This window comes from Gastrolobium bilobum, unplaced genomic scaffold, assembly GCF_033153095.1.
Source record: "Gastrolobium bilobum isolate Gb01-03AN ecotype WA unplaced genomic scaffold, APGP_CSIRO_Gbil_v1 utg10129, whole genome shotgun sequence".
NCBI lineage: Eukaryota > Viridiplantae > Streptophyta > Magnoliopsida > Fabales > Fabaceae > Gastrolobium > Gastrolobium bilobum.
Window position 1 is genome coordinate 92,266 of NW_026896468.1, and position 71,730 is coordinate 163,995.

General features: G+C 33.6%; 8 protein-coding genes across 8 annotated transcripts in view; 4 read left to right on the top strand and 4 right to left on the bottom strand.

Annotated features, from left to right (window-relative positions):
• Window positions 1–947: 947 nt before the first annotated feature.
• Window positions 948–1,886, top strand: LOC133299884 (uncharacterized). Its single transcript, XM_061499378.1, has one exon. It carries the CDS (start codon window positions 948–950, stop codon window positions 1,884–1,886), a length of 939 nt encoding a protein of 312 aa, XP_061355362.1.
• A 6,613-nt stretch (window positions 1,887–8,499) lies between these two features.
• LOC133299894 (endoglucanase 12-like) lies at window positions 8,500–20,953 on the bottom strand. Its single transcript, XM_061499388.1, has 5 exons — window positions 20,327–20,953; window positions 10,664–10,968; window positions 9,396–9,993; window positions 9,096–9,268; window positions 8,500–8,922 (listed from the first exon to the last, which is right to left on the bottom strand). Exons 1-5 carry the CDS (start codon window positions 20,742–20,744, stop codon window positions 8,521–8,523), a joined length of 1,896 nt encoding a protein of 631 aa, XP_061355372.1. The 5' UTR covers window positions 20,745–20,953; the 3' UTR covers window positions 8,500–8,520.
• A 2,733-nt stretch (window positions 20,954–23,686) lies between these two features.
• Window positions 23,687–26,065, top strand: LOC133299885 (protein FAR1-RELATED SEQUENCE 5-like). Its single transcript, XM_061499379.1, has 2 exons — window positions 23,687–24,727; window positions 24,830–26,065. Exons 1-2 carry the CDS (start codon window positions 23,687–23,689, stop codon window positions 26,063–26,065), a joined length of 2,277 nt encoding a protein of 758 aa, XP_061355363.1.
• Window positions 26,066–44,359: 18,294 nt separating this feature from the next.
• LOC133299896 (transcription factor RAX2-like) lies at window positions 44,360–45,962 on the bottom strand. The gene is made up of 3 exons (XM_061499391.1): window positions 45,827–45,962; window positions 45,526–45,655; window positions 44,360–45,077 (listed from the first exon to the last, which is right to left on the bottom strand). The coding sequence occupies exons 1-3, from the start codon at window positions 45,960–45,962 to the stop codon at window positions 44,360–44,362; spliced, it is 984 nt and encodes a 327-aa protein (XP_061355375.1).
• Window positions 45,963–57,416: 11,454 nt separating this feature from the next.
• LOC133299886 (alpha-L-fucosidase 1) lies at window positions 57,417–60,000 on the top strand. The gene is made up of 3 exons (XM_061499380.1): window positions 57,417–58,024; window positions 58,595–58,837; window positions 59,232–60,000. Exons 1-3 carry the CDS (start codon window positions 57,417–57,419, stop codon window positions 59,998–60,000), a joined length of 1,620 nt encoding a protein of 539 aa, XP_061355364.1.
• Window positions 60,001–60,025: 25 nt separating this feature from the next.
• Window positions 60,026–62,695, top strand: LOC133299897 (uncharacterized). The gene is made up of 4 exons (XM_061499392.1): window positions 60,026–60,047; window positions 61,169–61,359; window positions 61,458–61,578; window positions 62,221–62,695. Exons 1-4 carry the CDS (start codon window positions 60,026–60,028, stop codon window positions 62,391–62,393), a joined length of 507 nt encoding a protein of 168 aa, XP_061355376.1. The 3' UTR covers window positions 62,394–62,695.
• Window positions 62,696–63,081: 386 nt separating this feature from the next.
• Window positions 63,082–66,376, bottom strand: LOC133299890 (serine carboxypeptidase-like). The gene is made up of 9 exons (XM_061499384.1): window positions 66,069–66,376; window positions 65,159–65,327; window positions 64,767–64,886; window positions 64,388–64,531; window positions 64,144–64,294; window positions 63,908–63,996; window positions 63,556–63,814; window positions 63,301–63,434; window positions 63,082–63,224 (listed from the first exon to the last, which is right to left on the bottom strand). Exons 1-9 carry the CDS (start codon window positions 66,374–66,376, stop codon window positions 63,102–63,104), a joined length of 1,497 nt encoding a protein of 498 aa, XP_061355368.1. The 3' UTR covers window positions 63,082–63,101.
• Window positions 66,377–69,156: 2,780 nt separating this feature from the next.
• Window positions 69,157–71,730, bottom strand: part of LOC133299887 (vacuolar protein sorting-associated protein 24 homolog 1-like) — a 3,697-nt gene continuing 1,123 nt past the window's right edge. The window contains exons 4-6 of the mRNA XM_061499381.1: window positions 71,038–71,159; window positions 69,681–69,875; window positions 69,157–69,599 (exon numbers count right to left, since the gene is read on the bottom strand). Coding sequence (XP_061355365.1) covers window positions 69,519–69,599; window positions 69,681–69,875; window positions 71,038–71,159 — 398 coding nt within the window. The 3' untranslated portion in view covers window positions 69,157–69,518. The remainder of the gene's footprint in view (window positions 69,600–69,680; window positions 69,876–71,037; window positions 71,160–71,730) is intronic.

Here is a 71,730-nt window from a genome sequence, read left to right on the forward strand (position 1 = left end):
TATATATATATATATATATATAATGTAAATCGAATGAAATTAAATGAGTAACATCACAAAAGGTCTAAATGAAGAATAAGAATTTATCCATTAACCTTCTGAAAACAACTTTCAAGTCTTACATTTTTCCTATAATAATAAGTCTCACAAAAAATACTAAGATGTATTATTTCACACTTTAAGCATTTTGTATCATTTAAATATTTTTTTATTTTAAGTTCTTTCGTCGAAGTTAATTTATCATCCTTTTAAAATAAAAAACAAATCTTTAAAATCTTAGTAGAAAATTAAATATGTAAATTGATTGAGAGATAAATAAGCTGGAATGTAAAATGCATATGTTATACTATTTTATTAAAAGAATGTATACGTAATAAAATGTGTCATAACTGACATTCCGTTTTGTGCTCTAGCTTTTAACAGTTGGAAGAGGTTATATATGTGTTGTCAAGACTTATAGGAACCCTTGTCTTTAGGGTATATCTTTATTTCTAGCCTCTAGTTGGAGACTTTTTCTCCAAAGAAAAAACAAACTGTCAATTGCTCTTTCATTGAAAAAAAATTCTGGCAAAGGAATTTCCTCCCAAATCACCAACAACATTGCAAGCACACCTAGCTGTCAAATCTTTTAAGTCATAGCACCCAATTATCTATGTGTTTCTTAATGTTCTGCATGGTTGTTACTTGTTAGTGTTGAATTTCCCTTCCTCAAATTTGGCAATGCTTCCTCATTATTGGGTATCTCCTATTCCATTCAATTCTCATTGAAGTTTTCAAGGTGAGGTATAGTCTTTACATTCATCTTTTGAAGTATGATAAACCCAGAAGAAAAAATCAAAACTTACTAACAAAAAAGACATTAGAAATTGAAGAGTATTTTTTATTCCAAAAGGGGTTTCAATCCATTTATTAGACTCTGTTGGAGAACCCCTTAGGAAGCATGCATAATGGCTCTTCATCTTTCCTTTAGATCACCATCAGTGTCAAACTCATATCAAGGATCACCTTTAGTTGAGAGAATATCAGAGGAGCCTTTGCCTTTGCCAAACAAAACTGCTCAAAGCACTGTCACATGTATCTACCAAGCCAATGTTGCAGGGCATTGGAGAAATATATCAGTCTTATGGTGCAAAAACCTTATGAACCATACATTAAACCTCAAGGTTGATAGCATAAGGGGTGAGTTTCAATACACTTGTAAGATTGATGTTAAGCCATGGTACTTTTGGAACAAAAAAGGGTATAAATCTTTTGAGGTTGATGGCCATCCTGTGGAAGTCTATTGGGATCTCCGGTCAGCTAAGTTTTCCGGCAGCCCGGAGCCGAGCAGCGATTATTATGTAGCATTAGTGTCTGATGAAGAGGTGGTGTTGTTATTGGGGGATTATAGGAAGAAAGCTTACAAGAGAATGAAAATGAGACCAACCCTTATCGAGGCTGTGCTACTTGTCAAGAGAGAAAACGTTTTTGCCAAGAAAAGCTTCTCAACAAGGGCCAGATTTGATGAGAAGAGAAAAGAGAGTGACATTGTTGTGGAGAGTTCAACCATTGGGCAAAAAGAACCTGAAATGTGGATTAGCATAGATGGGATTGTGTTGATTCATGTTAAGAATTTGCAGTGGAAGTTTAGAGGGAACCAAACTGTTATGGTTAATAAGCAACCTGTACAAGTGTTTTGGGATGTGCATGATTGGTTGTTTAGTTTCCCAGGATCAGGACCTGGTTTGTTCATTTTCAAAGCAGGGCCTGCAGAGGCTGAGAATGAAAAAGAAGACAGAGTTTTTGAAGGTTGTGACAGTGATGATGGTAGTAGTGGTTATTATTCAACTCGGAGTTATGCTTCCTTTGAATCTTCCCTTGTTCTATGTGCCTACAAACTTGAGTAATAGGGCAGAGACCAAATGTATAATAGTGGGGACAATGATTAGAAAGATAGTAAAGTTAGTTCTATTTTTTGTGTGTCAATGGATATATCCAATATTATAAAGAATGCCAATTGCTTTTGCATAATGAATGGGAAGGTCTGGTTAATTGAAACCAGGATACTGTGATTGGTAATTGCATGGTTATTTTATCAAATTTTATGGTATTTTCTGTTGATGCAACTTTAACTCTTCACTCTAAGCCTTCACCTGTACTAGATACTAGATAGTAATGAGCATGACAAATGAGTTAGCAAAAAATGGGGTCATAATGTTCTATATTGCAATGATATACATATGTTCGCAACAAGTATAGCCAATACCAATAGCCAAAAGTAGAAGTAGTTAACTACTTTTTAAAACTAAATCAGCTAAACTTCATAAACATATAAAGACGTAAATAGTATTTGATTGGATTACAAATGTGTATACCTTTATTTGAGGTTTAAAATCTGGCATAGAGAGGAGATAGGAGATTAAATTGTAGTAGTGACATAATAGGATTGAAAAATAAACCTTAAATAACTTTAAGCTAATTCATGGTTTTATTACATTTTTAATCAGCTAGTAAGTTTGATACTATATATCAAAGTAACTCTTCTAAAAATTTAAGTTGTTTAATAAAAGCTCATGAATAACTTTACTACATCTCTAACAATATAGTGTGTAAAAATTGAAGTGCTATAAAATGATGTATTTTCAAAGGCTGAAGGTATTCTGATTTCTTAACTTCCTTCTATAAATCAAATTTCGGATACATTTTCCTTTCGTTTTTAGGTTTTCTATTCTTAGTTATTATTTTGCAATTTTGCAAAAAAATAAAAAATAAAAAATAAAATTTGGAGTACTTTATTTTGCAATGTTTCTTCTTCTACTCTCTTCCGTGGTTTTAAGAATGTTAAGCATGTTCAAGAATCAAGAGCTATGGATTATGAAAATTGAAAAACATGTCTATTTTTGTTGAAAATCGACAATCTCACAACACACAAATCTTAAACGAAAAAGAGTAAGGGAGAGAGAAAATTAACACGGTGATTTATTCAAGTTCATCCAATGTATGATATGTTCAGCTTGTCTGTACTATATTTACCTCACCGCCACTCATTACAAGTTACTCAGTTTACAAGGGAATATAAATAGGATTTAGAAAATCCTAACAGCAGCTATTCATGAGCTCAAGCCCAAACTGTTAAGAAAAATAAAATTACAATAAGTTAACGGAACCCCAATTGTCTTTCTACTGACCCTGCCAACAAGGACCCTCATCAGTATGCGAAGTATGAGTCATATTCCAATAATTTTGAGCCCATTCAAGTAATTTTAATTAAATACCTTTATATTTACATTTAAATCCTTTAAATGCACTAAATGTAAGGTTTTGTATAATGATCCTATTAGGTAAATCTTAATTAGAGATTTAATTTAAGGATTTAAATGTCATAATTTGATTCAGAGCATGATTTTGAGTATTTTGATTGTAATCATGACTAGATCATGAACAGTGCTTTCTACCGGATATTCTGCATTACTGTGTAGCAACCGGTGGAGCTTAAAATGAGCAAAATGAGTTTAGAGATCTAATTTGGAAATTCTGATGCCAAATATGAGTTCAAAACAAAAATTTGTATAGTCTGACATTTTCTGTGAAAATTTTGTGAATAGTGTTTCTGCTGGGTATTTTGTACCGCTGTCAACTGGTAGAGTCCAAAACTAAATAATTGATGAAATAAGAATAAGAAAGTCCAATATATGCCATACAAGTCATAGTATACCCAAGAATGATAAGTTTATAAGTTCTAAGTTTCGTAAGCAAACGGTGCACAGTTAGTGATTCACAGTGCATTTCGTCAAAAACGGTGCAAAAATCCTACTGTGAATTAAAAATACTATTCCTTAAGGAATAAAAATTAATGTAAATAAGTTCAAAAAAATAAAAATATGTGCGTAGCTTTAAGTGAGTTTCAGGTTAATTTAAGTGAAATTAAGTGAGCGAAAAATAACGGTAAAAGATTACACATCCTTATAAACTTAAGTTTTTCCTAAAAGTTACTATTCATTTCTGAAACTCATCTTCTCTCTCTGTGTGCTGGTTACAGTGTTCTCCATGGAAAGAGCTTGGATTTCGTTTCTTTTTCCCTTGATTTCTTATTCAAACAATCACCAAAATATAAAGTGTTATACATGAAAGTTTAAGTAAAATCTTGGTGAATCTATTCCACCCATTTGTTGGGCTGAAAAGGCTTGTGTGAGGAGCTTTCTCCTTTTCCAGATTTTGGTCACTATTCATCCTAGAGAGAGAAGTGGATTTTTGGTGGAACCAAGCTTGAGTTTTGTTCTCCAAGCCTTGTATAGGTGACTTGAGGTAAGAGATCCTCATTCTAATGGTTTAAATGTCATGATTTAAGTTTTGAATATTATGAGCATATGTTATGGAAAGTATTGGAGTTGAAAATTTGAAATTGATGATGAGTTAGTATGGTTTATGATGTTATAGTGTTAAATAGGCATGATTATAAGTTGGAATGTTGAAAAATTTCCTTACACCTCCTCCCACTAGGTTCGGCCATAATAGGTATATGAGGGTTCTTTGTGCAAAAAATATATTGCATGAATTGTGAAGAATTATATGTATGTGGAAGTGTGTATGAGTGGTTAAATTGAGTTAATAAAAATAAAAATCAATTGGAAAAAGCTCCCTTTAATTTCGGCCTATAGGGTTGTTTTGGGGGTTGGTTATGTTAAAAATTATTTTCATGATTTGTGTAGGTTCCAATGCATGGTATTAGTATGAATTGGAAGTGAATTGACATATGTTTGGCATAAGTGTGAAGAAATGAAAGTAAGCAATATGATGTATGCCTTGTGTAAAGTACATGGCATGATATTATTTGGGTTAATAAAAAGAAAAATCCATTGGAAAAAGCTCCCTTTAATTTCGACCAATAGGGTTGTTTGGGGGTTGGTTATGTTAAAAATTATTTTGATGATGTGTGTAGGTTTCAATGCATGGCATTGGTATGAATTGGAAGTGAATTAGCATATGTTTGGCATAAGTGTGAAGAAATGAAAGTAAGCAATAAGATGTATGCCTTGTGTAAAGTACATGGCATGATATTATTTTATTGATTTTTGTTCTGGATTCTTTCTCTAGGTGTGCCTAGAGACTATGAATGTTTGGATTCTCGTGGAGACAGATAAGTAGCTTGTTCTTCAAGTAAGCAAAGTGTGAAGCTTCACGAGGTAAACTCTATGTTTAAGGAGTCTTTTCCTGCTAGAGTGCTCCACCATGGTTAGTGAACTATGGTTGGATTGTATGATTGTATTTGATGCTTTGTATAGATGCATTCATATTGAGCTATTTGATAACATGATATGATTTGTTCTGATGTGATTTCTGTATTGATCTTTGGCCATTGATTTGTTTGTACACTGATGTCTGCTTGGGGTCCTCCCTCAGGACTGACTGTGTACACCTCTATATGTTCTGGTTCCGCTTGGGGTCCTCCCTTGGGAATGGCTGCGTACGCCTCTGATAAGATATGTATATTTGCTTTGTTCTGTTATGATATCTATTATATGATGTTTTGTATACTCTGTATCTGACTCTCATGCAGGAGTGAGCCCAGGGGTATGTAGAATTCTCTATAAACCTGGAGCTTATTCAGATTTGTTATCTCACCCCGTTTGGGGACATCATTTCAGGTGCACAGATTGCCGGTGAGCCTACACGGGACAGGGATACGACCCGTGGATATAGTGCATCGTAGACCGAATTTTTGGGTAGCAGTCTGCTACCATTATTTTGGAGGATTGTGAATTGTGTAACACCCATTTATACCCCTAAATTTTCACTGAGTACACTTTTTACCCCAAAGGTGACCCAAATTCACTTAATTAGGCCCTATACTTAATTTTACTCACTAATACATGCTAATTTACTTAATTACATGTAGTTTACTATTTAATTAGGTTATGGATATTATATTCACCCCACCTTTTAGCGATTTTGTCCGCAAAATCAGGCACATACCTATCCCTGAACTCGGGCTACCGCCAGAGAAACTCGTTCTCCCTGTTACCAACTGGACAGGTCAGGCCTTCTGCCTTTCTTGCGCATCTTAACCATTAAAATGGTTTTATCTTTACACTCATCCCCACATTTCCAGTAGGTGTAAGCCTTTTAGCTTACAGGTGATACTCGATTTCCTCAAGCCTATTTATTTTAACCCTATCAAGGTCTCTATCTAATATTAGTCATTTTTCTAATATTACCATCTACATGTGCTTTAGTACATCAGTTTTCTTACTGATAGTAAACTTTCCTATTTAATTGTACATCAGTTTTCTCACTGATAATACCATTCGATTAAAACATCAACGCATCAGTCCTTCCACTGATAATACTAACTACACTCATAATGGACCATCAGTCCTTTCACCGATGACCCTATCAGTCCTTCCACTGATAATATAATCCTTACCTCAACTTTTTCTTAGATATTAGTCCTTTCACTAATATCGCGCACCAATCCTTTCACTGGCACGCACATCAGTCCTTCCACTGATGATTTTATCAGTCCTTTCACTGATTTTATATATATCAGTCCTTTCACTGATTTCACATATCAGTCCTTTCACTGACATTACACACCAGTCCTTTCACTGATGATTTATCATTCAATGGTACATTAGCCCTTTCACTAACCATATCATCTTCCCTTTCACTTCATGAGTTACTCTTAGGGAATCATTCTTTTTAAAACAAATTTCAATCCGGGTGCTTCCAAGAGTCACTACTCTTAGAAATTATTCCATTAAGAAAGCCCCGTATCAACTTATTCTCCTGTTTAGATAATTTCTTCACCAGTACTTCGCATCCATCGTAGATACAAATTCATGCAACATAACTAAAGCAGTAAGAAATAGGTTCTGTCCACGACCACTACGAGGCCTAACTAAAGCAGTCAAAATAGGTTCTGGCTGAGCATTGGCATTCAATGCCTCAGCGTTATTTCGGTTTCTCGTCATGACACTACACATGTTACACGAAGAAATGAGTTGATCAGGCTCACGCTCAGTCATCACAGATGCAATAATCATAAAGAGTACCAAAACAACTATAAAGCATTAAACACCAAGCATATACAACAATAATCTACAATTTTCCCTAAGAAACTGCTCTGATACCATAAAATGTAACACCCATTTATACCCCTAAATTTTCACTGAGTACACTTTTTACCCCAAAAGTGACCCCAATTCACTTAATTAGGCCCTATACTTAATTTTACTCACTAATACATGCTAATTTACTTAATTACATGTAGTTTATTATTTAATTAGATTAGGGATATTATAAATTGCCTTAGTATTCCATTTATTTTGGTGGATCATGATGTCTGATTCGTCACTTTTTATATGGCCTGTATATGTTTTGTACATGTTTCTTCTTTGATGCATGTACAATTGTGTATTCAAGCATGTTTACATTATGATGTAGTATTCAGTTATATGATTACATGTTGGATATGCATGTTATTAGACATAGTGGCACAAAGCCAAGTTATGCATGCGCCTATAGATGAGTATATTGTCCTATATGGATGTCTGGTATTTCTGAAATCATATATTGTATAAACTGTCCATCAGGATACCTTAAGAGTGGGATTTGTAAATCCTCAGTTGTCCGATTTACAGAGGTTACTCTGTCCGATTTTCGTCTTCATCAAATAAGAATTAAACTAGGAGAAGTATGCAATGTGATATATCATGTGAAAAAGGATTAAGAAAAAGAAAAAGTTAGCTCGTATTTTCGTAACTTAAGTCTTCCGCTGTTTCTGTTTAGTATCATATGTGTGTTAATTGAACTGGCTCGAGACGGGGATGTTACATTTTGAACTTAAGTTCTTCCATTGTAGTTTTAATCTTGATCTCTTTTTAACATTGTCATATGTCTTGATGGATTTTATAATTGTTGACTCGTTTGAGTTGTTCATCTTAGACTTCATATTTTATTTTTTATTTTTTTGATATACCTATTATAATTACTTCTTTGAGGCGAGTTGACTTCTCAGTATTCCCATAACTTTCAACTCTTAGATTTCATTTTAATTGTTGCAAATTGTAATACTTTTGAAGTCATCTTTCTATGCTTGTGTAGGGACACTTTCAGGTTATCTACCAAAAAACAAGATCTATACCTCTAGGAACCTACTTAAAATATGGTTTTGCAAACGACACAATTACAATTAAATTAATTTAAAATGATATTTAACGGGGTACAAATGACTCAAACATTTATTAATGGGTTTTATACTTATTATGCAACATAAGAAGAGCCTTCTCATACTACACTCACACTGTTTTGCATGTCAATATTTTTAAAGTTTTTATTTACTTTTTTTCAATAGAACCCATCTAAATATGTGTGTGGTGCAAAAATTCTCTTCTTATGTTTGCGTGATAAGTATAAACCCCTTTATTAATATACATGTAACAATAAGTTGAAATATGAAAGTGTCAAAAACACTAGAGTAGAATAAAAGGAGTCAGCAATATAGTGTAAATACATGGAGGTTTTGGTTCGTTTTAAGTAATATCATGGTTTCCAAGGTGGTGGTGGAGGTGGATTCTGCGGCCCAAGTGGTGGAATCGCAGAAAAAATGGTATTTTTGTCAATGCCACTACCTGTGGTACTGGTTAAGGAAATTAATGCAGCAACTAGTCCTGCATTTCCAGCTAAGGTTGGTTCAGTGTAGTTGTAATTGCTTCTTGAATCATGGAATTGGTCAAAACGATCTGGCCCTCCAACCAATGCTCCTGTGATGGTGTTAGGATTTTGGTTACTGCTGTCACGCCACTTGAAACCCCCAGTGCATGAGTAATGTTTGTGATCATTTGGAGTGGATGCACCTCTATGATGAACATGTTTAGGATACTTGTTTCCAAACCCCACTATGTAGCTCATTTTCATGGGATTTTTACCCATGATGTAATCAATCTGTTTCATGAGAATATAAAACATATTATTAGGGGTGAGGGTCGATTGGATGCAACCTTGTAACCTTACTCTTGTATTTTTACAAAGAGGCCAAGAGACCATTACTTAATTTTATCTACTTTAGAGTTCATTATATCTAAAAAATCAAAATGGAAATGAAATGAAGATGGTACCTGAGAGGTTGCAAATGCCTTCAGAACAGATGTTTGAAAGAAATTAGAGCCACAATACCACCCAGGGACATCAATTACATCCATATAATCAGCAAAAAGTGATGCCAAGAAAGCAGCATTAGCAACATATTGGAGATCTTGTGGTTGTCCATGGTTCAATTGTATCAACCCCCCTGAAAATTTTCATGCCAACAATCATCTCATCATGCTGAATAATCACAACCATAATTTTGAGTCCAGTCGAAGACATTGAATAGGACAAAAAAAAAAAAAAAAAGTTCATCTTATTAATTTAATTACCTTTAGTCCAGTTGAAGACATTGAATTGATGAAGATAAGAGCACATGGTAAGACCAGTTATATTTTGGTACATATTTAGCATGTCCTCATAGGGGTACCCAGGATTCAAAAACACCCTGAACCTTGTTAGCAACAACATTGCAGCAGGTAACTTGTTATTCCAGCTCAAAACACTCAAATCAGGAATCATGGAAAATGCTCTGGCATTCTTAGGTATCCCAGGATTGGTTGCTAAGGAAATGTATGTTCTATTTCCAGTGGCATAATACAACCAAGCACCACCCCACATGTATTCATCATAATAGCCAGAGGAATTATAATAAGGTTCAATATAAGCTTGCCCCTTACTATATTGCCTCCTCTTACCAGAATCTCTAGCAAAGGTAAACACAGTTTCAGCACCCTTAATGAGTTTTTGGGAATAGACAACGTCATCTTGGAAAACTATAGATGCTGCTGCTAATGCTGCTGCCATTTCCCCTGCAAGATCTGGCCCTTGAAATATAGGTATGGTGGGGCGTGGATAGTCCATATCTTCTGGTCTTTGCCAACAATGGTGATCATCTGGTGTTGTTGTACCATTTAGAGATCCACCAACCTAACATAAAATGCACATATTTTGCACTCAGCATCCAAATTTGCTCTCTTTTCCTACCCTTGCTTTTGAAAGAAGCAACCCAAATTGGGAAATATAACTAAAAGATTTGCTGACTACCACACAAGAAAGAAACAGATAAAATTAAAGTGACATATATAATGTTTACTTTTTCCCTTAATTGATAATAGAAATTTTTACATGCAGGACATAATCATGAATGAGATTTATATGTAAAACCGCATAGAACATTCATCCCTTAATTTTTCACCCGATTTTAAAAGGTATGCCAAATCTAAATATAGGCAGAAATAATTCCACAATAATGAAGCCATAAAATTCTCCCCGACTTGCGAAGATAGAGGTGAGGGTCAATTATATGCAGTCTTATCCTTAGATGTTTGGAAAAAGGCTTTTTTCGATACTCAACCAGTGATCTTCCAGTCATATAGAACAACTTTGTTACTGCTCCAAAGTTTGCCCACAAAATTTATCAATTAAATAATGAATTTGTTTAGATTGTGAAAGGGTATTATAACAAACGATGATGAGTTATTCATGACCACTTGAATTGATAAATATGATCAAATTGACCAAATTTCAAGATCAATGAAGTAGCATCTGTAAGAGAAAAACAAAAGAGAAAAAACATGGAGAAGAACACTTAGGGTACCTGTCCATATATTTTGCTGATCTTGGTAGCAGAAGTATTGAAGGTTAAGAGCAAGTAATCAGTACCCCACTTGATGAGTTCTCGAGCATGTGCATACTCATTAATAGCAATGTACTTTTGCTTATATTCTAGCACACTCCAACTAAGCATTGTCATGGCAAATGACATGGGAAAGTGGAACTTTATATTGTCCCCTGCATCATAGTAACCTCCAACTAATCCTCCTTTAACATCAGTGTCATTTCCATCTTGTAATCCTGAGTTCCCTCGCCATGGAATTCCATTGTTCTTGGGCAATCTCCCAGCTTCATCACCACAATAAACCATTCAAATTTTAACTTTTGTTATTCAAGTCTGAAAAGAGGAATAATAATATTCTAGTGTGTACTTAGATATTGATGTTATTTTGAGGGTTAAAACTTGCTGAAAGAATTTTCAAAACCAAGAATCCCATTATAATTATGAGAAATATAAGAATCATGTTGCTTGCAGGAATGACACTATTCATTCCTGCAACAAGGATCCGCTTCGGTATCTTAAGGATACGGCATCGTATCCTGATTTTGGTCTGACTTTCTTTTTTTAAGCGTGGGACACACACTTAATTTGTGTGTGCAAGAAAGTGCTCTAATCATGTCACATGACAAAAAGCGAACCCTATAATCATTTACTAAACATTCTGGTAATCGTACGATGGGAGCTTCATTTGTAATTCTTACTCTCTCTTTTTTCTTAAATAGAAGAAGATTTAGGTGAGATCAAATGCTGGTATCTCACCAGGATTGATTATTAGAGGATTGATTTAATTTATTATTACAGGACACAAATCCACTATTGTAGATCTATTCTATATTGTTAGAAATTATGTAAATAGTATTTAGATTCATTAAATAAACTAACTAAATTATATAATTACGGTAATTCAAATATTTAATTAAAATAAACTCAAAAATATTTGCTGTTGAAAAACGGTACGGGTACACTTATTTTATATTTTTAATAAAACATATCGTAGTTGTAATATTTAAAAGATGAAGAAGGATCAAATTATAAGAATAACTCTTAAAATATATATAATTTAACATTACAACTAAATACAATATAAATACAAAGTGGAACTCTTAAAAGATTCCATTAAATAAGCAAGTAAAAACAATTTATGAGCTAACATATAAAAGGAAAACAACAGAGCAATAGCACTCTTCACAAAATGAGAGAGAAACCTTCTTAAGTAGGCTATATTTTAAAATAAAAAAATCCCATCTCCACAAAGAAAAGTCCTCCCCTCGATTTCACTCTCCACTATAGCTATTATTAATAATTACTGTAACATCAATTTACTGTTAAAAAAACCGATTAAAATTTATGTTTAGTTGAGAGACAGAGACAGAATAGTTGAAATCTATCATATAGGCATAATAAATATTTATGTTTAGCAACATCTTTGATGAAAAAAAAAAAAAAAAAAAAAAGAGGATTACTCTGTCCAATTAAATATTGGGGGATCTAAACACATTTACATGCCCCTCGCATTTTGCAGTTTAGTTAATAAGTAATGGAGCACACTCCTAAAGTAGTAACAAATTTAGTAAGGGACATATATATTAGTTCTAGAAAATGCAAAAACCACATCTTGTAAGAATTAAATATATTACTCATAAAAAAGTTCTCGAAGAAAAGAATGGGTTAGGCGCGTGAGTTTACGCGCGCGATTTTTTTTTCTGTCTGCTAGGGCTTTGCTTTCTGTGTTAGCTGAGTAGGTTCAATGGGAGAGGTGAGAGTCGGTGAGAATGACACGCTGGTCATGATGAGGAAGAGTATCAAGAGATCGAAGAATGGCGAGGAGATCCAAACGGAAGTTGTGATGCGCGATGCGATCAAGGAGTTTCAGGCTGGATCTTCCATGCTTGAAAAGTTCAGATCCTTTGCTGAGGTGACAGGAGTTGAGAACGGGGTGTCGGGCGACAACGTTCCATGGCTGATCGAAGAGGATGAACCGGATCTGGAGCCTTTAGATCCTAATTTGGGGGCGATCTCTGAATGGGGTTTTCAGACCATTATCAGAGAAGATGGTTCCGTTGAAATAAGGAGTAACAAAGAAGCGAGAATGAGAATGTGTCAAAGGTGGAAAAATGCACTGATCGTGAAGCTGCTGGGCAAGAAGATAGGCTTCGGGTTTATGAAGAAGAGATTGGAGGTGATGTGGGCGAAATCTGGCAGCATCACTGTTGCTGATCTCGGCAATGAGTTTTTCTCCGTACGTTTTAGTAGCTTGGAAGACATGAACCTTGCAATTACAGGTGGACCGTGGGTCATATTGGGTCATTATCTTGCCACAAGGAAATGGGAACCTTGTTTTGATCCTGAGAAGGCTAATATCCATAAGGTAGCAGCATGGATTCGACTTCCAGGGATTCCACAAGAGTACTGTGAATTCCCTTTCCTAAATCATTTAGGATCGGTGATTGGGAAAGTAATCAAAGTTGACAGGACAACTTCAACTGGAGATAGGGCCAGATTTGCTAGAGTGTGCATCGAAATTGATCTCTCTAGGCCTTTAAGGGGTGAGTATGTATTGGATGGTTGTAGGAAGAGGGTAGAGTATGAAGGGCTTTATTTGATTTGCCTTAGGTGTGGTAGGTATGGACATAATTCTGAGGCTTGTCCAGATTATGTGAAGCCTACACCTGTGCATCAGACTGGGGAGAAGTCTGGTAATTCTGTAGATAATTCTTGCAGTCAAGGTTTGGGACCATGGATGGTAGTTAATCGAAGGAAGAAAGGCCAACAGGCTGTGCAGAAGCAAGAGTCTGGAGCCAACAGAACATTTGGTGAAGACATTTCTAACAAGAAAAACATGGTGGGTCCAAGAACTGGTGCTTATAGAGAAAAGGGTAACACAAAAGGGGTTCAGGTTAAGCAACCTGTGAGCAGCTCTCTCAATCCTGGTGTGAATAAGGAGAACATTTCCTCGGGTAGCAAGGTGGATTCCCCAGTAATTGGCATGCTATTCTCAACTGTGGCTTCTAGCTCTGTCAAAAAGACTGGTGGTAATAAACCAGTGGGGGTGAAATCAAAGAAGTATGTGGCTAAGGCCATGAATGGTAAGGGAAAAGGAATATGTAAGGAATTCTCTAAGGCTTTGGGAGCAAGTAGTTCTGGTTTGCAGAAAAAAGTTGAGCTGGATGGAGAAGTTGATTTATCAGGAGTATTTAATGGGCTAGAGGGGAATTCTGCACTTAGTTCAGAAAAATCTTCAGGTGAGGCTATGGTTGATGTTGATCCGGTGCAGGAACCTGAACCTCCTGACCAAATCATGAGTGACTCGTTAAAGCTGCTAGCTGATAGTGCAGGTATGGAGGTAGCTTTACCTTTAAAAGAGCAGTTAACTAATTCTGTTTATGAGCCTATTTGTGATGCTGATCTTTTTGAGAATCAGAGTTATATGTGTGTTAATAATGATGAAAGCTGCAGGAGCTTAGTAATCTTGCAAAAAAACCAAAGTTCATCATGAATGTTCTCACGTGGAACTGTAGGGGTGCTGCTAAGAAACAGTTTAAGAGCACCTTCAGTAGATTTAGAAAGAAGTATAAGGTTGGGATGGCAGCTATCCTGGAACCTAGGGTGAGTGGAAATAAGGCTGCTAATATAATTAAAAGTTTGGGTTTTTCTAATAAATTGATAGTTGAAGCACAAGGTTTTTCAGGAGGTATCTGGCTTGTTTGGAACTCTTGTGATGTTAATATTTCTCTCATTTCCCAGCATGATCAATTTATTCATTGTTGGGTGGAGCTGGCTGGTTTGAAGGGCTTCTTTTGGACGGCTGTTTATGCCAATCCTCAAGAAGGGAAGCGTAGGCTGTTGTGGGAGGAGTTAAAACAGATTGGAAGGACTATGGATGAGGCATGGTTATTGATAGGTGACTTCAATGAGATTACTAGTGCTGAGGAGAATAGGGGAGGAGGTCCCATTGACTATAGTAGGTGTATACAGTTTGCAAATGTGCTGAGTGCCTGTGGTGTCTTGGATTTGGGAGGAGGTGGCAATTGATTTACCTGGAGAGGTCCAAAATTCCTTCATTTGGACAGAGTATTTAAGAGACTTGATAGAGCTGTGGCAAATGAGAAATGGAGAGCTAGTTTTCAGGATGCTGATGTGTTAACACTTCCTAGACTGTTTTTTGATCATTGTCCTGTTCTTGTCAGATTGGAGAAAGAGGAAGTAGGATGGAGAGAGCGGCCATTTAGATTCCTTGCTTCCTGGCAGGCTGATCCCAGATTTAGCAATCTTATCAAGGCTAATTGGAATCAAGCTACAAATCTGTGTGATGGGTTGCACTCCTTCACTCCAGTTCTAAAGGACTGGAATAAAAATGTGTTTGATTTTATCCAACACAAGAAGAACCTAGGGTGAGTGGAAATAAGGCTGCTAATATAATTAAAAGTTTGGGTTTTTCTAATAAATTGATAGTTGAAGCACAAGGTTTTTCAGGAGGTATCTGGCTTGTTTGGAACTCTTGTGATGTTAATTTCTCTCATTTCCCAGCATGATCAATTTATTCATTGTTGGGTGGAGCTGGCTGGTTTGAAAGGCTTCTTTTGGACGGCTGTTTATGCCAATCCTCAAGAAGGGAAGCGTAGGCTGTTGTGGGAGGAGTTAAAACAGATTGGAAGGACTATGGATGAGGCATGGTTATTGATAGGTGACTTCAATGAGATTACTAGTGCTGAGGAGAAGAGGGGAGGAGGTCCCATTGACTATAGTAGGTGTATACAGTTTGCAAATGTGCTGAGTGCCTGTGGTGTCTTGGATTTGGGAGGAGGTGGCAATTGATTTACCTGGAGAGGTCCAAAATTCCTTCATTTGGACAGAGTATTTAAGAGACTTGATAGAGCTGTGGCAAATGAGAATTGGAGAGCTAGTTTTCAGGATGCTGATGTGTTAACACTTCCTAGACTGTTTTCTGATCATTGTCCTGTTCTTGTCAGATTGGAGAAAGAGGAAGTAGGATGGAGAGAGCGGCCATTTAGATTCCTTGCTTCCTGGCAGGCTGATCCCAGATTTAGCAATCTTATCAAGGCTAATTGGAATCAAGCTACAAATCTGTGTGATGGGTTGCACTCCTTCACTCCAGTTCTAAAGGACTGGAATAAAAATGTGTTTGATTTTATCCAACACAAGAAGAACAGAATTATAGCTAGATTGGATGGTATTCAGAAGCAAAGTAGTAGCTATCCTAGTAGGAAATTTGAGAAATTGGAGGCCAAGCTAAGAAAGGAGCTCTCAGATATACTGGATCAAGAGGAACAAATTTGGCATAAAAAATCTAGAGGAGACTGGATTAGAGATGGGGATAGGAATACCAGGTTTTACCACACCAGCACTTTGATCCGAAGGAAAAGGAATAAAGTCCTAAAACTGCAAGATGAGGCTGGACACTGGATCAATGGGGAAGAGGAGCTTATTGCTTTGGCTAGGAACTTCTTCATTAATTTGTTCAAGGAAGAGACTTCTGTTCCTATTTGGTTGCATACAAGTAATTCTTGGCCAGAAATAAAGGAAGACCGGTTGGAGTCTCTTTCTTTAAGTGTTGGAATGGAGGAGGTGAAAGTTGCTTTTTTTTAGATGGCTCCTTTGAAGGCACCTGGTCCAGATGGCTTCCCTGCTTTGTTTTTTCAAAGGAACTGGGAGATCCTTAAAGATCAAGTTCTCACAAGTATGAGGGGGTATCTTGACAAACCGCAGCTAATTCAGGAGATTAACTACACTCTGTTAGCTCTTATTCCTAAGATGGAGAGACCTTGTCTCATGAAGCAGTTTAGACCAATAGCACTTTGTAATTCTATTTACAAGGGGCTGAGCAAAATCCTTGCTAACAAAATTAAACATCTTTTGGGGAGTCTCATTTCCCCCAATCAGGTTAGTTTTGTTCCTAGAAGGCAAATCCAAGACAATATAATAATTGCTCAAGAGTTGGTGCATGCGATGCATAAAATGAAGGGAAGGAAGAGCTTTCTGTCCATCAAAATTGACTTTGAAAAAGCTTATGATAAGCTCAATTGGAGGTTCATAAGATCAGTGTTGGATGAAGTGAATCTGCCAGGGGATTTAGTTGAAGCCATTATGGGCTGTGTGACTAGTACTCATTTGGAGGTGTTGTGGAATGGGGGTAGGACTACTGGATTTAGTCCTCAACGTGGCATTAGACAAGGGGATCCCATATCCCCTTATCTGTTTGTCTTATGTATGGAAAAGCTAACTCATTTAATTATGGATGAGGTGGAGGCTAAGCATTGGAGACCAATAAAGGCTGGAAAGTCTGGTCCATATATTTCTCACCTTATGTTTGCAAATGATGTTATATTGTTTGCTGAAGCATCTTTGTCTCAACTGGAATCAATCACTCATTGTTTGGAGAAATTTTCTAAGATGTCTGGGCAATGTGTGAGTGTGGAGAAGTCTTGTATATATTTCTCAAGGAATGCTCCTCAAGAGGTAGTAGATTCGGTCACCTCTGTTAGTGGGTTTAAAAAGGTCAGTAATCTGGGATGTTATTTGGGTTCTTTGATGAAGCATGGTAGAGTGAGAAGAGATCATTATGCTGATGCTATTACTAGAGTCCAAGGTAGACTGCAAGGATGGAAGTCAAAGTGTCTATCTCTGGCAGGTAGGATTACCTTAGCCAAGAGTATTATTTCAGCTATCCCTTCCTTCCAGATGCAAAACAGTATGTTACCTGTTCATGTTTGCCAGGAGATTGAGAGATTGCAGAGGAACTTCATCTGGGGGGATTCTGAAACTAAGAAGAAAGCCCATTATGTATCGTGGGAGCAAATCTGTCAGTCTAGGGAATGTGGTGGGTTAGGAATCATGAACCCGAGAAGACAAAATGAAGCATTTATGCAAAAATTGGCTTGGTAGGTTATGACTGATCATGATAGACTTTGGGTCAAGGTGATGTTATGAAAATATGGTAGGAATGCTAATCCTAGCCGCTGCCTAATTTCAAGAACTTCTGACTCTCCTCTATGGAAGCATATATGTAGAGGACATAATGATTTATATCAGCACCTTGAGTGGAAGATTGGTAATGGAAAGGAAATTTATTTCTGGTCTGATGTGTGGGGAGGGTGGAAGAGGAGTCTATATGACCTTGCTGCAAATAAACCTCCTGATTCTCAACTATCCTTTAAAGTAAGTGATTATGTTGATCAAGTCACGGGAGATTGGAGATGGAGCTGCCTTGTTATGTGGTTAGATGCTAATACCATTAATAAGCTTAAAAATATTAGAACCCCTGCTATTGATGGTCCAGATGACAGTTTGAACTGGATTTGGAGTAGTCCAAGTAAGTCCTTTGTGAGGAATGCTTACTGTCATTTCCCTGAATCTGGTGAAAGAGATCGAGTTTGGGCAGCTATATGGAAGTGGAGGGGGCCTTACAGGGTTGCAGTTTTTCTATGGCTGGCTTGTTTGAATAAAATTCATGTTCGAGCTATGACAGGACAATGGTATGAGGGAAAAAGTATGTGCCCTGCTTGTAAGATTCATCCAGAAACTGTTATGCATGTGTTGAGGGACTGTAGGGTAGCTAGGCAGGTGTGGGAAAGATGGTTCTCGAATAATATTCCTAAAACTTTCTTAGCAGTGGAAGGAAGGGAATGGTTCAAGATTAATAATCTGTTTCACCCTTTTGTTAGTAAGCTTTGGGGGTCTTGGAAGGAGGTATTTTTTGTGACCTGCTGGTTTTTGTGGCAGTGGAGAAATTCAACGGTTCATGAAGTGTTGTTTTCTTTGCCTCAAGATCCAGTGCATGCAATCCTGGTTTTTTTGGATGGGATGAAAAGAAGTGCTAATCTTGATGTCTCTGCTGCAGGGGCTGATGGCATTTCCCTTGTTGGGAATTCTGGACAGCAGCTTGATGAATATCAGGTTAAAATTTTTGTTGATGGTGCCTGTAAGCTAGCCTCCAATATAGGATCCAGTGGTGGGTTTCTTTGCTCCTCTGTAGGTGAATGGAAAGGTGGTTTCTCTTACAATATAGGCAATTGTTCTGCCTTGGAAGCTGAATTATGGGGGATATACCATGGCTGTAAATTGGCAAGTGATATGCAGTATTCAAAGGTGTGGATAGGCTGTGATAGCAAAGAGGCTTAACTTTGCTTGGAGGAGAATGATGAAGTTTGTGGTTTCTCATACTTGATAGGCAAAATTCGAGAAGTGGCTCTGGCCTTTGAGAAATTCCAGTTGGAGTTTGTCCCAAGAGAATCCAATTCTTGTGCAGATTACTTGGCTAAATTAGGATTTAGTCTCAAGGGTGAAGAGTTGAGGTTACACTCCTCTCCCTGATGATATGTTGAAGTTTTGGTTAGAATTTAGCTCCATTTTGTTGATGGAGCATGTTTGTTTGTATTTGCAGCGTTTGACTGTTTAGTTTTCTTTGGGCTTGGCCCTCCATTTTTATCAAAAAAAAAAAGAAAAAATATATTACTCATATAAATCGTTAGGTACCACATACATTAGTCTCTGAGAATGATTAATATAACTGACATATAGTTTCTAAGACTAATGCGTTTATTAATAAACTTTTCACAAGCAAATTTGGGAGTTTATTCTTAATTATCATAATGTACAATATTTTTTGCTAAAGAAAAATCTAGGTTGAAGAAAACTGGCTCCTACTCTTTTAGGTGTCATTTGGGCATTAGTTTTTGCAGATCAACAGAATCGGTCAAATAACAACGACATACACTTGTGTTCAAAAAGCCGTCCGTTGATATAATATTTTTGAATGAGTCAAAAACCATCGATGGAACACTTAATTAAAACAAATCCAAAGCAACTGACTCATGGAGTGAAATTAAAGACGCTACATAGTGTTTAATAATAATATATAATAATAAATATGATGATGCTATGTTAAAACATATATTTTTATGGTTTTAAGTAACATGTAGTTGGATGAGCTTCTAGCTCTTAGAAGGTGTTGACGAAAGAAAACAGTAAACTAAACTGCCACATTCCATTAGTATAGTACAAGGGCTTATCAAATGCACGTTGAGAAGAGTAGTTTTATATAGTATATATAAAAAGAGTATGTTGACTTTTTTTTTTATTTTCATTTACATCTATTATGTAAAAACTCATATTTAATTCACCACCGATCATGATGGCAAGTTATAAGCTGTTCAAATGCATGCAAGTATGAATGTACATGAATCAATACATAAGTAAATATGACTAATTTTGATATAAAAATAAAGAAAATGCTCGTTTAAATATTTTCCAGCCCAATTCATAATATTTTTTTTTTTTATGGAGTAGGTTATTCATACATAATACAAAATTAAGAAATCTTACACTCATTCTTGATGTATCATTGATCTATTTATATTTAATGTCTCACATAATTTAAAAATTAGAGTCATTAGATATAAGTGAGATTAACTGCTAAAATTAAGAGTATAATTTATATTGATGTAAAATAATCTCGACCCAATTTTTATAGAATCTTTTTATTATTGTGTCTATCAATCATCGATCAAGGTCAAGTAAAATTATGATAAAAAGTAAAATACGATAATCTAAATGAGAACAAAAATGAATATTTGCATATAAAGAAGAGAAAAATAAGAATGATGGTGAGATGAAGAGCATACGTACATTTTTGAGCGTTGAAGAAGAGGAGTGCTTTGTGAAGGGCAAGTGTGTAATTATCAGGTGGGGTAGGTCGAGAATGATGCTTAGGCAACGACTTGGCGATGATGATGGGAAGTCCAATGACACAAAAAGCCACGAAAATGGAACCCAAAATCCATTTCAATGCCTTGTGGCTAAACACTATGCACCCAAAGTCCACATATTTGGTCTTCTTTTTATTCTCAGCCCTTTCTAGAACCCAACTTTGAAGAGTTTCATCCAAATCATGGCGGAGAATTTGGTGGCTCTGACTATCATGTTCAAGCAACGCTGCCCTATCCCACTCTGTACATGTGTTTCGGCTATTCTCATAGCCACCTGAGGCCACTTCACCACTTGTGTCCATTTCAAAGGACCCTCCCCAATGATTCCTTGAATGCATGATATATAATATAATCTATGATCTTATGATATATATAAATGATGATGATATTTGTTACATATGTTGTTACCTCTCACTTGATGATCTTTCTCTTTCCTTCTATTTGGGGTTATCTTGATTATGATGATTCCGGAGAAGACTTCATTGGTTTTGGTACACAAACTACTACTCACAAAGAAATGGCATGAATGAAGAAAGACGAGAAAGCTAAACCTAAATTGCCAAGTCAAGAGCGTGTTATTATATATATGTATGCGTATTGTATGGGGTGTGACTTAGGAATTAATGAACGGGCTTGAGAAGAGAGAGATGGTACAAGTTAACAACAGCTATGAGTTAGAGAGAGAGAGAGAGAGAGCGAGAGAGAGAGAATTTGCATAAGGAATTAGAGAGATCTTCTTTCTATTAATATAAAACAACACATTTTGCGTGTTCTGTTGATATTCAAAACAGCTGAAAAATGTGTATCATTTCAAAGGATATAAAATTGTGACATTTTAACATAGAAAAAGAGATAGATAAAGAAGGAGAGAGAGTTGACAAAAAAAAAGTAAAAGTGTGGGTCTCACCTCTTTGTGAGAGTGAAATGATATAAATTATATTATTTAAAAAGATAAATATTTTTCCCTCAAAAAAGTATTCATATATATTACCAAAAATAATTAAAGAATAAATAATGATGTCAGTCACCACGTACCCGTCCAGCTATATACAGCACCTACTTCCACAAAAAAGAATGCTTGGAATTTCACCATATATTTGTAAATAAAATTGATACGCGTTTTTCACCAAAAAAAAAAATTGATACGCGTTAAGATTTTATTAGTGTCAGACGCGACGTTTAAAATATATGAATTGGAAGTGCTAAATTATATGCTAACTCCAAAAGAAGTGAGTTTAATGAGAAAAATACTCATGTAGATATATATGTCAAAATCAATTGTAAGTCTAATTAAAATTTATTTAGCAAAAGAAAATTATGTATTGCAGATCATGACATTCAAATATAAAAAAAAAAATGTATTAAGAATTTAATTTTGATGTTCCAATTAATGCCATGAAAAAAAAAAATATATATACGGACAAATAATTATTGGTTTAGGTGTTAAGGTTTTTATTTATCTTAAACAAAAGTCTTGAGTTTGAGATATTAAAATGGAAAAAATTATTTTAGAGAGTAGCCCCTATGAGTCCGTCGATATTCGAACTGGTTACTAAATTATTAATGATAGTTAATGAATTGATTGAAAAAAATAAATAAATTATTATACTATTATCCAGTCATGTATATTTAAATCATTAAACACGTTGGATTATTAACCACAACTCAACAAGTCTAAATACATTAAGGAAATATGTTCGGTACCACATTGATAAATGATAATATATAATACAAAACATTTTACAGTTTATTAATTAAATTTAAGCTCAACTAATTTTTTTTTAGTTTAATTTATATATACTGTTAATATAAATTAATGACTTTTATAGGTACTGTTAATATTGGAGTTTTATGCTAACATTTACCAATATTTTATCACATTATTAATTACTATAATCTCAATTTTCAATAATTAAAATAAATGTAATAAATAATTATACGTTAGTGCAATATATATATACTATTTGAGAATAACTTTATTTTGCGACTAAAATATATATTTCTTGAATACTACCATCGTATACATCAAAAAGAGGTATAGAATGCAGTCCAGAAAATAAAGAGCACAGCTTACAAGGCACCAGTTATTTAACTTTGTTTATAAAAAAGTAATAAATATTTAACTAACATGTCCTTTTTGTAACAATTTTTTATTTATAAGATTATTTAAAAGAAAAATATTAAAGAGACAAAATTTTATTATTACTAAAATGATATAACTAATTTTTGAATTCTTAAATAAATAAGTAATACTTGACATTTTATGTCATTCAATAATCATCTTTAAATTTTATTAAAATTTTACTTTTATATATATATATATATATATATATATATATATATATATATATATATATATATATAGGGAGGGGTTATATTTACTACCTGTTAATCTTACTACCTTTACTACTGAATTATAACCATTAGATTAACTTTTAATCTAATGGCTCATATTTATCCCTTATAATCCTAATTTTTTCCTCAATCACTCACCTCCTTTCTCTCTCTATACGTCTGGGAACTGCCCTGCTCTCTCCAAATTCCTCTATTCATCGTTGCTTTTCTTTCTTTTGTTTTTTTAAATTTCTTTTGTCACCATTCATCGCTCTCCATGAACGACAGCGAGGAGCAACAAACTCAGGCGGAAAACTCTTTTTCACCGGAATGCATGCCGGCAAGCATCATGCCCCTGGTAAATATTTTAGCTTCTTCTAAGAACTTCGAACATTATTCTAAGATAAATAGTAAATTGGTGTTGGTGTGGCAATATCAAATTGAATTGTCAAAGAGTCACTGATTCATGAACTATAAGAAACTTAAAAAAATACTTTGAACTTAAAATACTTTTGGCTACAGTAAGTATCATAATTTGTCTTATTCCAATGTAAATTCAGGGAATACGAGCCCAAATGTTAAAGGTGTAATAGACAAGTATTACACCACAAGGTTAAAATCACTATTGAATTAATTATTATCGACTTTTGTTCTTCAAGATTGGAGTTGCAGGAAAAATTGCATATGCACGAGAACCGAGCATTAATTATTTCAACACTTTGAAATTGAAAGTGTTCGATGAGGATTGAATGAGAAAGGGAGACCCTTCTAGTTAAAATGATACTTGCTTTTGAAATTAGTAAGTAAATTAGTTAACGTAGCCCTCTAGTTAACCCATTGTACCAAATGATATGAAAGCAATATTCCATTTGTACTGTGTTTTTTAGTTATATCTCATAGAATTTGACTATATAATTGTCACTTGTTTATTTCAATGAAGGTCAATATGGAAGATGATCCAATTAATTATATTGACTTCAGTCATGATTGCGTGTCAAATGAAATGGAATACGTCGGAGTAGGAAATGAAATACCTGATGAAATGGAAGATGACATATCAAATGACTTGCCTAACAATATGTCAATTGCCATTCCATTATCACCGACAAAGAATGCTAAAGTTTCCATTGAGGTGGGAATGGAATTTCCCGAATGGAAGGATATAGTAAACTTATATACAGCATTTGGTAGGATAAGAGGATTCGGGATCCGGAGACGAACATCCAGGGAGGACTACGTGAAGCTAACATGCATTAGAGAAGGTCATCCACAAACTAAAAAGGAAGAAAATGTGGGTAAATTGTGTGAGGCCAAGTCAAGGAGAACATCATCGTCACGTATAGGATGTGAAGCTTGTGTCAAGGCTTCTAGGAATAAAAAAACAAATATGTGGAGAATTACACATTTCATCGACAACCATAATCATGAGATGGTTACTCCGAAAAGTGTTACATATCTGAGATCACACAGAAAAATGCCTGATGCTGCAAAATGTTTGGTAGAAAAATTCAACAACTCGAGTTTGCCAACTGGAAAGGTAGCCACCATATTCAAAAGCCATGATCTGGGGTTTGACAGTCGAGATTGTTATAATCATATGAAAAATGTGAGAAGAAAGATATATGATGCTGGGGATGCACAAGCTGTGCTACATTATTGTATTAAACAACAAGCATTAAATCTGGATTTTTTTTATTCCATCAAGTGTGATGATGATGATCGAATGGTAAGCTTTTTTTGGATTGATGCAAGATCCAGACATGCCTATAAGCTTTTTGGTGATGTGATAACGTTTGACACGACATACAGGACTAATAAGTATTACATGCCATTTGGACCCTTTGTTGGTGTAAATAATCATATGCAATCGCTCTTGCTCGGATGTGCTTTATTACAAGATGAAACTGAGGATACTTTTATATGGCTATTCGAGGAATGGCTACGAGCAATGAATGGGAAACATCCAGTTGCCATAATTACTGATCAGGTATGATCAATTTGATGAACTTTATATCAATATTTTATATATCATCTTAAATGTGATGGTTTATTACTACTTGCATACCTACTAATACCTCTGAATTTCCAGGACATGGCAATTAGCAATGCAGTTGCCAAAGTTTTCCCAAACACCAAGCATCGATTTTGTTTGTGGCACATCATGAAAAAATTTCCTGAGAAGCTATCCCATGTTTACCATGAGCATGCATCATTTAAGAAGAATTTGAACGAGTGTATATGGAGCTCCAAGAGTGCTGAAGAGTTTGAAGAAAGATGGCAACATCTTCTTATTCAGTATAGTCTTCATGGAAATGAATGGTTGCATGGACTCTACTCAATTAGATCGTCATGGGTACCAATCTTCAACAGATCCATTTTTTTTGCTGGCATGAACACTACTCAGCGCAGTGAGAGTATAAATTCATTCTTTGATGGTTTTGTTACATCTGGCACAACATTGAAGGAATTTGTGGAGAAATATAACCAAGCAGTAGATACTCGGTACGAGTCATCCAAAAAAGAAGACTTTGAATCTAAGCACAAAGAAAGGCTTTTGACATTTAATATGCCATTAGAGGAGCATGCAGCTAAAGTGTATACCCGTGCAATTTTTTTAAAGTTCGGTGAAGAGCTTTCTCTTAGTTTACGATTATCTAAGGAGAAACTTGGAAATGACATTGAGTGGGTTACCTACCATGTTTTTAATAAGAAGGACAACAAAGATTATGCAACAGTTGATATAAAATTGGAAAACAAAGAGGCTAGGTGTTCTTGCCTTTATTTTGAGTTCATGGGAATCTTATGTCGACATGTTCTTGCTATTTTTTTGATAGAAAATATCGAGCAGATCCCTGAACACTTCATCTTGCGCCGTTGGCGCAAGGAAGGAAATGACATACTAAGTATAGACAGCAACAGTTATACAACTGATGGAGATAGACTTCTTCGTAGCTTTCACCTACGCTCTAGATATTCCAGACTTGATGAGCTTGCATATGCATCGAGCGAAGCTTTTAGATTCATTTGTGATGGTATTGATTCTCTCTCTCTAGCTGCAGAAAAGTTTGTGACTTCTGAGGAGACTACTAGTCTTAGCGATTCTGACTTACAATACTTGGGTCATCATTCAGAAGAGTCTTCTATGAGGAACTTGAAGGATCCCTACATTTCTCAAACAAAAGGGCGAAAAAAGGACTCTCAATATACTTCACAGGGACGCAGGATTCGTAGCGGGATTGAAGAAGCATCAAAACATACTAATATATGTGGAATTTGTAAAAAACGAGGACACAATAAGCGCACATGCAAAGATATAAATCTATAAAGGTATGCTGCTTGATCTTATGCTCTATTGTTATTAATTAAATATAAAAAATGGTCCCGCCTAAGGAGGAATCTTTTGAAGATATGGTCAGTTTGGTCTTCCCTTAAAAATGAGTTTAAAAATTCATGGATGTTGTATATGCAAAATTGATGGATACTTCATGATGTTTCTTGTATATATTGAGTCTTTTTATTACAGATTTTTTATTTCTGAAATTGCCAAAGATGATACTGTCAGATAATTGATATATAGCTATATAATAGAATAATTTTTTGTAGGTAGAATTTACAATATTCCTATGTGTTTGCAGGAAGATTTAACTTTGAGTTTGTTGGATAAGTGCAAGAAATCACTTTATGTCATCAAGGGGATTATGGAAAGCACAACAGATGATTAAGTGACACTTTATGTCATCAAGAGGCTTTATGGAAATCACTTTATGTCATCAAGGGGATTATGGAAAGCACAAACCGAATGTCAGAATGATGGAATTAAAAAAATAGTTATGCAGATTTGATTTTAGATAAAAAGAGATGCAACTGTCATTGATGGTGAATCTAATGATGCAAAAATGAAGTTTTAGTTCTAAATTTTGATGTTTATCTTATATTCATTTTTGGATCTATGAGTGTGCAATAAGCATATCTCTAGGCTTCTTTTGTTGTCCCTTGCCTTTTCTCCAAACAACAGAAACACATTCGGTTTTTCATTTGTGTGGTTTTAGTTATTTTAGTTTTGAAAGTAAGTGGCCTTTTAACAGGTTTTTTTTGTGTGGAAGAGAGGGTTCTTGCATGCTCTTGCTTTAAAATAGTCTGATAAAAAAAAATCTGCAATAGTTACAACTATCATATTGATTTAGAGGGATGACTTCTTAATGTTCGATACAGATAGAACTTGAAAACTGGTTGCATGCCTTCATAATTGAACGAGATATTGTTCAACTGGGTTATGGGAAACGAAATTTAGGTATTATAACTTCAGTGTAGGTTATCAATTTGTTGTTATTTTTAATTTCTTTCACAAGCTATTCAAACCAGTTTTTTGGGCAGATGTAAATAGATCTATTTGTATAAAGTCAAACAAATGTATGATACTATTATGTGTTGCCACTTAGTACATCAATGACATTGCCCATTCAATGATAGGACATTTAGAGACTAAAAAAAATCAAAATAGATAGAAATAGACAGAAATTTAGTGGTCCTAGAGGGTTTAAATGGCGTGACATATGTTTAAAGGGTCTTTTTGTTCTAGGAGCTGAAAGCCTTTTCCTTTTGCTTCTAGCCTTCCTAGGAACAGCAAAATTTTGCAAATGAGACTCAGATTTCCGGGTTCTCTGCAATGTGCCTGAAGCTTTGTATCTTGTGCTTGTGCTTGTAGTCTTAACACCATTACGTAGCAACACACAACTTGGGGGGCTGGCAAAAAGTCTTCAACAAATATTGAAAGCCATTCCAAGTCTTAATACCATCAGCTGTTTCTTCTGGTTCATTATGAAGGCACCTGATGAGCCATTCATTCAATTTTTTGACATAAATTTTTAGTCTTAACCCAATTGTTGAACTGACTGCACCAATTCAGAAGCTCCTTTTGAAGTTCTAAGATAGCCTTCAAACCTTCATCTCTTTGCAAACCAGTGTTAATCTTAACAGACTGAGTTTTACTCTCCATGATAGCTTGGAACTGTTTTTGGTGGCATATGAGCATGAATTTCCACATTCTTATTAACCTGCTGACAAATAGGCAATTCGTCAAATCAATAGCTCCGTAACTTCTAACTTAAAAAAAAAACAAAATATTTTTCCATTCCAAAACCAAGAAGTATAATACTAATAATGACATGTAAACTAGTCTTCAACCACTTCCCATGTGATGAGAGATAATCACTGAAGCCTATTTCTCATCCATTTAGTCCCTCAAAGATATAAATTGGCTTCGTGTCATCCCTGTATCCATCTTAGACAAACCTCCTCAATGGAATGTCTGAGTTGACACATTAAGTACATATGTGAATAATTTTAGCATATGCATATTGGAGGAATGGAGGCAAATTACAAACAAAGGAATGATCTCCTAGCACGTCAAAATTTATAATGTGTCATATTTTAGCATGATCCCATCGTTCAGAACTTGCATACAGATTAGATAATAAAGCAAGAGTACCAATGCCATTATTTGCAAAACAAGTAATTGAAGGGACTCAGTTGGGCATTTTAGTGCATCTTTATCAGAAAACTGAAGAGAAATTACCCAACATTTTGCATTTAGATTGATAAGAAAATGGCATCCACATCAAGTGAAACTCTACATTTTATCTACATCTCCCTTAAAATCAAGAGCTTACCCAACTGCTTTGACGGGACCGACGACATCTCAGCCGCCGCCGGAGACTGCAGAGAAGACGGCGGCTCCAATTTCATTTGGAAGTAGCGGGGGTCGCCGCCGGACATTAACTTCTCCGTCGCCATGGGAACTTGAATTGTCGGCGATGGAAAACGCTGCGAGGGAATTGAATGCGACGAAGAGGAGGAGCTGCAACGACGTGGTTGGTCGTTTTGGATCCAAATCCAAATTCAGAAAGAGAAAGCTGGTTTTAGTCAGAATAGAAAAAGATGTGAGGGTCTTCTGTTACGGTGAGAAAGGGAATTTTGAGAAAGAGACGAGAGTGTGACCTAGAGAAAGAGAAAGGAGGTGAGTGATTGAGGGAAAAATTAGGATTATAAGGGATAAATATGAGCCATTAGATTAAAAGTTAATCTAATGGTTATAATTCAGTAGTAAAGGTAGTAAGATTAACAGGTAGTAAATATAACCCCTCCCAAAATTAAAAGCTATTTTCAGAAACAGAAATCGTAAAGGATTGGGGTTTGATTTTCTCGTGTTAAATGAGAATTCAATTCTCATGTTGTAGAGATAAAAAAACATGTGGGACCTATGTGTTAGAAAAAATTATATGTAGGACCCATGTCAGCACAAAAATCGAAGAGTGTGTAAGAAAATTTGAATTCTCATGTTAAATGAGAATTATAAAACCCTACATAAATTGCTAGAACCTGGAAGAGTAGGTGCTCTAATTCTGCAAAAGATTTTGGGATAAGAGCCGGATAATTGTTACACATTTGATTAGGGATAATCTCATATAGTTGCGAACTTGCGGGCTCTTTTTTGTTCGAATCATTGTAATATAAAAAAAAAAAAAAAAAAAAAAAAAAAACTTAATTTGTCCGAAAGAAATAATTCGAAAAAAAACAAAGGAATGTGAGAAGGACCGTAATTTATTGATATGGTCCTAGCCCATTAACAAAATTTGGACAGGGAACAATTATTAACTTTTTGTTTTGTCTACTGTTTGGTAGTTGAAGGAAAACACAAATAATTTTGTGCCACATATTATTTGATACACATAAGTATTGAACAGATTAATACATAAATTTTACTGTAACACCTTTTATGTAGTGATTTGTTTATTTTGCATTTAAAAAGTATACATGATAAATTTCAAATTTAATTATTTCACACTTTATTTTTATTTATAATTTATTAACAATATTAATTAATTTTTATATTTAGCATATTATTATAAAAATATATATATTTGGGATGATGGTATAATATATTGTAATAGAGGATGTGGTTTATCTATTATGTGAGGTAAATAGATTTTAAAAATATAACATTTTTTATGAGGTTTTTTTTTTTTTTTTGGTAGACTAAAGACCAATAGGTCAGAAGAAAAACAACACAACAAACAGGTGTAAACTAATTCCACTTGGGGGGAATTAAATAAGCACATGTCTCTTAAGTCATAATTAAATTAAATATTTTTTTTTACTTATTTTTTTTTTCACTTAGTATTTCCATGACTATTCTAGTCATATATATGTGTTATTATTAAACTTTTCTAAAATAATTTTTTTTTTAATTTTCATCTCTCTCTTTAATTTCTCTCTCTTAAAGTCAGTCATGTTTTAACACTAATAATTGGGTATTGCGATGATGCTAGACAGTATAATTTTGATTATGTGTATTGTATATCGTGGGACAAAAGGTTTTCCAATAATTTAACATTTGGATGGGATAAATATTTTTAATATTGTTCAATATTTTACCCTTAATTTTATCATGTCCCATCATATACATATATATATATTTTTGGTAACATGTCCCATCATATTTTTAATATGACAAATAATTTTATCCTATTTAATACTTCATTTATAAACAAATCAAAGTGATCTTTTAATGTCACAGAAAAGAAAAATATTGCGGATGACCTTCCATTTGGCAGGACCAAAACTAGAAAATAGAGTGGGATAAATTGCATTTTAGCTGACTTTTGACTATGGAGCTTTGACAGGCGCATGCGGGTCCAACTTGCAAGCTCTGATTTTTGTGACATACTGAGTCTTTTTCTTTGTGCAGTGTAGTTTAAATTTTGAACAATCAACCTTTATGGTGTGTATTTTATTTATTTTTTTGTAATAATTATGTTGTGTATTTAGATTGTAGTATAATTAATTTTAAAATAAAATTGAACAATCTTTCTACAATAATGAGCCTCTTAAATGGAAGATCACTTACTATTGACATTTTCTTTCTTTCTTTCTTTTTTAAATTTTTTTACCTTAGTTAAAGAATATTCTCACCCTGTCCTTATGGTCAACTTTAAAATGGGGAGGGCTGCAATTTTCTTTGAGCTTGTTTTTTATTTTGTCATTACATGAAGTGTGGATGGAGTTTTTAAAATTTTCAGAGTTTTGAGAAGTGTTTTTTTTTTCTTAAAAAAAAATAGCTTTTAGAGAAGAAAAAAAGTCATCCAAATGGGCTCTTATTAGGATTTTTTTATTATTTTCAAAAGTTATTTTTTTAGAAAAATAGTCCTTCTCAATTCTCACTATAAAATAGTGTTTGGATGTCTAAAAAACAAAGACAAAATTAAAAATTAAAATTTTTAACTTCTAAAAAAAGCAGAAGTTAGTGGATGGAGTTTTTAAAATTTTCCGAGTTTTGAGAAGTGTTTTTTTTCTTAAAAAAAAAAGCTTTTAGAGAAGAAAAAAAGTCATCCAAATGGGCTCTTATTAGGATTTTATTATTATTTTCAAAAGTTATTTTTTTAGAAAAATAGTCCTTCTCAGTTCTCACTATAAAATAGTGTTTTGATGTCTAAAAAACAAAGGCAAAATTAAAAACAAAAATTTTTAACTTCTAAAAAAAACAGAAGTCAAAAGTCAAATATTTAAAAAAAAAAAAATTCAAATTTGCCCCACCCCACCCCAACTCAACCAATCTTACTCCTCTACTGTTGTCATCGCTGCCACAACCACCTCCATCATCGCCGCCACTACTGTCGCCATCGCTGCCACTACAACCCAACCCCAACCAATTTCACATTTGTCGTCATCGCCACCACTACCTCCTATATTGTCACCGTTGCCACCATGATATCTTTGCCGTTGCCACAACCTCCACTGCCGTCATTTTCACTCTGTCATCACCTATACCACTGTTATTGTCACCACTGCCACAATTGTTGCTGCAATCACCTTCGCCTCCACCACAACCAAATTTGTTCCTATGATTTGTTTTTGAGTTTGATATTTCTCATGTTGTAGTACACACACATAAAAGTATATAGGATCATGTGAAGAGAAGAGAGAAAAAAATAAAACATGAGGGCTTTTTGACCACTGTGGCCTTAATTTAATAATTAATTATTAATTCTTCCTTCAATCAAAATATTTCTCCTATCTACCCCTGTTTTTGGAAAATACCCGGGTAGGCAAGGGGATACCCGGGTATAATTTGAAAATTTCACCCTACCCAGGTAGTTAAGGGGATACCCGGGTATTGTTCATAATCTGAAAAAATGCTTGAATTATTTACCGGGTAGGGAGGGTGATACCCGGGTAAATTCTTAAAAACCCAGCAGATTAATGAGGGGGACTATACCCACCATGAGCGATATGGATAAACCAAGGTTTGTGAACCCATTTTGGATTGAGATGGCAACGCTGTCGAAACGTTCGTTCACGACGAATTTGAGGAGAATGCCTGAGTTGTTTGGGATAAGCTTGGGTGTAGTTATGGTGACTGGGTTCATTCTTGCTACCATGTCAACAACCTTGTACACAACAGCTGATGCACTCCCTGTGTTCCTCCAAGAACGCTACATTTTCATGAGGTAAACTTCACACAATGCTTATCGCAGATCATCCTATTTGGTCTCTCATGCTCTTGTTGCGTTGCTTACCCGGGTATCTGAGTTCGTTACCCGGGTAAAAACTCAACGTATGTAAGAACATTTAAATTTTGCAAAATATACCCGGGTAGAGAGGGGAATACGCGGGTAACTTGGTGGTCGACGGTTAAACAGGGGTAGATTGATGTTATGTTTGTTGAAAAGGTTAAATTTTTGAAATAGTTTATAAACAAAGGTAAAATGATAATTTTTTATTAGTGAAAGGTTACAATGGTCAAAAAGCCAAAACATGAGCCTTACACATTTTTATTCAAAAACACACTGACACGTCATTTTTTTTAAAAAAAATGCATGTCGAACACTAATATGATTCGACATGTGGTTAACTTTTTTGGACACGTTAACTATCTCGACACGCGATTTTGACTGTGTCCGACACGATCAAGGGGTGGAAATGTAAACTTTTCAATATTTTTATAATATTAAAATAAGTATAAAATAAAACATAAAAGTCACCACCGTCGTTCTCCCTCAATCTCTTGTCAAGCATTCTGTCGTCACAATTCCAAGCAGTGCTTTGATCTTCTTCCTCGCAAGTAGACACTGAGCGAGTTAATCTAAACTGGTAAGTCTAAGGTAGTGTTTGGTTGAAGATTTCTTAAAACATACCTATGCAAATCAAATTGGCAAAGTAAGAAAGCAATGTTTGGTAGATGGTTTTACAAAATTTCCCTAGGTATTGTATTTGCATAGCATTCCTTATTTGTTCATAGAAAGCAAGGCAAAGTTACTATTTAGAAAGACAACTTGAGGGAGGTATTTTACATTTAGCTAGCTAAATGGCAAAAGAGCAACCTACTAGTAGACTTAAATACCCTCATCTAAAGTGCCAAGGTTTCACTTTTTTTATGGGGTTATATTTGTAAGTTGAAGTTATTTTCCCATCTATATTTTACCTCAAACCAAACATAGACTTTATAAATCTTAACTAATTTGCCCAGTAAATTTTTTTCTAACCATACAACTTTTTTTACATTTTCCTACAAACTCATTTTCTAACCATTTCCCTATCAATTACATTTCTCTGTATTCAAAAAATTTATCCTCAACCAAACGCACCCTAAGGGGGTGTTTGTTTCAAGTTTTTTAAGAGGATTACCGGTAATCCTTCTTTGGTAAATGTAATTACCACGTTTGGTAGAAGGAATAAATTACGATTCCCGGATATCCAAGGATTACCGGTAATTTGATTTATAAAGAAAAGTCACTATTCAGATTACCAAAAATAATATGGTAATTCGGAATACCAATCAGAATACCAAGTAAAGGGAAATCACAACAATAAATTTTGAGACAAAAATACCCCAATACACATAAAAATCTAGACCCAATCTATCAATTACAAAAGTAAAAATAGTTTGGGGTTATTTTTGTAAAATAACCTCATATTCCAAGTCATATTTCGTTCTAAACCAAATATGGAATCAGTAATTTTTACCAAATATTCCCGGTAATATTTTGGCGAACCAAACACCTCTTTCGTAAGATTCCAAGTAAACTCAATTTCTACTGGATTCCCATTAATCATGATTCCCGATCACCAAAAAATTTCTCTTGTACCAAACACTCCCAAGGATATTGATTTATGTGTTCATGGCCATGTGTTCATGTGACTCTTGGCCTCTTGAGGCTCAAAGCTTTCGAGCGTGAGATAGAAGTAGACCAACGTTGGATTCTACGGTTACGGGTGATTTCTTGTGATCCGTTCACTTTAGAATAGACAAGTGGAAGGCCATTATTTGACACCCTCTTTCTTCTATTTGTATTATGTTTGGATTCCTCTCTCTCTCTCTTTTAATAGCTTGGCCACGTCATTTCCTTAAGTGCCTGTTTAGCATTGTTGTTTGGTGCGATTGTATGGGCTTTTAAAATAATAAATTTATTTATGCTTTACTTTTTAAAGGAATTCCAAAGAAGTTTTGAGTAAAAAATATATTTTAATTGGTTATATGACTTATTATGGGCTATTATATGTATTAAATATAAATTATATTATTAAAAATATTATTTAATATCAAAACGTGTCTTAACGTGTTAAAATCTAAGATTTTTTAAAATTAACGTGTTAGAGTGTCCTATCGTGTCCTGTGTCGGTGTCGATGCAACGTGGCTTTTATGTGTGTGTAGGAGATAATTTTATTTCATACAACATGAAAGACATTAAACCTTTTGTTTTTACATGTATTTTTTAGTAATTTTATAGATGATTTTTTTTTATTTTAACATCTAAATAATATATTTAATTAAAAGTATTTATCATGTATTACGTCTAAATGCAAAATAGCTTTGGATTTTGTATAATGTACAAACGAGCCCTTAATCTTCTTGTAGCATTTGCCATGTTGCAGGTCAAATATAGTTTGAGTTTTGAGTGTCTTAAATGATATATTGAGATATTCAAGTGGGATGAAGTTTCATAAAAGTTCATAAAGTGGGGGAATTTATGAATATAATGTCTTAAGATTTTGAGTTGAGACATGATTATGTATTCACTTGATGTGATTGGTCTATTTTAATCTATTGATAGTGGTTCCCTTAACATGCTTGACATGATACAATAATTTTTTTTTCGTACAACAAACTTTTTATTTTTTATTTATCTTATTTGTATCTATTGTTGTGGGCTTCACACTTGATAGGGACATTGTTGAAATATTTAAATGTGATGAAATCTCACATTAGTTGATAATGAGATAAGAGAAGACTATATAATTAGGAGGCCCTATAAATATAATGTTTCGGGTTGAGACATGATATCAAGTTTACTTAATATGATTGGTTCAACTTAATAAATTGTTGGTGTGATCCTCTGCCATGTACTCCCTTGACTCGCGTGATATGGCACAATAATTTTTTTTTCCATACAACAAACATTTTTTATCTTATTTGTGTTTATTATTAACAAGTAAATATTTGTTACTATGTATTAGACAAATTGAGACACCAAATCGACACTTTCTTTATGATAAATATTAATATTTATTTGCCTTGTTATGTCAACCTAATTGATATAATTATATAGATTTATTAGAATTTAAATCATCTCTTATTCTGAAATAACAAGAGGATCTGGTTTTGTTAGAAATGAAACCTATCATAATTATTTCTGAGGCTCTTAGTTATATTTAAAGAAACTATATTTTTTCAATATTGTGTTTATTATATATCAGCGACTTAATCCATGCACGTGTCTCAACAAAAATAACATACAAATGTATACAACAGCTCTTAAACATTCATTCTAAAATTAAATTTGCATGTGTGGACAATATTTATTTCCAAAACGACGTCGTTTTGGTATTGAAATCTTAAAAAATTATAAATATAAAGACTATTATAACCCTGAAATAAATTAAAATCACAACAACACCATGTATGGGATTGATTATACAGAAGTTTTTTCTCCTGTTGCGAGACATGATACAATCAGGTTGGTGGTTGCATTGGCTGCACAAAATTCTTGGCCTATTTACCGGCTAGATGTCAAATCGGCATTCTTGCATGGGTACTTAGAGGAACAAATATTTATTGAACAACCCAGAAAGTTGGAAATGAGCATAAAGTTTACAAATTGAAAAATGCACTTTATGGACTAAAACAAGCCCCTCGAGCTTGGTATAGTCGCATTGAGTCTTATTTTCTTAAGGCTGATTTTATAAAGTGTCCTTATGAACATACACTTTTTGTTAAGATTGGCGATGAAGGAAAAATGCTTATTGTTTGCTTATATGTAGACGATCTTATATTCACTGGAAATTGTGATGTTATGTTTGAAGAATTTAAGAAGTCTATGATGAATGAGTTTGAAATGACTGATCTTGGTATGATGCATTACTTTCTTGGCATAAGTGTAGCACAATCAAGTGATGGAATTTTTATTTCTCAAAATAAATATGTTGGAAGTATTCAAGTATGAGATATAAAGAAGTATCACATAGACTAGACATAGACCAAGTGATGACCATATAAGTGCAAAAGACCCATAAACCTACAGCCTTAAGGTTTTGGGTTGAGATGTGGCGTCGACCCACTTATTGTGGTTTGTCATTTGGCCCATTGGTGGATGTACCCTTTGCAAAGGGTTTTGGGCTCCCCATACCATTCCCAACAGTGGTATCAGAGCTAATGATCTGGGCCAAGTGTTTGGAAGGCCTCTGCAGAAGGCTAGTGTGACCCTAATATTTGAAAGAGAAAAAAAAAAAAAGACTTCCGCAGAAGTTGCCCTTAGGGTAAGAATGATATTGGGCCTCACACTTGAGGGAAGATGTTGGAAATAATCAAGTATGAGTTGTAAAGAAGTATCACATAGACTAGACATAGACCAAGTGATGACCATATAAGTGCAAAAGACCCATAAACCTACAGCCTTAAGGTTTTGGGTTGAGATGTGGCGTCGACCCACTTATTGTGGTTTGTCATTTGGCCCATTGGTGGATGTACCCTTTGCAAAGGGTTTTGGGCTCCCCATACCATTCCCAACAGTGGTATCAGAGCTAATGATCTGGGCCAAGTGTTTGGAAGGCCTCTGCAGAAGGCTAGTGTGACCCTAATATTTGAAAGAGAAAAAAAAAAAAGAGACTTCCGCAGAAGTTGCCCTTAGGGTAAGAATGATATTGGGCCTCACACTTGAGGGAAGATGTTGGAAATAATCAAGTATGAGTTGTAAAGAAGTATCACATAGACTAGACATAGACCAAGTGATGACCATATAAGTGCAAAAGACCCATAAACCTACAGCCTTAAGGTTTTGGGTTGAGATGTGGCGTCGACCCACTTATTGTGGTTTGTCATTTGGCCCATTGGTGGATGTACCCTTTGCAAAGGGTTTTGGGCTCCCCATACCATTCCCAACAGTGGTATCAGAGCTAATGATCTGGGCCAAGTGTTTGGAAGGCCTCTGCAGAAGGCTAGTGTGACCCTAATATTTGAAAAGAAAAAAAAAAAGAGACTTCCGCAGAAGTTGCCCTTAGGGTAAGAATGATATTGGGCCTCACACTTGAGGGAAGATGTTGGAAATAATCAAGTATGAGTTGTAAAGAAGTATCACATAGACTAGACATAGACCAAGTGATGACCATATAAGTGCAAAAGACCCATAAACCTACAGCCTTAAGGTTTTGGGTTGAGATGTGGCGTCGACCCACTTATTGTGGTTTGTCATTTGGCCCATTGGTGGATGTACCCTTTGCAAAGGGTTTTGGGCTCCCCGTATCATTCCCAACAGATTTCCGTCCCAAAACGACGTCGTATTGGGTTTACTGCAAATAACTTATCTGCAGTAACTGCAGAAAAAGCGAACCCAAAAAATATTGGTCATATAACATTTAACATATTAAACATGCATAAGTTATTTTTAACATTAATTTTCTTGATATAAAATTTTCAAAACTTTAATCAGGGCAAGCAATGAGATTTCTAAATTTGGGCCGTAGGGAGAGTCATGTGGGAGTTGTAGGCCATGGGGCCGAAGAAACAATGAAAGAAGACAGAGAGCCGCAGGCCCGAAACTAAAAGAAGAAAAAAGGGAATATCCATAGGCCGAAGTCCACACATAACTTAAACACTGGAGTGGTAGGCCTCCTCAAACAAATGCCATAACATATTACTGAAAGAAGAGTCGTATGTGTTATAATCTGTCTTATCAGAAAAAGAAGTACTTAATGTGGGTTATAGTGAATGTTTGGATAATGAAATGACTTAGTCTTCGTATTTTTTAAGTTAACAGGTTGACTTCTCAGTTTGTTATGTTTCCTTTTCTCTTGTTAAAACATTCTATAATTTTATTTTAAGATTCGCTTTTTCTACGGTTACTTACTCAGATAAGTTATCTGCAGTAAGTCAATACGACGTCATTTTAGGACGAAAATCATAGTATTTTTGTAATTTTAATTTATTTTAAAGTTATAATAGTCTTTATATTTATAATTTTTTAAGATTTCAATACCAAAACGACGTCGTTTTGGGAATAAATGCAGATAACTTCTCTGCATTAACTACGGAAACATTTTCCCCTTTATTTTATTTTAAAATTGTCTTCGACTATTGGAGAGTTAGAAACTCGTTTATTACTGTACTTGCCAATAGTTTGAGCTGGATTTTTGCTATGTGAGGCAAAACCTAAAATCGAACAAATGTGAATAGGTTTAAAACCTTAGGCCATTTTTTTAAAAATAAATAAATATAAATTAACTGGGTACTCCACCGAAAAAAGAAAGACTAGGTGGGTGGGTCTCTCTTAATCCGTTTAATTCGTAAATTAAATAGATCATATTCTGATTACTAAAAAAAAATAAAATAGATCATATTCATAAACTTTAAAGTGCCTAATACTTTTTTTCTTTCCTTTATAGTAAATGCCTAATACTAACCAATACCAAGTTATAGTGTAAATGAACTAACCCGCAGGCCTAGCTGGAATGTCTAATTTTAATATTACTAAACTTGATTATAGTCTTTATTTACATAATTTCTAGACTCTTTGAATATTTTATTATAATTACTATAAATGTTTTTAAAATAATTAGTTGATAATTCCTTTTAAATTAAAATGAGATAAGAATTTTTTTTTCTTAATAATCTTTTTCTCATCTTTTGAATGTAAATTTGTTTTTTCAAGCTAATAAAAATGCTCCTTTCCATAAATTTGTTGTCAGGAACTTGAACTGCTGAGGATAAATTAACTCACAAGTTATAGCACTTGAGCCACCATGGTGTGGTTATAATTGAAGCTGGTCTTACGAGTAAATTTGCGACACAAATAATCAAATTTCGTCACAAATAATCAAATTTCGACACAAATAAATTTGCGACTCAGGAATTTGTGACGAAATTTCATATGTAGTGACAAAATTTGCGATACTAATAAGTTTTTTTCTTGTAGTGGCTCCTTATAATTACAAATTAAGACAATATTTGTTATAAAAAAATAGTAACATGAGAATTCCTTTTAACTAAACCTTTCGTCTGAAACTTATTTACAGTTTGTGCAATATGGTTTTTAGGGCCTGAAGCACCTGATAAAGAAGATAGGATAGAATAATTTATCATATCTTTTTTTTATTTCTTGTTTAGTGGGTCAATAGGATATAATTAGCTTATCCTATTGTCTCATTTTATCATATCTAATACATAATTTTTTATCCTACGGGGGAGCTAGATTAGGATTTAACAGGATATGATATCAATATAGGATACCCAATATATTTCCACCTTATCCAATATATCCCCACGCTACTCAATATATTTGTATTTATTGCATTATATTTTGTTTTTTCTTTCTCATTTCTCCTTTTACATAATCTTATCAGATTGCTAATCAAGTGCTCATCAAACACAGAACATGATATAGATTTATCAGTCTCATATTATATCCTATCTTATCATTTATATCATATCCTACTCTTATTCTATACCGGTGGACAAACGAGCCCTTAGAGTGTAATCTCCGCGAGTCAGCGTATATCGTATACTTGTCTTCTCCGGTATGGTAACCAGAAGAGACAAGGTTTTGAGAGGTGCAACCACTCCCGATAAAATTGATTATGACAATTTGAAAATTGAAAAGAACCTTTTGCTCTCTGTTCTGAATCAGAAGTCAATATGTAACAACAGCTACCTTGACCTGTAAAAAGTTAAATGTTCGTAAGAAGTTTAAGATATAAGAAGAATGTAACTTAAAACACATTATTTTGTATTTATATAATTTTTATGTTTTATAAGAACAATATAAAATAATGTGTTAAAGTTATATTATTCTAATTATATTATAATATTTTATATTTATATTTTAATTATATTACATACTTTTCAATGCAAGACATGTGAAACATAAAAAATGTACAACTTTTTAATGTCTAATCTATACCTAATTAATAATTAGAATTAATTACCCTTATACAAAGATACTATCTAGATGTCAATTATCCATAATCAGTCTATTTGTTTAATAAAAAAGATATATTTAATAAAGCTGACAAGTAAGTTTCTGCAGGCAATATGTAGTGTCCGTCCAAACACTACAACAAGAGAATAAGTGAACTTAGTGATGCAGTCTAAGTTGTCGGCAATGAAACTTTCCCAGTAAAGAGAAAATAAAAAAGATTAATCAGACAAACTGTTACATATTATTTTTTCATCTATGCGTGTGAAAGCAATTAATTATATCAAAATAAAAATAATTAATGATTTTGTTTACAGTGCACTCGAATCGATCGCTAATTTTCTATATTATTATAAGTGGAAAGTTTTCCATGAACAAGTTGATAGAAACTGTCCAGTGAATAGAGTAACTCGTGTGCATGCTTGTTTGTTCGAAAATTAGATGAGTTAATTTTTATTGGCTCTATAAAAGTAACATATTGAGCTGACTTTCATATATGCAAATTTTGTCTAAAGTGTAATAATTGAAAAAAAAAAAAACCTCTTGATCAGAAAAAACTTATGAAATTCATGCCTCTTCGGCTCTTCCCAATGCATCGATGCAATTTTCCACGTCCACTACAAATATCTTACAACTAACTAATTAACGGGAGTGGATCTCATTGATGATGAGATAAGAGAGAGAAAAATATATAATTTTTAAATGAGTGATTATGATCAAATAACATGACCACATTTTCACACGAGAGAATCTACTTCCCTGACCAATACCTTCTGAATACCTTGTTAGTTTACAACTAACACCTTATGAATAAATATATTAATTATAAAAAAATAAAATAAAAGCAGAAATTGCTAATTTAATGTGTCAGACTTCATAGGGCCATACCTATTGACCTTTATACTTCACCAGAAAAGACAATAATTCCTGAATAAAAAACATTTTCTCTAAAATGATTGCGATTAAATAATAATGCAGAATAGTTTAATACTGCAGATTTACTGACAATGAGTTGAACAATTGACACGTCATTAACTAGTCAATTATAACCATTTGATTTTTCTAAAACAACAATTCATTAATATTTTTATTTTTAATAGGAAAATTCTTAAGACTTGATGATGAGGGACAGAGAATCAAGTATTAGGAGAATTGGGTATTGCTACTCGTAGAGTAAATAATCATTCTTTTCTTGGTTATTGTTATTAGGGTTTTATAATTCTCATTCAACATGAGAATTTAAATATTCTTACACACCCTTCGATTTCCGTGCTGACATGGGTTCAACATATAATTTTTTCTAACACATGAGTCCCACATACTTTTTATCTCTACAACATGAGAATTGAATTATCATTCAACATGAGAAAATCAAACCCCTTATTATTATTGCATAAATTTATTTTGAGAATAAAAATTGAAGTCTTACTATCATGGTAGTCGTAGAGGGTGATTTGATAAATGTGCAAGTATGCTCTGACTGAAGTCTTGGTCACCATGAAATTTTGGAGCCTTTTTGCAGTGGTTTCCCAATGGGGATTCCCAAATACGACTTACATAGTATTTCTCCATTAACTTCTGCTGTTCGTGTTCCGTACTGCACTTCCAATGCCTAATGCCTTGGAAACAAACTAATTTTTTTTTACTTATGATTATATGGCAGTGGCACATTTAATTTGCCGACGATTATTTTCATAAATAAAACGGCAATATTGTGTGAACAGTACAAATTAAAATATTAATCCTAATTAATGAATCTATTGTATGATTTTATTGTGTAGTGCCTAAATGCATAAGCAGTTTTTGATCAGTTCTTCAACACATTAGGGTTCTCTTTGCAACGAATTATCCTTTTTTTCTTTTTCCTGCTTTTTTTTAAGTGCCCAGAGATTATTAATCATATGAAAATTATAAATATACGTTGAGAGAGACGTGTAATCTATATATAAAGATGAGAATATGGTGTTTGATTTTGTTAGTGACGATCTTGTCTTTCTTCGATTCCAAAAACGAAACGAATGGCATTTAATTAAGGGAGGTTCGATCGTATATGGGGGGCCATCAAATTCAATAAGAAATATATTGTGTATACCGAATGATCTTTTGCTAGTTAAACCATTAAATCATGAGGATATTTCACCTAAAAACAATTATTTAATAAATTACTAATTAATTAAGTCCATGTGACGAGATAATTTGATTCATTGACAATTGTTTTCGGTCCTAGTGAACAGTAATGATATACTATATAGTATGCGCTCAGAAATATTTTAGAGATAGATATCTCGGTTAGCTTATAGCCAAGCTCCCAATTATTGCGCACTAGTAATAGGCTTATGTGCACAGTATGAGCAGAAGTAGTAAATGAGTTCAGAAGGTGTGTACCTGGGGGTCTTAAGCCTTGTATTTATAGGAGTTACCTTTTGAGCTGTGTAGATCTCTCAGCTGGTGTAGGATTCAACTACTCAATATTAGGGATAAAGGTTCTATCCTCTTTATCTTGACTGTTCCACTTTGTTAGGATAATTGAGTCATTATCTATTAAGGGATTCGTAGTTAGGATATGGATAATATTCCATAACAATAATTTTAAATTAAAAAAATGCAAATCTTTAAACAATATTCAAGGGCTAATTCACACACACACACATATATATGGGTTTGGTGTTTGTCATTTTAAATGACATAAGTTATGTTATTTTAGGAGAGAGATAGACACAAAAAAACGGAAATCATGGGAGTGAGAAAGTGAGTGGTTTTTTTTTTAATTTAAAATTCAAATTTTCTGTATCTATATCTATCTTAAAATGACATAACTTTCTGTTATTTAAAATGACAAACACTTTTCCCTATATATATATATTGGATTTTATTAATCTCATGTTAAAGGAGATAGTTATCTCATGTCATAAAGACAAACTAGTGGGCTCCACCACCTTAAAAAATAAAATAAAATAAAAAAAAAAGATGACACAGTTATCGAATGGTGTGTAGGAGAGAAAACTTGTCTTACGTGACGTGAGAATAGTTTTTCCAATATATATTTCCGTGTTTGTTGATACCATATATTATATTTATCAAAGACTAGTATATGTTTCGCACAAACTCAATCAGATAGAAGTTTGGTGGCTTTTGCTTTATTAGTCTGAGGATAGATTAAAAAAAACTAGTGCAGAATAGCTAAGATTATGTTTAATTATTCAAGTTATTCTTACAGCTTGAATTCCCAGACTTCCACACAAGACAACAAAATTTCGCCACCATCACACTCTTTCTTTTTGGGCCATCATTGCTTTTTTTTGTTTATTAATGTTAAGATAATCGAGCTTTGTACGTAGTAAACAAGCTTCCATCCTGACTTTGTACAAAAGATTCTTCAGCAGGATGCTTAACTCATCAATATTGCTATTTCTGACAAACCCCAACTTAGGATCACAATAATTAGTTGTCTGAATTTATTTTTTTAATTCGAGTTTAGCAGTACAAATTTAGTAATCTCGAGGGCCTTTACAAATTCAAGTACTAAAATCTAGCCAGAAAAAAATCATGAAAAGACATAACAATTAAATAATTACACATTTCAATTAAATTGTAAATGAATTAAAAATAAATGTTATCATTAAAAAAATAAGTATAAATCAAAAACTAAAAAATTAATATTTTTGGATACATTTACCAAATTCATAAATTATTTTATTAGTCCGATTTAAACACTATTAGACTCGTTGTACAAGTCGACTCTATCAAAAACATTTTCTTCACTCCTAGGGCACAAACTCAAGATATCTGGTCAATTTTTTTAAGTGATTGATAAATAATATTTTTAGCAAAACTCTTTTTTAATATAAAGAAGCTTTCATTTCTGGTATTCAAAACATTAAAGTTTGATTAGGGGGGATTGCACTTGCACCGAGAGAATACTAACAAAATATCTAACATCATCGCCATCATCACTTCCAAGATCATCAGTTCATCACTTCCAAGATAGTATACACAAAATATAAAAGAAACTTTTCCCATGTACTGTCAAAATAAGAAATGTCCCATTTCATCAAAGAACACAGAACCCCAGAAGGCTCAAAGTCTTCACTACCATGCCTCTTATCTTACTGCAACATCATATCTTTCTGATTTTACTTTCAGTCAGAGTCATCACTCAGTAATAGTTGTACATACCCTTCTCCTCCATCTTGTTTTCATCAATACTGAAGTAGCCATTATTACTGCTTCCATTGCTACTACTAATTAGTTGCTTAATAACATCAATATCATAATCCAATGGGGTTTGTGTTTGGAAAAAACACCCATTTGGCTTTTCTTCCCACTGGTTCATATATTCACCACCTCCATTATTGTTAATGCTTATGTGACTAGGCATAAACCCGTTTGACATGAAATTCTGAAACCCCATTTCTTCTTGTTTGATTTCCCTGCCATGGCTAACCTGACTACAGCTTCCATCAGAGGAACTGCAACTTCCTTCACTTCCAAACACTGTTGTGATAGGGTAATATTGCATGGGACTAACACTAACCAAGGACTCTTGGTTTTGGTTAAATGGGAGAGAAATTGAGGTTGTTGTGCAGCTTGTGTTTGTGTAATTACTTGAAGGAACAGAAATTGGTTCAAGGCCTGTGAAAGATGTGGTTGCTGCTGGGCTATAATAAGAGCTGCAATAATCTCCATAAATTGATGAGGAAAGTGAATGAGAAGGAAATGGTGGTGGGTTTTGAGGAGAGGATTGATGATAGGGTGGTTTTCTTTGATGAGATTCAGGAAGCAACCCCATTAGCTTCTTCTTTAGCTTGGTGTTCCAATAGTTCTTGATATCATTGTCAGTCCTTCCAGGTAACTGAGCTGCTATAATTGACCACCTGCAATAACATGAAAAGCCAATGATGGAAAAAAAATTAAATAAAAATCAATGTCTTCATTGAACAGACATTTGCAAGTGGCTGCTGCTGCTAGCTAGATCTAAAATAGGCAGATTCTACATAACTACAGGGTTTTTAAAATGGTAAAATCCCTAGTTATAGTGTTTTTGTTTTCCTCTTTCCCTTGTCTTTTTACTCCTTTAGATAGATGGATAGACTTCATCAACATTCCACTATACAGCATATATGTAGTTGATGATTGGAGGAAAAAAAAGTAACATATAAGAATGTCCATATATCAATATTTTGGATCTGGATAATTAATGTCAGATTAGATTGTTAGTCAGAAAGAGCAAAAAAAAATTGTTTTATGTTCTACTGCCAGTGGGTCTAACTATATATATATATTTGTAGTGTTGCATAAAAAATGGCAGTAATAAACTAGTACCTGCTTCCAATATTAGCATAAAGGCTGCAAATTATTCTGTCTTCCTCATCTGAGAATTCTCCGTGCTTAATGTTGGGCCTGAGATAGTTAAGCCATCTCAATCTGCAACTTTTTCCACATCTCCTTAGACCTAATCATAAATCAGAATCAGAGCATCTTAGATAGATAGAGAGAGAGAGAGGGAATATATATGAAATCTTAGAAAGGATATCTAGGTTTAAACTAGACAACTTGGAGCATTTTTTCTTTTTTTTTTAAGAAATGGTGAGAGCTTTATGTTACTGTGATAATGTGATCTTACCAGCTTTCTGAGGAAGTGCAATCCAATTCCCACCAGTTCCATGATTCTCTATATAATCCTTCAGCTTTGAGTCTTCTTCTGGTGACCATGGTCCTTTCTTCACATTTGCCTTGTCACAGCAAGGAGCTCTTCCCATTTCTCTAGATCTCTATGGATAACTCTGATCTCTCTTGAAGTGTATTGGGAATTCTGAACTCTCACTTTCTAAAATGAAACATTGGTATGGACTGCTTTTGTTGTGCCTTATAACAACAAATATGGTTTTTGAACAGTTAATAAATTGTTATTTTATTATCTCAGAGAGAGGGAGAGATGAACTACTGAAATGAAAGCATGGATTGGACGTTTATATATACAATTTAATTTAATTTACCACTATTCTTTTGTGGACTGATAATTTGTTAGGGAGAACTTTCTAATCTTCAATGTTGGTGTATAAAACCACTCGGTGATTTCTTCTTTTTTTGTTTCTCTAATAAGAAAACAAAAGCATCCAAAGTTTGTCATACAGTAAGAACCAAAACCCAAGGGGGGCTATATATTGTTGTGATGGTTACAGCTATTAGAATTGTGACTCTATCAACACAAGGACCAAAATGGGGGATTTGGCCTGATTTTTCTTCTCTCGTAGTGGGGTTGCTTAACATTTAAATATTTTTGTTAGTATTATTATTTAGTAATAAATGCATTGACACTCTGCAAAAAGTAAAACACTGTGTATATAAGACAGAAAATAAAAAAACTGAAAAGGTGCACGCAATTAATTAGAGTACACTTGTTGTATATTTAACTAAATCCACATCTAACCGGAGGACATGTATGATTAAGGCGCACCTGAACATTCATGAAATCAATGGACTTAATTATGTAATAATATTTAAGTTGTCATAAAATCATTGTTCTCCTGTTGGTGTAAGATTATCTACAGCCACCATTTTTAACTATGTTCTCCCGGGAGAATATAGTTATAATAGTAAAATTACTTTTTTTTTTCTCCTCAGTTACTCTTCAGAACATGTTTGCTGATGTGGAGAAAGAGAAAAAAACAACTTTAATATTATAACTATGTTCTCCTGAGAGAACATAATTAAAAATGGTGGCTGTAGATAACCTTATCTAAAGTGGCTGTAGAAATACTTTTCCCATATATATATATATATATATATATATATATATATATATGGGGTGGGATCCTTTTGACACCAGTGTTAAATTTGAAATTTGACACCTTATTTGAGAGCCATTGGATAAAAAAAATCAACGACTCTGATTGTAAGCATGTGACACCATTGATTTTTTTTGATCTAACTGCTCGAAGTGTCAAACTTCAAATTTTTGACACTAATGTCAAAATATCCTACCGTATATGACATAACTTTCTGAAGCTTAAATAATTGTCTCTGCACACACCCTTTTCCTAGCTAATTAACATTGGTGTTGAAAAGCAATTGCATATTCACGTTAACTGTTGAGGAATTAGATAGTATGGTACATATGGTTACTTTGCATGATTATATATCTAGACATGGTATGTGTAATGATGAGAATGATTAGGTTTCATATTTGATTGAGTCCAACAGGTGAGAGATTCTTTGCCCTTAAATTCATCTGATCAGGTGTTTGGATTGACTAATCAATGCAATGGTAGCTTGTCTACATTTAGCGATGATACATCGTATTATACATAGCCATTGTCACCAGCAAACATAGTGAAAAATAGGCAAAACAATTCTCAGAGATCCGTCCCGTCATACTATAACGTTCCTATATACTATGGAGCCTTTGTGTTAACTTGGCGACAAATATAAGAATAGAGACCTAAGGCTTCTCTGGAAAGGCTACATCATAACATCATGATATGCCTATATAGTAGTGCTCATCATTCTTTTTCTTGTATGTATCTATTACTTCTTCTAATTAAAACATTTATCCTTTTCTTGAGACGATTGTATCCCAACCTCAAATATTAAAAACTAGAGTGAATATCTTTTTTGGTCCTCAGTAAATTTTATGATGCCCGCTTTAGTCCCTAACAAATAAAAAAGCCCATTATGGTCATTAAGAAATTCAAAATGGACTTATTTTAATCCTTTTAGGGACTAATATGGATCTTCTTTGAATTTGTGAGGGACCACAATTTCAATTATATAGGTCCATTTTGAATTTCTTAGGGACCACAATGAGCCTTTTTATTTGTTAGGGACTAAAACGGGCATTGTGAAATTTACTGAGGACCAAAAAAAATATTTACTCTAAAACTTATATAGAAGCTTTACTTTTGGATATATTTATCAGTTTATCGAATATCCAACTAATCCGATTAGAATATTGTCAGATTCATTATAAAGCGTGGCTCTCCTGAGATTTCTGATTAAGGGGAACAAATTTCTTATGCTAAGGTTTCTTGAAGATTTAGTTTTAATTTTGGTCTTCTCTATTGAAAACAAAAAACAAATACTATAAATGTCGCCATACTTTGATTTATTTAATGAACTCATTTGTGTCATTGCTAACGTAAGGTTTTGCTGCCAACTAACTATACCGCGTGCGGTTCTTTGCACCTCCTATTTATGGTAATTTAAATACAAGCTATTAACCAATTAAATTAATACGTGATGCACATGTTTAGATATTCGATCTAGTCCTAGTAATAAAATAATTTGTTTTTCCATTTCTCGTTTTCTACTTATCTATACGAACTGTAGCAAAGCCTTGCTTCAAAGTTAGAGTGTTAGTGTTGGCCTTTTGGTTCTTGATCCTGTTGACCTTCAAGCAATTAGCCAAGTTATTATATTAATTAAGGTTAACAATGTCCGCGGAAAAGCGAACAAAAACCCCAAAATAAAATGATTTATATATGCATAATTAAGTACGTAATAATCATATTCAAGCTCCATGATCAAATACATAGTTTTTTACAATGTACATTTAGAAGAAAATTTTGTTATTGTAATTAAATTATCATATTGGCACAAAATGGTTTCGATAATTTAACTACCTTAAAGTAATGTTGATAGTAATTGTTTTGTCAAGTGTTTACGTTGTCCCTTTAATGTTAAATTGCTTTAGTTAAAATCAATGAATGGAGACAATGAAAGTCATCTTCGAATAAAAGAAGAATATAGTGGCAGCCATAAAGTAAACTTTATATATATTAAATGAAACTAATCTTCGTCGGTAGGCAGGGATCTAGGAAGATATGCTGGCTTTAGTTTAAAGTCCACTCTTTTTGTAATTAGCTATATATAATACCTGGATATTTAATTTATTCTCACTTTCTGGCTGGATATATCACTGTATATAGTGCTTAACACAGTAACACTAATCTTTGACCACTGTATGTATTATGTAACAATTATATGATCATAATCAACATATAAAAAAACAAGGGCACTCCATGTTTGCACCCATCCAAGCCTTTTTTTTCCCCTTACGTCTTGCATTTAATTAATTATTTTTGCACATAGACTAAAAATTTTATTTTATTTTATTTTTTAAATGAAAATGTTAGAAATGATATTGATAGACTTATTGTGGAAAACATATAGCTATGTCTATGAGATTTAGGGGGCTATGAATTGGAGTAAATCTCTTGCTTGTGTACCCAAAATATTTCAGTAGTCCTGTGATAATGTGATGCTGTATAAAGTTGTGACAAGCAGTTCAAAAGCAGCAGCATCAATCTGGTGGCAGGATATGGGACAGGGGTATATATAGAATAATATGAGTTCTTGAATAAGATAGCATATCGAAACCAGGTTTTACGTACCATGGTGTTGAATGCATAAGATGATGCCGACGAAGATAGAATCAAATTATGAAGTTGTTAATCCTACTTGTAGTCTTCCATACTATTATGCAAATGGTCAATATTTGCTTTAACAGTTCAGTGTAATGTTAAACTTTTGTGCACAAATATGTCAAGAGTTACAATTGATAGTGGCGTGAGGCGGGTCTAGGTGCATTAGAAGGGGGTAAGTGTCCACCCTTAAAATATGATGCAAAAATATAAAAATATTCTTTTATTAAAATTCAAATTTTTCCAATTTAATTTATGGGTAGGATATTGTAAGAACCAATTAGGGTTACTACTAATTAATATTACTACCAATCAATTTCACCGTTAGATCGATTATGTTGATCCAACGGTTATATTTATTTCCATCTTTGTATAGTTATGATTTTCCATATTTAATATTTTATATTTATTTTCATTATGATTTTTCATATTTAATACTTATGATTTCCCATATTTAATGTTTTTACATTAAATATGGGGATCATAACCATACAAAGATAGAATTAAATATAACTGCCATAATCGATGGTGAAATTGGTCGTTGGTAGTAACGTTGGTAGTAACTCTAGTTAGTTGTTACGATATCCTACCCATTTAATTTTCTTCATTCTATTTTATTTTTCGAGTTTTTTCTCTCTCTCCTCCACCTTCATTATCAAAACCTAACAGCAGACAACTCTATTCCATACTCATCGTTTGCATCTACGTACTATTCATCTCCTCTCAAACCTCCTCAATTTTCGTTATTGGAAGTTGGAACATTTGTTTCTTCCTCCATCGTCGGTCCAATTGAGTCGCAATCCGTCCAGATCTAGATCTAAACCAGATCCAACCAGCCGGCAGCGACTCACAAGTCACGTTCCAGACCAGACCCAGGTACTTGAACTTATATATTAAGTGTCCACCCTTTATTAATTTCCTGGATCCGTCACTGACAGTGGCTCATGTGTATGTTGTTGCCCATTTGTATATTTCACATACACACAAGCAGAATGATGGACCCTAAATCTCAATTTTGTGATATGTAATTGTACATTGATAAAATATTTAATTTATAAGTATAATTTATTTATTTTTAAAAAAGAGGATTATTTTGCTCATATGTACTAACTCAAAATTTCTGTCAAGAAAAATGTCTTTCTGTCTTATCTTTCCGGCTCCTTGTAAAATTTTCGAATGGAAAAAACAAATGAGCCATCATCTCCCAAATCCATCAAAGACAAATATGTGAATCATTAATTAATAAGTATCTAATCATTTGACCATATTCATAAAAAAATATCAATTTAATTGACTAATTAAATAAGGGGTCAGTGTAATTTAGTCGTCTGCATTGACTCTCAAATAGCAGATATGCTCTTTCTTTTCTCAATGGTTGGCAAACTAAGCTGGAAAAAAGTTTTGTAGCCTCTGATCGGCTATGCATCAGTGTAGCAATATAAAATAAAACCGCTAATAATGAAAATGAAATCAAGCGGTGTTGCCTTTTTAGTTGTCTAACTTTTCGTTTGCACTTGTATCTTCTTGTTCTGTGGCCTTAATTTAAAATCCCCTCCCACTTCGTGCTGATTCATATTACATTAATTACATAAAGTAAAACATATGTTCTAATTATAAAACTGTCTACGTAACAGTTTCATTTCGGATTGGCACTGATTAACGCGGGCAGGATTTGAATTTTAGAAGTTAGAAATTTGAAATTGTGTCTTCTCTATATCTTTATACTAGAGTCTGGATCAATGTTGTTAAAATCGAGATTTTAAATAAAATTGGAAGGGACTAAAAAATCATAATGTCAAAAAATCGTGAAAAATCATAAAAGCGTTTGGAATACTGGTAAAATCGTTTTGACGAGAAAAAAAATCGTAAAAACATAAAATTATAGTGATAAATAGAGATTTTAACAATTATGGTCTTGATGTTAGAGAGATATAAAATAATTAATTAAGTCTCACCCAATGCTTCAGGGAGCGTTTGGTTGAGGAGAAATTTTTTTTTTATTCGGGAATCATGATTTCCAGGAATATGAGTTTTCTGGGAATGTTAGCAAAAAAGTGTTTGATAGATTAAAATATTCTCAGGAATATTGAGTTAATTTTCTTAATGCTATATTTAGTTGTATTAAATTTTTCCTTGCCATAGAAATCCTAGAATACCACCTCCTGGATGGTATTTTCAAAAAAATTTACACACAAAATAAAATCTCCAGAAATTCAGATTCCTGAAATTTTTTTAAAAAACTTGTACCAAACATGGATAAATATGATTACCACTCTCAGTTTCCGGGAATCATAAAAAATATCTCGTACCAAACGGCTCCTTAATGTTTTGTATTGAAGTGACACTTATTATGGTATCAGAGATTGAGTGATCAGAAGGTTATGCGTTCGATCCTCACTACCTTCGTTTTCAGGTTGAATTAAGAAAAATAAAGGCAAATCAAAAATGGCCTTGTGAGGCTTGTTACTGGAGGTTCCTTTATATAATTTGAGGATGGTGATCTAAGTAAAAATAAAAATAAGATTATATGAAATTAGAATGTGAGATTTAGGCTTAGTTGTTGGATATACGAATTTAGCCTATTTTTATTAAACTAAATAAATATAATTGATTATAGAAAAAATTTTATTTTCATCCATTGTGATTTTATGATTTATCACTTAACCCTATGTGGTTATAAATTTGTCACTTAGACCCATTATGCTTAAATAATTTATCAATTCTCGGTGGTTTCAAATTTTTACTTATACTTATTGTGGTTACAAAATTATATCACTTAGACACTTGGTAGTCTTATAAATATAAAATATTTACTTTTTCTAAATTTTACTTTATTTAATTATGATATCATCAAATAAAATTAATAATTACATTTTAAATTAAAAATTGTTCAAGTTATTTATTTTGAAATTATTTTATATATTATCATAATTTTTTATTTATTTTAATAAAAATAAGATAAATTAAATATATATTATCAAAATAAGATATTTAATTTCTTTAGATAATTTTATAACTATATAGGGTAAAAAATAGATAAAATAAAATAATATTTAATTTGAATTTATTTTCATAATAAAAATAATTGAATTTTTTTAAAATTATTTTTTATTTATTTGCCTTAAATGCGTTAGATGAAATATAAAATAAAAAGATTGAAAATAAAAAAAGACTATTCGATTTGACAAGTTTAAAATCATAAGGGATTTAATGATAAATTAGAACGTACATAACAAGTTTAAAATAAGAGGAAATCAAATAATAAATTATAAAACTACAATGGCGAAAATGAAAATTATCGCCGATTATAACTTAGGAATGTTATAATCCAAAAAAAAAAAAAAAAACTTAGGAATGTTATAAATAATTCATATGGAAGTTTGGAAAAAATAATTGATGGTATAAAAAGATGAAAGTGAAACATGCAAATACCAAATATGAATGGCAGAAAAGGATAAAAGGGAAAAGTCAAGCAAATGCTCCTACTAAATTAAACAAAACTGAGATTGACAGACAGAGATATCTCTGCTGGCCAGTGACGTTATAATTAATAATTAATAAGAAATAAATTAATTAACTTATATCATAGGGCTTTCATTTTCCATTCAAACTTTCAAGGTTCGTAATTTTACCGGTCGCTCTAAACGTGTCCTTTGTCCTAACTCCCGAGGCTGTGGTCCCCATGATATGACACTTCCCCGCACGTGCATGCACGCTCTCAACAGTAACAATTGGCAGCAATATATAGTCATAGTACGTAGCCGTAGGGTAGCTGCCACTGTATGACATATGTATGATTTTTAGTACTTGGTTTTTGGCTAGTTTACGAGTAATGTGCAAAGGGCAATGACCAATGTTAAAAAACAAGAATGCATGTGTCGGTCAAATACTCAAACTTGTAATAAGTCCCATAAGTTCTTCTATCTACGTACGTACACCTTTCAGGTGAAGCTATAGTACTTTGTTTCTCCTCCTTCAGTTCTTATTTCATTTGTTTATAACTAGCATTCAGATATATCTATATGAATATGACATGCATATAGATAATCGGGAGGGGTTGGTTGGTTGGTTGGTCATTAGTTGAGTTGTGAAGACTGAAGAAGATTTGAGACTTGGAGCAGAAAAATTAAGTAGAGAAGGCGTGGTGGTCCTTTGAAACTCTCTATTCCCTGTGGCCATGGTCATGGTCATGGTCATGGTCTAGGAGCTAGGGAAAGGGAAAAGGACCAATCAATCAGTCACCTCATGCAAATAACATATTGCAAACTGCTAGGGATAATTTTTCAAACTTCATTATCTTCGCATGTATTTTATAATTCTCATTTAATATTGAGAATTGAAATTTTCTTACACATCATTTGATTTTTGTGCTGACATAGATCCTATATATAATTTTTTTTAATATATAGGTGTTGGAAATTGATAACACACAAATCGAAAACGGAAAAGAAAAAAAGAGAGAGAGAAAGAATAGACACAAGGATTTATCCTGGTTCACCCAATTTAGGCTACGTTCAACTTGTCTATACTATGTTCACCTCACCGCCACTCGTTACAAGTCACTCGGTTTACAAAGAAAATATAAATAGGATTAGAAAACTCTAACCCGCTTACCTGGGAGCGGAACCCCAGTTGCCTTTCTGCTGACCCCGATAATTAAGGCCCTCATCAGCATGCGAAGTATGAGCCATATCCAACAATAGGTTCCACATATTTTTTTGTCTCTGTAACATAAAATTTCAATTATCATTCAATATGAGAATTATAAAACCCATTGTATATATATATATATATATATTTATTTATTTTACTAGCTCCGTTGTTTGGCCTACATAACTTGTGATAGATTTAACAAAGAAACCATTTTACTGGTTGATTACAAATTTCCATTTGTTTGATACGGTTGGTGAAGATTGGTTTGCAACTTTGAATTTGAAACTAGCGAGCTAGCTATACCCAGTTGTTTAAATTTGAGTAATGCATGGCCTAATTTAAAAACGGACACTTCACACTTCGCTAACAAACACAAACAGTGGTCAAAGCAATGTAATAATTTGGTTCTGTTGACAGTTTGACATCAATTTCGTGGTAATCAAATCGTTTCTTGTCTCCTCTCTCTCTTCTTGTTCTCATGACACCGTTCATCTGCTATTGGCTCATGATCATCCAACTAAGATGAAGATTTTTTTTTTTATTTTTAAGATTTAATTTCGATTCATTGAATGTACAAAGAGTTTTGCATTATCAATGACTTGTAAAGTATAAGTTTCTTTTAAGGAGCCACTAAAACTCTTTCACTGGACGTTAAGTATAATAATGTGACATTTTTTTTAATTAGACAAAACATAAATTCAATTTAAACTTTTCCTTAAAATGAAAGTGATATCTAGTGAGAGATCTATTGGGAACATGAGCTAAATGTGAGCATTAAGAACCACTAGAGATAGTGCTTTCTAAGAAAGTTAAGCGTAACACTCAAATTTAAGTAGAATATGATTAATTAGAGATCATAATACTCTAATAATCGAATCATTGTCAAATCAACTTTTCGAGTGAGGATTCCATCGTGGACAGTATCTTTGTGGGCCCATACGGTAGTCTTGAGATCTGGACAAATGAGGCCCAGTTGAACTGTTGTTATGTCTAAAATGCTTCAGACAAACCCAATTGTTATGGGCTATTATTTAAGACCAACTAGTACCTGGCCTTGGTTAGTTGGCGCAATAAACAACTTTACTTGATTTTCACACAACCGCCGGCATTATAATTTGACATTCTCGTGAAAAAAAAATAAAAAAATCAAAAAACAACCTCGCAATTCAACCACTATTTCTATTTTAGGGTCAAATTTATTTTATTTTTCAAAGTTTTTACTGTTTTTTAGGGAAAAAGAGAGAGAAAAGTGTGTATTTTTTAAAGGACACAAATTTAGATCCTTTTAAAAGAGAGATACATACAAATAGGTGTAAGTTTGTGTACTTTAAAATACACATGCTTCTAAAAAAAAGGAAAAATTTCAAAAACTCTCCTGAAATTTTTTCCATAATTATTTATCCCATTCTCAAAAATTTAAATTATTTATCTCTTGATTTAAAATTTTTTTCATCATTTACAACTAAGTAAGGGGTAAGTAATAAAGAAACTTTAAATTAGGAAAATAAATGATAAAAAAAAAATTAAATAAAGAAATAAATGATTAAATAATTTTGTGTGGGAATAAATGATAATTGTGAAAGGGAAAAAAGAAATATAACGTTGTAGAAAAGTTGTTAGGTTATGTTATAGAGATAGAGATTACGCGTGTTTTTTAAAACAAAATAACATTAAAAGTGTGGGTTCCACCATCTGTATCTCTATAACATAGGCTTTTTTACTCTTATAACCCTTTATTATTAATTAATTACCGATTTGACCTTGATTATAAACTATTTCAAAAATTTAACCCTCTCAAAAAACATAACACCAATCTACCCATGTTTGACCGTTGACCACCAAGCCTACCCGGGTACTCCCCTCTGTACTCGGGTATTTTTTGAAAAATTTTGTCTACCCGGGTAGGGAGGCGTGTACCCGGGTATTGTTCTTCGCACCTGAGAAATTGCTTAAATTATTTACCCGGGTAGAGAGGGGTGTACCCGGGTAAATCTTCGACCACCCGGGTATGATTACTCTTTGGATCTCCATGCACTCTTCTTCTCCAAGCTTTGAATATGGAGGCACCCACTATCACATGCTCCGCCTCTGCAACTTTTTTGGGTCTGTAAAGCACACAAATATTTTTCAACGATTATTTCAGAAAGGGAATTCTCAGTTAACACTATAAAAGTAGACCCCATCATAATCGATACGAACAGGGACCGCTTTGATGAGCAGTAAAGTGTTGATGTATGGAAATTCCAAATCCATTCTCAAAGCTAAAAGCTCTTCAAATTGGTTAGGCATGCTTAACTTGATAATACTGATCTATCTCATTAGCTGTAAAAAAGAGAGAAAATTTTTTTTACCATGAAACAATTAATTACACATCCGCAAATATAATTAACTTGTGGTAAAATCAAATAAATCATATCTGTTCTTATATCCATCAGCTACAAGTTGCCCCAGTTATAGCAAGTACCAAATGGGTGGTCGAAGATTTACCCGGGTACACCCCTCCCTACCCGGGTAAATAATTCAAGCAATTTCTCAGGTACGAAGAACAATACCCGGGTACACTCCTCCTTACCCGGGTAGACAAAAATTTTCAAAAATTACTCGGGTACAGAGGGGTGTACCCGGGTAGGCTTGGTGGTCAACGGTCAAACAGGGGCAGATTGGTGTTATGTTTTTTGAGGGAGTTAAATTTTTGAAATAATTTATAATCAAGGTCAAATCGGTAATTAGTTAATAATAAAGGGTTATAAGGGTCAAAAAGCCCTATAACATAACTTAACAACTTTTCTACAATATTAGAAAACTGACGGTTTTTTCTTTTTGAAGTTTTACCAAAATAGTGTCAGCAAATATATCAGTGAATAAGCTAAGGGTAATGGATTTCTCCGTCATCAGAGACATAGTTATCTCAAAATGATGTTGTTTTGAGATGAAAATTAAGATATTTTTGTAATTATAATATATTATTAGGTTATATTAGTCTTTGTCATTATAATTTTTTAATCTTATAACTCAAAAGCCAATATAACTTTATCTCATATTAAGGAAGAAATACTTTTCCAATGAGCTAATTCCAGTGTCGACGATGCCACGTTAATACACTAGCACTGCGAAGAGTTACACTCAAAGAGGTCAAACATGAACAAGACATTAAGGTTCTTCTGCAAAACCCTTAATCCCGAGACCAAAGTCTCAACTTGTACACAACCCATTTTAGCAATCCAAATACTCTTGGTGGGTCTCTGTTATTCCATTGTCTCTGCATCTTGTTCACTATCTAACCACAAGCCACCACCACTTCCCATTTTGCCCCTACCCAATGCGTTCCAGCTACAATGGCAACAGGGAAACATGGCCCTCTTCTTCCATTTCGGAATGAACACCTTCACCGACGCAGAGTGGGGTTCCGGCGACCTGGACCCCACCACCTTCAACCCCACCAATTTCAATGCCTCTCAGTGGATCAGTGTTGCAAAAAAATCTGGCTTTTCTCGAGTAATCTTAACTGCAAAACACCACGATGGTTTCTGTTTGTGGCCCTCTGATTACACCAATTATACGGTGCGTTCCAGCAACTGGAGGAACGGTAAAGCCGATGTTGTTTCCGACCTCGCCGCCGCCGCCAAGGACGCCGGCGTTGGCCTCGGGATTTACCTTTCGCCGTGGGATCGGCACGAACCTTCGTACGGTGACACTCTGCGGTATAACGAGTTCTACTTGGGCCAAATGACTGAGCTACTCACAAGGTAATTTAATTGTGTTTGATCTTTCAATGTTGCCCTTAGAATAGAGATTTTGAAATGGGTTTTCTCTTATTCTTGCAGTTACTCACTGAATCTGATTTGCTTTGATGAATTCTCAGCTTCCACCTTATTACCGTAGTTAGGTTAGTTAGTTATGCAAACGTGATTAGTTGTTGTTCTTTCAACTAGTGTTTATTTATGTGTTTATATTACAAGCATGTGATTACTGTCTTAAGGCTACTTGGTATAACTCTTGAATGGAAATAAAGTAAGCTCACATAAAACTGGTGCTATGAAAGTTCAAGTTCTGAAGTTCCAGGGAAGGATTAGACTGATTGTGTGGGTCTATAGTTAGTAACCTTATCATGTGTTTGCAAGAGACTCATTACATGAACAAGCTTGTATCTAAAGTTGATGTAACCACTGATAATTTAATCTAAACTGTGAAGTGAATCATGATCCTGATCTCAATCGACTACATGACTTAAGGTTGGATACATCTTTGCTCACTTTAGAGGAGCCTTTTTCCTTAAATCATGCCTTATTTTTTAATAATTAGTGCATTTAAACCAGGTATGGAGAGATAAAGGACGTTTTTCTGGATGGTGCAAAAGGAGAAGGGGAGAAGGACATGAAATATCTCTTTGAAAGTTGGTTTTCTCTGATTCACCAGCTTCAACCAGGGGCCACTATTTATTCTGATTCGGGTCCTGACATAAGGTGGGTTGGTAACGAACATGGTGTTGGTGGCTCCACTTGTTGGTCTCCTTTCAACAGGACTGTTATTGAAATTGGTAGCGTTGACAATGATCCCCAGTGAGTTCTCTTTCATACTAACACTCATAACATAGTGTGGTTTATTGTATTGTTGTTCCAAATTATGTCTGGTTTTCAAAGATTTGTTTTATTGTCACTCAACATCATATAATTAATGCTAATTGCATGGCCTATGAGTCAGGCCAAGCATTTTCATAGAACAATTCAGAAAGTCATGGAAATTGGGTCTTTCTATTATTCATCCATTGGCCTATTAGGACATTGATTTCAAATGAAGTTGAAGCATGTAAATTTCAGTCATATAGATGAGTAGAAATGCTCACAAAATGGTATGTGAAAAATGTACTAGTCTCTGCGTTACATAGAGTCAGAGGTCCTCGTGTTTCTACTAAGAGTAATATAGATACTTATCAATGTTTTGGGCATCTAACAGATACCAAAAACAAGGAGACCCAGTTGGTCCTGATTGGGTACCTGCTCTGTGTGATGTCTCTATCAGACCTGGTTGGTTTTGGCATGCTTCTGAATTTCCAAAGTCTGCAAGGAAACTACTTGACATATACTATAAATCAGTTGGTCGAAACTGCAAGCTTTTATTGAATGTTCCCCCAAACTCCTCAGGTCTTATTTCAGCTGAGGATATCCAAGCGCTTCTAGAATTCAGCCAACTTCGGAGCTCCATATTTTCCCACAATTTGGCCATAAATGCTCTTCTTAATGCCAGCAGCACAAGAGGTGGAATCCAAGATCCTCACTTTAGTCCCTACAATGTTCTTGAAGAAGGTTTATACACTTATTGGGCTCCTGAGGAGAACCAATCTATGTGGATATTGTACATAAATCTCCAACAAGTGGTATCCTTTAATGTTCTACAATTACAAGAGCCTATTCACATGGGACAAAGGGTGATTGAGTTTTACCTTGAGGCTTTGTGCGAAGATGGTGTATGGAAGAGAATTACAAATGGAACCACAATTGGATATCAGAGATTGTTGCTGTTTCAGAAACTAAAATCTCAGCATTTGAAGCTAGTTGTTGATAAGTCACGGGCAGACCCATTGATATCATACTTGGGAATCTACATGGATCCATTTACCATTTTTAGCGAAATACCTGATGAAAATTCGGAAGCCTATTTCAATGGAAGTCAAATTCTTCGCAGCACCACCACAAACAACAATTCTCAAAGTGCCACAGTGTAAACTTTTACCCCATTTGGGTAATTTGATGTCATTGAATAAAAACCAAAGCTTTAAAATTCCTCAAATGATTTTTTATTCACGTGTTAATTTCTAAATTAAAAAACAATAAGATTATAAATATAATTAATTATTTAAAATAAAAATGCATTTAGTTTAAAAAATATATAACTTTTTTCCTCCAATTCTTCTTTAAATACAAAAATAATTAATATAATGCTACAATAATTTACCAAAAATAAATAAATATAATACTATAATACTTTTATTATTTAGGGTTTAATATTTTTCCTATCACAAAACAACGTCATTGTAAAGTTGGAAGAAAGATATTTTTATAATTTTAATTTATCATGGAGCTATAATAGAGTTTAATATTTTTTTTTTATCTCATGAAATAAATTTATCTTGAATTATTCAAAATAATATCATTTTGAAATTGAAAGAAATATAATTTTGTAATTTCAATTTATTCAAGGATTATATTAATTTTTATAGTTTTATATATTTTTTCTCCCAACTCAAAATATATTGTTTTGGATAAAAAAAATACTTATTAAACCCTATAAATATACTACAATATTTAAAAAAATGACTTTTTATGCCTTTCTTATTTTAAAAAGAACTTTTTCTAAAAGATAAAGTTATTTTACGTTTGGATGTATCATCTGAAAATCACTTTTATATAAAAAAGTTATTTGGATGTTAAAATAAAAAAACACTTTTTATATATAAAATTACAATAAAGAAGAGATAAAATAGCATGATCACGGGATAAGAAGAGATAAAATAGGTATGATAATATGAAGTTAAAATTATATTTCAAAAATTTATATTATCTTATTTCCAAAATAAAAAATTTATATTATCTTTTAATTTCTGTTTTTTTTTTTCAAAAGCAACCAACTAATGACTAAAAAAAAAAAGCGCAGCATTTTAACTTTTATTTTAAATTATGTTTTTTAAAAAGTTGTTATCTAAAAATTTAAAAATTTTCAAAAATACTTTTATTAAAAAAGCAATTTTTTTAAAAATAAAAGCACATGGAAAGGGCACTTAGAAGTTCAATTAACCAAAGCAATTAAACAGAGCATCATAGCAAATACTTGAGATGATGGTGAAAGTAGGTAACTTGTGATTGCCCAAAGAACATAGCAAATACTCATGGAAGAAGAACAAGGGGATAAAGCAAGAACGCAGAGACAAACATGCACGGTCTTAGCCATAGACCACAGCAACATGTATTACAGAGTCTGTGCTGTTTGTGAAAGGACTATTTCCAACGCCACTGGTAATGGCACTTCTTTCCTCTGCAATTTCTGCCACTCCAACAACACCCCCAAACGACTATTTCGAATCCTGGTCAGTTTCTTCAACCACTCGTTTGTTTTCGCCGCTTTTTTTTTCTTTCCCTTGTAAATAATAACGTTGTTTGTTTTTTTTTTTTTTTTTTTTTGTAGATGTCAATTGCAACAGACACAGATGTATTCACAGTCATCTGCTTCGATAGGGTTGCAAGGGTTCTCTTTGGTTGCTCTGCTGATGAGTTTTTTGACTTTGCCAAGCTTCACCCTTTTTCTGGTAATTTCTACTATTTTTATTTGAATTTGTGTTTTCTATTTATATGCTTGATGGTGAATGGCAATTGTAAATAAGAGACAACAGAAAGCTATGTTATGCAATGTTGTGTTATGAAAGATTCTGTTACGATCTGATAGATCGATATGTCCAATCAGAGATTGGTACCTTAATATAGGATCTGTTTGCCCTCCCTCTAGTACCTATAGGAGAGGTACCCTAAAGATAAACGGATCACTGTGCACTATAGTATAACGACATAGTCAAGGAGTGGGGTGGGGTGTGTGCACAGTGACAAGCTAAGAGAGAGGGTTTAGAGAGTATGTACCTTATTGGTTTAACCCCTTATTTATAGATGGGTTACCTGGCAGGAGTGGACTTTTGGGCCTCTCAGGAGCATTGAGGGTCCAATTGTTGATCCATTGCTGCCGTAGTAGGATAAACATAATTAAGGAATGTTTTCTTAATTCCCTCTTAGCTGTTAGCCTTATTTGGTCCTTTTAGAATGTAGGCCTTTGTCAGGTCCATAACAGATTCTATTTTTTTCTCGGGAATTCACCTTAACCTTGTTTAGTATCATATCAAATCACCAAGGAGCAAGTGACAATTAACTTTTTTTTGGTGTGGATTGCCTTTGTGCTGCAGGTGTCACTGTGAATGAAATTCTGGAGGGAGAGATGTTCACAATGACTTTATCCAAACCAATGAATGGTAAAGCAGAAAATGTAAGAGTTGCATCTGCTGTTCCTTTGAGCTCTGGATTTCGGCCTGCAATTGAGGTTTTGAGAGAATGCTACAAACCACAAGATGCTTCATAGTCACAATGTATATTGTTTCTGTTTTATCATTTAAATCTCCATACTCCATATATAGATGCGTGTGTGTTTTTATAGTTTGGTGAATAGTTGGAATCTGCTTGGTTGAGTAGAGGCTTGGTGGAAAGTGAGAAGGTGAAAATTTTGGAATGAAAACCACTTTCCAGTGGTATAACAAAGCTATAAGATGGTAGAACAGTGTGTTACTTTATTCTATACAACAAACCATAACCTCAGTGTAGGCCTTGATTCGTGAGAACAAGTTTAATCTTCATTTCTGTTAGTACTAGAAGAGTTCATTTGTGTTTACTATTTTTTAATGTCTCCATATTGAAATTTCCTTTTCTCATTATACAGCTTTTTTCCTTTTTTGTGACTTTTTAGGCCATGTTTTCCTGCCGATATGTAAGATAACAAATAAACAAAAAACCCTCATCATTCACTGGGATCATGTCATCATGCTGACTGTAATTGTCCAAGAATTCGAATTTCCTTGAATAAAATCAAATACAAAGTTGTGCACGATTTGGTGACAGGGATAGATGATTTGTCCTTCAATACACAATTTCAGGGATAAATATGCACAAAGACCAAGAATTTGAGAATAGCTTCAGATTTAATTTTTTTTTCCCACCCTCCCTATATACAGAAGAAAATGTCATCACTATCTATGCAACAGGAGGCTGGTTTTGGTTTTGTGCTCTGAGTGCATCATTTAGGAGACACATTATCTCCACTCCTTGTCATGGCCAGTTTCCCTTGCATCCAGCTCCTTAGCATCTGAAGTGCAGCTTTTGGTTGATCCATAGGGACCATGTGACCAGCTTCATTTACCTGTTTTTTCAAAAAATAAAGTTACCAAAAGTAAATTAACAGTCTCACACTCAGGAATACTCCCCTGAACACAAACCTTGAGGAAAGCGAGAGGTCCATGGCTTTTCAGCATTCCTGCTTCTGCACCATCAACCAAAAATGGGACTGTAAGAGATGCCCCGAATTCTTTTTGACCTGACCACTTCATGGCATTAACCCACCTTGAATTCCCTGCCCAATGAGAAGCACATTAACAATGCTAACTGACCAGTATATATATATATATATTTTTTTTTTTTTTTTGACACAAGCAATTTGGGTTCCAAATTAATCTAGTATGCTGTAGGCTTACCAAGCCAGTTGCATATGAGATCTTCTTCTCCAGCATACACAAGCACCTTGATTCCATCCTCAAGAAGAGCAGGAATACCTTCTTCCAGATTTCTCATCCAGTCCTGCATCATAGCATTATACACTGTGGTACTGCATGAAAGGAAATCCAAGTCCCCAACACCTAAAGCATCCCTCACTGTCTTCTTGTTTAAGAATGTCTCCACGCTGGAGAAGTCATAACACAGATCTCCCACACATTCCTTTCTAATGTCATAGTACTGCAATTCGAATAACAGAATGCATAAGTGAACTCAATCTGCATTATTTTCTTATAATCTTTGTCATTGTACTGTTCTTTTATGATATCTTACATTAATGTTGCCAGCGATGGACATGATCTGATTGAATATGTCATTGCAAACATATAACGAAGATATGCATGTTTCTCCGCCTTTGGTGCCTGACAAATGAAATACAAATAAGAGTGTCAGTGAACAAAAATAACATGTGACTAGTGTAACTAATTGGTTAAATTGTCTCCCATGTGCTTTTCTTTTCTAAGAAGAAATTTATGAGTGAAAAGGAAAAAGATCTCAGGAAGTTATACCGCAAGTTTTTATGGCCTGCTCACATGGTGGGAGCAACTTGTTGATTCTGTCATAATCAGCCTTTTTAATTAGTCCCCTGTCTAATGCATAGTCTGTGTATGCCTGATACTGAATTTCAGGATTGGTCAATCCATTACCAATAGCAAAACCCTGTTTATTATATGGGATCAAAGGAAATACAATCAAGAAAAGCAATTAATTAACCTTTCATAGTTATAATATAAATTAGAGATAGTGTAAGACCTTGAGATTTATATGGATTCCTTCCTTTGCTTTGTTTCCTTGGTGAACCCTGGACGCAAGAGCTGGAATGTAGTGTCCAGCATATGACTCTCCAGTAATATAAAAGTCATTCTTAGCGAACTGAGGGTGCTCCTTGAAAAATGCCTGTCAATATTGCAAAATTTAGTTAATCTTATCTATGCACAACGGCAGAGTTTAACATACATTTTGTAACTTAGATGGTATGTATACCATCTTGCATTTTTTTTATTGAAGTATAGCAAACCAAAGGTGAATGAAGTTTCACCACTTAATATAAGTGGTTAATTCAATTAATAAATGATTGATTTTAATTTTAGTATGAAATTATTTATTTGAATCATTTATCAAATCAAATCACCTGCAAGAAGTCAAATAAATCATTGCTAACACCCTCTTCATCATGGCGAATGTCACTGTCATCAGAAGTATAGCTGAAACCCGTCCCAATAGGTTGGTCTACAAATAGAATATTTGATGCCTACAAAACAGGAAAACACAGTATTGATGACAGTAAGAAAACAAATTTAGTGTAACAACTTGATTCATAGAGCTGGCCATAGTCTATAGTATGAGTATGGACGGGGGATATACATAATATCATTTTTTGTTTTTTTTTGTTTTGTTTTCTGGGAGACACTCTGCATGGAATGAGCATAGCAAAACAGAGAAACTTTGATAGGATTTAATGCAGGATGGTAACATATGAGTGAGAACTAAAGTTAGAAAAATACATGGGGAACTGATAGCTACCTTGTCCCAGCCATAGTCATTCCATACAAGAGACAAATTCTTGGTAAGTTGAAAAGGACCATTCTCGTAAAACAAAGCTATTTCACTGCTGCATCCTGGTCCTCCTGTCAACCATATGACAACAGGGTCATCTTTGCTGCTCCGAGATTCAAAGAAAAAGTAGAACATCCTGCAAATCATAGAGAAAAAGATTATTCAATACAAAGCAGGACCACATATTAAGTCCTAATTATTTACTAAAAGATAAACTTCAAATTTATATATAAGCAACCTAAGCAGCCACCACATTATTAACCAACCTAAACCAGTACTATAGCTATGTGCTAATAAATTTAGGTTGATTGAGATTCAAGCAGAATGATGATAGCATGCGTATGTGCTGTGTCAAACAAAAACATGTTACTTGTAGGTCTAATTTATGGTTCTTTAAGATCTGTGCTCTGTAGTCACTTAAATATATAAACTAAATGTGATTTTTGATTGAGCAAACCAAGATTCCAGTAACAGCTTTTTGTAAAACAGAATAAAAGGGTGGAACAATTATTTGACTTTTTAACAGTTGCAAAATATTTTGGTTGCACATTTATTTTACATTACATGTCTTCAATTATAAGAAACAATAACTTTGGTTTAGGTTTCTTCAACAGTTCAACTACTTAGATATGCTTTTAACCTAAATGTCCCTCTTCTTGGCACTTTATTACTTTTTCCACCTAACTGAAAACATCAGAATGCAAATTAAATAACCCCTTAATACAACATAAAAGAACTGTATCCAGAACTATCTTTCTGAGTTGATGAACAATCATTCTTGAATAGGAGGAAAATTAAGCTAGCTAAGAAAATGAAAAAAAAAACCAACAACAAGAAGATAAACCAAAAAAATGCATGCTGGACTTTACATCTTTACCTTGCAGCTTTGGAACGAGGAAGGGGATAATACCCTGCATGGTGACCAAGTTCTTCAACAGAAGGCCCAGAAGAATAAAGACCAGGGAAAATGAACTTCTTCTCCACAATCTTTCCAGGGACCAAATGAGGTTCATTCACTAGTGTGTTAATGGAATCTTTTGGGAATAGGTTAAGCCCTCTTATGAGCTTTTCTGCTACTAGTTTTGGGGTGAAACCTGGAGAGGAGAAAGAAGGTGAAATGAAGAAGAAGAGCAAGAGCAACATAAAAGACAGAGACATTTTGAGGAGTCTTAACAATGATGCCATGTTTTTTTTTTCTGCCTTTGTTGAAAAAACGTTGCAATGGCTATGAATTTATAGTGCTCGCTATCTATGCAAATTGCTTTGGCTTCCAAGTCTAATGAAGAGGTTGAGTATCAGAGGGTTAACGGTTCCCACCACTTTACAGTTTGCTATTTTTTTTATTTTTTTTTGGGTAAAACAATTTGCTATTTTAAAATAAGCCTACAAGCAAGTAACTTCACATAACTACTTATGTTTTTCTTTTGACAAAATTTTAGTGAGATCAATGTTTTTTATGTTGTAGAAGATAATTTTATCTTTCATACACACATAAAAATATGTGAATCCCATATGAAGTCATGTGAAGAGAAGAAAAAAGAAAATATGATTTGATTTTTTAAATTGTACAATCCATATGGCTTTAGAAAATTCAGATCCTATAATAATGGTCTGATTTTATTACTTTGTGGAGGCAAGTACATGATTTTGATCGTTGTATGAAAAAAGAAATGACTTTTTCATTATTTCTGATGGATTTCCGTTCTTTAAAAAATAAATGATGTTTATCTTCCACTTAAAAAAGCATTCAGCATCGGGATTGTAAAAGATTCTATTTTATAAGTTTTCTATGGATATAATAATTGGTACTTTTTTACACTGATATCAATTCTACTAATGATTGTGCTCATTTAAACTTTTAATTTAATGATACATTTTAAGTGTTGTTAAAATCGAGATAAGTAAAATTGAATGGGGATTAAAAAATCATATAACGTAAAATCATAATGTAAAAAATATTATAAAAAATCGTAAAAATGTAAAAGCGTTTGGAATATTAATAAAATTATTTTGATGAAAAAAAATCTTAAAAACATAAAATCATAGTGATAAATCGAAATTTTAACAACAATAATTTTAATACTTATCAAAAAATCATCTAATAAAGTAGGTATGCTCAACTTACTCTTAAAGTAAATAGGTATTTTTTTCATGAACACATAATTTTTTATCCAATTAATAAAGGGCTTTATTTTTATTATGTTACATAACATAAAATTATCTTCCTACACACACAAATTTTATATGGGACCCACTTTAAATTTTTTCTCTTTTTCCTATTCTGTCTCTTCTCCCTTCCTTTTGTGAGAGTAGAAAGTTTGTTTTTATGTTATGTTACATAACAAAAACATTTCCCATTAATAAATAGGCTATTTCGTTACAAGGGACGGATGACCCAATTAGCAATTAGCATGTCTTGCAAGGGTGGTTTTCTCCCCGTACTTTCTTCGTATTGTTTGATGAATTACAGAAAAATAATGAAATGGGTTCTGTCATATTTATGATTATTGAAATATGTTGATAAATGATAAAACCTATCCCTGGCTTTGTTTGTTGTGGTGCGCTTTTCATTTGAATAAACAACTATTAAATTCGTTGATATTTTTTTTTTGGGCTAGAAAATAACAAACAATGTTTCTTAAAACAACTTTTATTCCAAGGCTTCGTTACAAAGAAAAAAATAAAAATAAAATATCTCGTGCGTCGTTTGTCATATAATTATGTCAAGAAATGTCATTTAGATAAAAATATAATCTTAAATACAGAAGCATTTGATATCAATATCCACAATTCTTATAAAGATGCAATTATTATTTTTATTTCGTTTAAACCATTTCATATGTTCTATATTTGTGAAGCTAGTAAAGGAGCTTAGAAAGTGTTGCGTGTAAGATATAATAGTGGTGCCTTAAACATATGCACAAGCAATTTTGACTAAATCTGAATGAACAAGAACGAAGAGTGTGCCCAACTGTTTGGATGTATAAACCACGGGGTTTGATTTTCTTATGTTAAATGAGAATTCAATTCTCATGTTGTAGAGATAAAAAACATGTAGGACCCATGTGTTAGAAAAAATTATATGTAAGACCCATGTCAGCACGAAAATCGAAGGGTGTGTAGAAAAATTTGAATTCTCATGTTAAATGAGAATTATAAAACCCATAAACCACAAACCCCACTTTTTTTATTGATGACATGGTTTTCCGTTCCAGGCGTTAATTATGAGTAGCGTACAAGTACAAGACGATCGAATCTTTAGAATCAAAATACACAGGGAGACCTACCCTATTAAATCTTGTGTAATAAAATTACAAATTATATATTTTCAAAAATACATAGATATAATATTTATTAAAATTATTTTTTTTCTCTTTAAAAAACATGTCAATTAAGGTGTTATATTGCTATTGGTGGAATATAATTTATATAAATACTACGGTAGTATATTAGATTTTTTCTCAAATTACCAATATGTGCCCGAAACTTTTTGTTAAAGAAAGAAAGAAAAACGTTTGCTACTTTCGAAACAGTGCTTTTCTCTTCCTACTCCGAGATACCAACTGAAATAAAATAATGCACAAGAGAACCGTCCCTACCCTAGCTCACCACCTTTTTATGACATTTCCTTTTTCTTATGAGGTATACATTATTCAGAGAATCTTCTTATTTTAATCTCGGATCTCGATATTGCACAATTGAAAAGAGTAAAAGCATTGAATTTTTCATTTTGCTAAACATGCTAGACTTTTATGCTTGTTCTGAGTTTCAAGAATCCTAGAAGCATATGTTCCACAAGTTGATGATTAAAAAAAAAAAATCAGTTTCCGTCAAACCCGACTAGCAAGTGTGGAGTGAAGGTAATCCCTTGTATGTAGCCTTATCTTTACATAATTGCAAAAAGAAACTGTTTCTTAGATTCGAACCCATGACCTTTTAGTCATGGAAGAACAACTTTACCACTGTTCCATAAGTTGGTCATTAATTTAAATAATTGAATATCCCATGCATCCAGATGGATAAAAGGAATAATCTCATGTTTGCTTTATCCAATTCTGGAACACTCAACAAATCCCAACCATGCATGAAATACAGAAGTAACTTCAGCGCCTAATCATATATATAGACTTTGAAAATCTACTTCCAGATCTTCAGTGTAATTTACATACGATGCTGCCCATCCCACTATTCTCTTTCCCGGTAGTAATTTTGGTTGCCATTAGAAACAAAAATACGACAAATAGAATACCAACCTGTCAATATCTCTCTCTACCAATACACCAGGGCACAAGATAGAGGCTGTTAAGACTAAAGTCTAAAACCGTGTTTATGACCTAACTTTAGCAAGTCGGGCCCTTATTTCTTCCATTTCTTCCTCATCATCAACTCCCTCTGCTATAGCCTCTTCCTACAAAAAATTAAATAATCCGTATTTAATTTAACTGAGTCAGAAAAGAGCCCTATTACAAGGGAAATGAATTACAAATACCTCCTCTGTGGATCCGACACTTTGTGCAGGTTGCTTCACCCTTTCTTTTCTGACAGCTTCTGGAAGCTGTGAGGCTGTCTCACCAGCTATTGCAGTTAAGACCTTATCAACTTCTTCTTCTATCTCATCTTCTATGTCCTCAGAATCTAGTGCAGTGTCAAGAGCGTCATTTACTACTTCCTCAATCACTCCTGCCTGAAAAAGAAATACGAAAATATAAATAGGATAAACACACCCTCAAAGTCCAAATATTACAATGCATAGTTCAAGTTTTGAACTCATGCAATGCTCTCATTTGATCAAAATTAGTAGAAACAAACAATGTAAGTCGAAAATTAAGGTCACCAAAACTGACAGACAATGATTCAGTTTATTGTCATTATATTATGGTATTTATAATGAAAAAAACAGTGACAATATTTGGCATCATTAATATTGTCTGAAGTCATATGCTTTTATGAGTTGGTATCAATTTTATGTTCTCTTTACAAATTATGGTTCCTCTGTATGCATTGAAAGATGTTTAAAGTAAAAGCTCGGGACTTCATCCTTCAAAAGGCATTATTAATGAATAATGCCAGCTCATTTTTACAAAATGTGGTCTCAAAAATATTAAAACATAGGCCTCGGATCTTCTTTTTTATAATCATGTTCTTAGCCTTCTATCTTTGTCACATTTCCAGGTATGAATTTAAGCTATTTAAATTTCAGTATAAGTGCATATGTACTTGGGCAGTCCAAAAGTTTCCACAAGGTAATTTGCTAGCAGAGGAGTGATCACTTCAGAATCAAAAGTTTTAAAGGTATGGTGACTTTACCAACAAAATTGACAATTCTTAATTGCAATAACTTGAAAATGAGGGGAAATTAGATATAAGTATATTCAATTCAAATTCATGGCTGCAGTAAAACAATGTAAAACCTTGGGCAATCAAGCCCCTAAATTTGTAAGATTATGTAAATTTACTATTCTGTTTTAATAGTTAACATTGGTGTGCATATGATAAGCACATGATGTTTAAAATAAACCTGATATTGAAAAACAAAACCCTCCCCCCACCTCCATAGAGCTCCCTCTATCTCAGAAAATAGGAAGAAAGAGAAAATAAAAGACATTTTCCTTCTTTTTTTAGAATTTTCTTTAGTAGATTTAGTCAAATATAAACATAATTTGTATGTAACATCCACAACACAACTCTGTAAACAACGGAAGAGTAACAGAATGCATAATTTACACAGCCATAATATTAGGAGATTGATCGCTTGCTTCATTTGGAAGTATAAGGAGGTAAGTTCCACATCAGGCTAAGTTAAAGAGGTCTTGCATAATCTAGCCTTAAAGGCATCGTAAGCATACCTTAGTCATTTCATTGCTGAACTGTTGCATTGTCACAGCCATTTCAGGAGCCTTCATGAGGTTATTGACAAGCTTCATAACCTCGGCACTTTTAGATAAATGTCCTACAGTACGAGCAATTGCTGCAAAAGCAACCGGAATCATGAACTTCAAAAGAAAAAAAAAATCCTAATAACTCAAATACGTCAAGTTGACTCATTGAAAAAGATTCCACATATAAAACAAGGTATGGCTAATCTAATTACTACACTTAATTATTCAATAAAAACAGTTGCAGTGAGAATAGTATATGTATACTGAAGAATTAAGAGGGGTAGCCTCTAGCCAAAGCATACTTAATATATAATTGATACCATTATATGCATAATCATCACAAATTACATGCTTTATCGTATCTTCTCATGAATGACTATTAGGAATTTTATTTAATTATTTGAGATAAATTTAAGGTAATTAAACACTAGAAGATTTGTGTCTTGGCAGTCAAGTTCAAATGGCCAGCTATTTGTAAAATGAGATGCTGCTTATATTCTAACGGCTCTTTCACAATGCTTTTGATGCTTGCCTCCTACATCACATAAACTCTAACAAAAGCCTGAGTTAACATCAAACACCTGACATTCAAAGGCATTAAAAACTCATCATGTTAATGCACACCGGATTAACATCACACTCAATTAACTTCCCCCTTTT

Coding starts and splice junctions, on each gene's coding strand:
- LOC133299884 (XM_061499378.1), top strand. CDS start 948: ATGGCTCTTCATCTTTCCTTTAGATCACCATCAGTGTCAAACTCATAT.
- LOC133299894 (XM_061499388.1), bottom strand. CDS start 20,744: ATGCATTCAAGGAATCATTGGGGAGGGTCCTTTGAAATGGACACAAGT. Junction 9,994..10,663: donor TCAGCAAAATATATGGACAG/GTACCCTAAGTG, acceptor ATTTTATGTTAG/GTTGGTGGATCTCTAAATGG. Junction 9,269..9,395: donor TGTCTTCAACTGGACTAAAG/GTAATTAAATTA, acceptor GAAAATTTTCAG/GGGGGTTGATACAATTGAAC.
- LOC133299885 (XM_061499379.1), top strand. CDS start 23,687: ATGGAAGATGATCCAATTAATTATATTGACTTCAGTCATGATTGCGTG. Junction 24,728..24,829: donor TTGCCATAATTACTGATCAG/GTATGATCAATT, acceptor CTGAATTTCCAG/GACATGGCAATTAGCAATGC.
- LOC133299896 (XM_061499391.1), bottom strand. CDS start 45,962: ATGGGAAGAGCTCCTTGCTGTGACAAGGCAAATGTGAAGAAAGGACCA. Junction 45,656..45,826: donor TGCACTTCCTCAGAAAGCTG/GTAAGATCACAT, acceptor ATTTATGATTAG/GTCTAAGGAGATGTGGAAAA. Junction 45,078..45,525: donor TATGCTAATATTGGAAGCAG/GTACTAGTTTAT, acceptor ATGTTATTGCAG/GTGGTCAATTATAGCAGCTC.
- LOC133299886 (XM_061499380.1), top strand. CDS start 57,417: ATGAACAAGACATTAAGGTTCTTCTGCAAAACCCTTAATCCCGAGACC. Junction 58,025..58,594: donor ATGACTGAGCTACTCACAAG/GTAATTTAATTG, acceptor CATTTAAACCAG/GTATGGAGAGATAAAGGACG. Junction 58,838..59,231: donor AGCGTTGACAATGATCCCCA/GTGAGTTCTCTT, acceptor GGCATCTAACAG/ATACCAAAAACAAGGAGACC.
- LOC133299897 (XM_061499392.1), top strand. CDS start 60,026: ATGTCATTGAATAAAAACCAAA. Junction 60,048..61,168: donor GTCATTGAATAAAAACCAAA/GCTTTAAAATTC, acceptor TACTCATGGAAG/AAGAACAAGGGGATAAAGCA. Junction 61,579..62,220: donor CAAGCTTCACCCTTTTTCTG/GTAATTTCTACT, acceptor TTTGTGCTGCAG/GTGTCACTGTGAATGAAATT.
- LOC133299890 (XM_061499384.1), bottom strand. CDS start 66,376: ATGGCATCATTGTTAAGACTCCTCAAAATGTCTCTGTCTTTTATGTTG. Junction 64,887..65,158: donor ATGACTATGGCTGGGACAAG/GTAGCTATCAGT, acceptor CCTGTTTTGTAG/GCATCAAATATTCTATTTGT. Junction 63,225..63,300: donor GACCTCTCGCTTTCCTCAAG/GTTTGTGTTCAG, acceptor TTGAAAAAACAG/GTAAATGAAGCTGGTCACAT.